Below are 72,089 nucleotides of genomic sequence, written 5' to 3' on the forward strand. Positions count from 1 at the left end.
GGCTCACAAGTACTAGGATTACAAATGTGCACCACCACACCTGGATTTTAAACATTTAAACCAATGGTTGTTGGCCGGGTGTGGTGGCGCACACTTGTAATCCCCGCGCTTGGGAGGCGGAGACAGGAGGATCGCACAGGTTCGAAGCCAGCCACACGCGCTGGCTTAGGAGACCCTGTTTCCAAATAAAAATAATATAAAATAGGTCTGGGAGTGTAGCCCGGAGGTAGAAGGGCTTCCAGGAACCCCAGTACCACAAATAAACAAACAAACAAAGCAATGGTTGTTAACCTCAGATGCACCTTTAAAATTACATGAGAAGCTGCTTTTGTGTGTGTGTGTGTGATAGTGGGGATTGAACCCAGGGGCATTCTGCCTTCAAGCCACACACTCGGCCCTGTTTTATTTCTTATTTGGAAACAAAGTCTCACTATGTTACTGAGTGCCTCCCTGAATTTCTGAGGGTGGCTTTGAACCTGCAATCTTCCTGTCTTGGCCTCCTTTTAAGTCTTGGGATTACAAGCACATGTCACCATGCCTGGCTCTCCAGCCCTATTTTATTTTTATTTTGAAGCAGGGTCTTGCTACGTTAATGAGAGTCTCTCTTGTTGCTGAGGCTGCCCTTGAGTCTATGATCCTCCTGTCTCAGCCTCCCATGTACTGGGATTACAGGCATGTACTGGGGGTGGAACCCAGGGGCATTCTACCTCTTAGCTACACCCCAGCCCTATTTTTTATTCTTATTTTGAGACAGGGTCTCACTAAATTGTTGAGGCCTCACTAAGTAGCTGAGGCTGGCCGTGAATCTGTGATCCTCCCATCTCAGCCTCGCAAGTACTTAGATTAAAAGCATGCTTACCATGCCCAGCTATGACTAAACTTTTTAACCTTTTGATTCCAGTTATATAGGCTTTATCATAGAATTTCATGAAATTATAATAAAATCTATTGTACACAAATGATTGAAAGACTTTGAAGAGGTAGGTGAGAGGAAAGGCAAGTCAAGGAAAAATGAAAATGCGCAACATTTTTGAAATCTTGTGCAGGAATGAGTATGGTAGGCACTGGGAATGGTGTAATTTATTGCATGGAATTTGTTTTTGTTTTTGTCATGGTGGTACTGGGGATTGAACCCAAGGGCATTCTACCCCCAGCCCTTTTTATATTTTTTTGTTTTGAAATAGGTTCTTGCTAGATTGCTGATATTCGCAGATCAAGGAGACTGGACTTGAACCTGTGTTCCTCCTGTCTCCGCCTCCAGAGTACTGGAATTACAGGTGTGAGTGTAGAAGGTAGAGTGTAGAATGCAGCCCAGCTGCATGGGCTTCTACATTCAGATAACTTAAAATTGGTTTCATTGAAAACCTTCAGACTGAGCTGGGGATAGTGTCGCACACTTGTAATCCCAGCAGTCTGGAGGCTGAGACCAGAGGATCACGGTTTGCAGACAGCCTCAGCTACTTAGCAAAGCCCTTTGCTACTCAATGAGACCCTGTTTCAAAAATAAAAAGAAAATAAAATAGGACTGGGGGTTTAGCTTGGAGGTTGAATTCCCCTGGGTTCCATCCCTAGTACCTACGTAAATAAATAAATAAATAAATAAATAAATAAATAAATAAATGACTTTCAGATTGGATGTGGTGGCACAGGCCTATGATCCCAATACTTGGGAGACTGAAACAGGAGGATCACAAGTTTGCAGACAGCCTCAGCAACTTATTGAGACTCTCGGAAACCTAATGAGACCCTTTACAAAACAAGAAATAAAAAGGACTGGGAGTATAGCTTTGAGACAGAATGTTCCTGAGTTCAACTCCTGGTACCCTAAGAAGAAAAGAAAACCTTTAGTCATAGCTCAATATCAGAGAATGTGCTGATGAAAGAGACCCCCTGACCCTAGCACCCTGTCTGTGGTTTTTATGTAGTACATTCATCAGCTTTTATTTTTATTTATTTTTTTTTTTAGTGCTGGGGGTGGAACCCAGGGACTTTCTACCTTGGGCTGTACTCCCAGACCTATTTTCCATTTTATTTAGAAACAGGGTCTCACTATGTAGCTGAGAGTCTCACTAAGTAGCTGAGGCTGGCTTTGAACCTGTGCGATCCTCCTGTCTCAGCCTCCCAAGCATGGGGATTACAAGCGTGCGCCACCACGCCCGGCTCATCATTAACTCTTTCTAAATGAAATGCTCTTCTATAGAACTTCTTATGTACTGTCATTATTCCATTAGTTTCTGGGACAAGTTTTTCTACAGCACAAAAGCTAACCCAGAAGTCCCGACATCTTAATAGATTGTGATTATAACCTATATCATAACTTCTATTGGTTAGCATCACACTGTCACATTAGGTGACTGATGGCAAGATGTACATGTTGAAGAATGATGAAATCCAGTAGAGGGTAGACAATCTTCTTACTGATGTGAATTTTTAAGACAATCTCAATTGAAAAAGTTCCAGTTGGGTAGAAATCCCAAGGTAGATATGTAGAAGGTAACATTAGTATTCTGCCACTCAAGCCAGGGCAGTTTGCTAGACAGGGTAGTGCACACTCATAATCTCAGTACTTGTAAGGCTGAGGCCGGCCTCAGCAAGTTAGTGAGACTCTCAGCCACTTAGTGAGACCTTGTTTCAAAACAAAAAAATCCAGGCATGGTGGTGCATGTCTGTAATCTCAGTACTTTGGAGGCTGAGATAGGAGGATCACAGGTTCATGGCCAGCCTCAGCTAATTAGTGAGGCCTTCTGCAACTTACTGAGACACTGTTGTTGTTTTTTTAATAAGTAAACCAGGCATGGTGGCTCATGTTTGTAATCCCAGTACTTGGGAGGCTGAGACAGGAGGATTGCAGGGTTGTAGTCAGCCTCAGCAACTTAGGAAGCCCTCTGCAACTTAGACCATGTTTCAAACTAAAAAATAAAAAACAGGGCTGTTGGTATAGCTCAGAGATAGAATGGTTCCATCCCCAGTATGAAAGAATGCAAAGCAAAGAGAATGGATAAATCAATCAAGGGTATAGCCTGAGGTGAAGCAAGAGGGATGTCTGCATCATAGGCAATTGGCAGCAGTTATCTTTGGAGTGATGTGGGCACCCAGAATATAAGGGTATCAACACAAATACCCATAGGTTGAGACAAGGACTCCTAGGAGGCATACTGGCCTAAATGGGAAGAACATAAAGAAGATTAATACAATGTGCAGAGGAACTGGTGGCATGGATCCGTAACATCATGGAGCTCCTGGGCATCCCTAGACACAGCACTGGGCAGAGAGCACAGTGGTGACTCCCAGGCGCTCCAAGGCTGGATCTGGAGCATAAAGGAGTAATGACAGCCAGAATGTGCTGACCGCTTACCAAGTGCCATGATGGCAGTTCACATATATAAAACCATTCATCCTCACAAAACCTTAGTAGATACTGTCACTTACCTCTATCTGATATATGAGGACTTTGAGGCTGACACAGGTGAAAACATCTGAGTTTGGAGGCAACATGGGAGAAGAAAATTTCCAGTTGGTGGGGATTGCATACCAAGAGGTTAGAAACCCATTTTGCATGAACATAGGATAAAGAAGTTCATAGAGCAGTTAAGACTGTAAATAGTGCAGAAATAAAGCTAGAATGAGCAAGAAACAACCAATGAAGTGAATTGTTGGAAGGGTAAAAACATCCTGCTGTATCATAGGGTATAAATATGTCATTGTTATTTTTTAGTAAATGTTTTTCCTCTAGGAAAGTCTTAGATATGCGTATCTTAATATGTTTTAAATAGCATACGAAATTTAACTTTCCAATAAAGTGTTTGAGTTAAAATAAGTTGCTGTATCAGTGGACAGAAACATACAACCATTATATTTTTTCGCATATGTGATTTAATTGTAGTCTTATTAAATTATAATAGCCACTATTAACTAGTCCTATTGATTTTACTTAATGGCATTTATAAAGCAGAAGAGTAACACATAACATTTCAAAGAAACTAATTTTTCTTATTTTCATGTGGAAGTGATAAAATGTTTATGTTATTAGTCTGAGAGGCTCTCTAAAACGTTGGTCACTGTACTTTGGGTTTGCCAAAGAAGCAAATACCCACTTGCACGGAGGGTCCTACTCATCCTTAGAAGTTCTATAGCTGTTCTGGAGGTGTCTTATTATTGACATTTCTAGGGGTCTCCCCCACAACCTTCGAAGTCTAAAATAACTGCACTACCAGGTTGGGAGCCAGGGGCGGGGCGTGTGTATCAAGTGACCAGAAGGCGGCCGCCCAAAAGGTCATTGATTGGTCCCGACTCGGGAGGCGTGTACCACCACACTTTTTTCCCTACCAGAGAGTTGCGAGCCTCCGGATTCCTAGAGAGGACACGAGGTGACGACTCTCTGCTCGTCGCGCGAGTCGTTGGTCCACAGGTCTGAGGTGCCGAGGAGGCGGGCCCGGCGGCTCTACCCTCTTGATGAGTTAAGCCTCACGCCCGGCTAAAATTGAAATCTTAAGGAAACTGTTTACTCCTTACCATCTGTTACTGTTTTTACCCAAAGCCCTGATTGCCTCCCTATTTTCTAATAAAGAGAATTTTTATTAACCAATTACTTTTCCTTTTTTTTGTGATACTGGGGATGGATGGCATTCAACCTCCGAGCTACACCCCCAGCACTGTTTTTAATTTCTTACTTTGAAACAGGGTCTCATTGAGGTGCGGAGCCTCACTAAACTGAGGCTGGCCGTGAACCTGTGATCCTCCCATCTCAGCCTCCTGAGTGCTGGGATTACAAGCGTGTGCCACCATGCCCAGCAATGACTAAACTTTTTAACCTTTTGATTTGAGTTATATAGACTTGATCATAGAATTTCATGAAGAGGAGGCCAAACTCCAGAGAGCAAAAGAGGAAGCACTAAGAATCGATGCGTCTTGTATTGACCAGGCAGTTTTTGAAGAGACAGAGGACAGAGGCTGGCATTCTTTTATAATCCAGAAAAACCCTTCTGTGGACTGCCTATAATAATTTGGGGTAGGCAGTGTGGGAAACTGTTCTGAGTCTCTCTATATATAATGATTAGTGAAAGCCGGGCATCATGGCGCATGCTTGTAATCCCAGCATTTGGAGGCTGAGACAGGAGGATCGCGGATCTCGGACAACCTTAGCTACTTAGGCCCCCCTCCCTTTTTTTTTTTTTTTTTTTTTTTTTTTTTGCGGGTCTGGGGATGGAACCCAGGGGCATTCAACCTCCGGGCTACACCCCCTGCCCTATTTTTTATTCTTTATTTTAAAACCGGGTCTCACTGAGTTGCAGAGAGCCTCACTAAGTAGCTGAGGCTGCCCGCGAACCGCAATCCTCTGGTCTCAGCCCCCGGAAAGCTGGGATTACAAGCATGCGCCACCACGCCCAGCTCGCTACTTAGGCCCTTTGCAACTCGGTGAGACCCTGTTTCAAAATAAAGAATAAAAAATAGGGCTGGGGGTGTAGCTTACAGGTAGAATGCCCCTGGATTCCATCCCCAGTACCGAAAAAAGAAAGAAAAAAACTGAACTAGGCACAGAGGCACACATCTGTAGCTTCTCTGGATGCTAACAGTATCATTTGACCCTCAAGGCCAAACTGGGAAACACAGATCCCAGCTAAACACACACACACACACACACACAGCCTTGCTTGAGGAGAAGTTTGATCTCTGCCCTCAACTACTGGAAAGTGATCACCAATCGCTTGGAATAAGATATCTTGTTTGATAAGAGCGGGTTTTTTCCCCTTCCCCTTGAGCCCAGGGACATTATACCTCTGATCTTCACCCCCAGCCCTTTTTTGTTTTGAAGCTAGGTCTTGCTAAGTTGCTGAGGCTGACCTCAAACCTGTGATCCTCAGCCTTACAAGTACTGGGATTACAGGCATGTGCTACCATGCCCAGCTGAGACCCTGTTTAGAAACAGTAAATCATGCCTTCAGGACTGAGTTCCAATATAAACTCTGGCCATCTGGGCTCAGGTGCAGTTCCCTGATTGGCAATGCTGTGTGTGTATTACCATACACCATTGCTAGGAGATATTAGCACTGTATGCACAACATCTCTAAAAGAGAACAACTAGAAGCTCCACGCCTGAAACTCTCCTAGATCCTATCCTACACGCCTCTGCTGAACTTCTAGCTAGTATTGGAAGCAAGCTTAACCCTGGAGAACCCCTGAACTGTGCCTGTGTGTTCTTCCTTTGAACTAGGTTGGTAGAGCATTTAGGTAAGGTCAAGAGGACTGCCTAATGAAGTCTTCTGGATATGAACCTCAGAGGATAAAAATGCAAGTTGCCACCTATGGGGTGAAACATGAATCCATGCTCCAGCCAGTTGTTGAAAAGCAGTATTGTGTTGCTGGACATTCCTGGGCAGGAAGGAGAAAAATAAAGCATGTATATTAAATTATATATATAAATTATATAATATATATATATATTTGTATATTCGGTACTGGGGATTTAACTTTCAAGCTACCACCAGCCCAATTTTATTTTTTTAACACTGTAAATTTTATTTTCAAATTTTGATCAATAAGGAGGAAAATAATTAAGCTAAACAGATGGAAAAATACCAAAACAGGGTAATCATTCATATATACAGAAGATATGAACAGTATAGATTAATTACTAGTTGATTCTGTCCTATTTACATATTTAAAATAGAAAATACAATTCAATCTGTCCAGAAGCTGACCATATTTAGCACCAGACAAGGAACTTTAGCTTCTGATCATGACCTCAATATCCTAGAATAAAAGAAATTTAATGGAAATGTGTCTATTTATATTTATATGCATATATTTATCTATATATAGTACTATTTAGTACTATAGGTTAATAAAATATTAATTTTTGGTTCTGGAGATTGAACCAGGGGCATTCTGCCTCTGAGCTATACCCCAGCCTTATTTTATTTATTTTTATTTTTTTATGATACTGAAGATTGAACCCAGGGGCATTCTACCTCTGAGCTACACTCCCAGCCCTATTTTATTCTTATTTGGAAATAAGGTCTTGCTAGGTTGATAAGAGTCTCACAACTTGCTGAGGCTATCTTTGAACCCACGATCATCCTGTCTCAGCCTTCGAAGTACTGGGATTACAGGCATGCTCCATCATGCTTGGCTTTATTTTTTATTCTGAAACAGAGTTTGCTAAATTGCGAGGGTCTTGCTAAGTTGCTGAAGCTGGCCTTGAGCCTCCAATACTCTTGTCTCAGGCTTCCAAGTACTAAGATTATAGGTGTGTACCACCACACCCAGCTGATAAAAGTTAATTTTGAAAAGCAATTCCAGTATAGCTTCATTTCACAAATTCAGAGGGCTTAAAACTGGTGCTACTTGATATTGCGGACTACTCTCCTGCAGTGGCTGCTTTTCATCTCCTCCAACGCTTGTTCTAGTTGCTGATCTAAGCGAAGCCGGGTGGCTGGGTCTGTCTGCAGAGCTTTGGTGGTGTGCTCTCCATTCTGATTAAGATGCAGCTTTAAAGTCACTGCTGGGTTAATCTGTTGCCTGAGACTCCTGTTTGCAAGCTGTACGTCTAGGTCTAGTCACCGTTCAAGGCTGTGGTAACTGGGAAGGTCAGGTGCCAGTTCACCCAGAATAGTTCTGATTTCCTTTCTGTTGTCCACATAAAGCTGAAGCAATAATTGGTTCAGTTCTTCAGAGAATCCCAGAACAAAAACAGAGTCCTGGAAATCCAGTTCAGAATCATGAGCTTTGAGCTCCCTGTAAGGAGATAGGTTAGTCCTTCCACACCATGCTGGACTGTGTCACTACTCACATTGAGTTTCTGGCGGCGCCTTCGTAGATCTTTGGGTTTGAGCCTCGCCTCAGGAACTCCACCGGGATCTGCCAGAACCCCGCCACCACCGCACTATCCACTCGTGGCAGGAAGGCCAGGTGCTCCTTATGCTCCTCCGACAGGTCCAGCAGCATCTTGGCTGGGTGGCAGATTTCACCCAGCCCAATTTTATTTCTTATTTGGGAACAGGGTCGCACTAGGTTGCTTTAAGCATCACTAAGTTGCCGAGGTTGGCTTTGAACCTATGATCCTCCTGTCTCAGCTTTCGCAAGTACTGGGATTACAAGTATGCACCACCACTCCTGGCTGTCATTATATATTTGTATTTATTTTCCCTAAATGTCCTTGTGCTATATAGAACCTTTATCTAGTCAGGTAAAATATACAGATACAGATATAGACATGGATAGATATATGGGTATATACCTGAGAAAATTGCCTTTCTGCCCACTAATTTTAGCTGTAAGAATGTGTTCTACATTTATACTTGCACATGTCTAAAATGACATATATACAAGTATATTGACACAATGGAGCATTGCTTGTTATAGAAAAAATAGAAGCCAGGTGCAGTGGTACACACCTGGAATTTCAATTCCTGGGAAGCTGAGGCAGAAGGATCATATGTTTGAGGCCAACACGTAGTAACTTAATGTGACCTGTTTCAAAATAAAAAATAAAATAGGACTGGGAGTGTAGTTTAGAGGTCGAATGTCCCTGAGTTCATTACACAGTACCAAAAAACCCCAACTCCATAAAAAAGACAAAGCACGCACACACACACACACACACACACACACACACACACACACACACACACGAAACCCAGCAGCCAGACATGGTGGCTAATGCTTGTAGACCCAGTATTTGAGAGGCTGAGACAGGAGGATCTGGGTTTGCGGCCAGGCTCAACTACTTAGTGTGGCCCTCCACAACTTAGTGAGACCCTGTTTCAAAATTGAAGAGTTCAAGACAAGCCCACCACCCCAAATAACAAAGGACACTTAGAGATGCAAGAGACAAGCAAGGTTTATTGTGCTGCAGCTCTTTCCTGGCTAGCCAGGGGTCAAAACCCAGACGTCACTCACCAGTCACCTCACAGGGGATTATAGGCTACCAGAGAGTGGCCCTGACCACGCCGCAGCCCCTTTAGTAAGCGAGGGAGTTCGGTCGAAGGTCGACCACGAGCTCACTGAGGGCTCTGAATTTATAGCCAGAATAGGGAGTGGTTACATACATCAGAGCCCGCCAAGAACAGGATACATCCAATCAAATAAATTGGTAAACAAGTACAGCCGATGATTTTAAAAAACAAGCACACACACATCTAAATCGCAGCAAATAATTTCAAAGAGCTGCCTTTCTACGTCATTGCCCGCCAAGAGTCTGAGGTGGGGTATGCACCCGTGCTTCAGGGGCTGCCTAACTAGCAGATGTTTCCTAATAAATGAGGAAGTTACAAGCCTCTCAGAGCAAAGGAACTTATAAAATTATTTAAACTTTCTATAGCATTCATATATATATTCCAAAAGCACTTTAAACATCAGACACTTTTAAAGCATTTCAAACATGAAAGGTTCCTTGTAACATTTTTAAGAAAAGGAACTATGTCCGGACATTGTCCGGACATTCTCTGAATTTACAGAAGCCAAGAGCAAGTAAATTATTAATAAAAACAGGAACTTGTCAACCAACTAAAATCCTGCCACTTACTGCTTAGAGCAAGCAAATTATTAATAAAAACAGGAACTTGTCGATTAACTAAAATCTTACAAGTTACTACATTCTGCATTCAACCATCTTACTTATCTTAATTCCTTAATATCACTCTTAACATTATTCTATCTTAAGTAACTTATAAAGCTATCTTTGCTAAACTTTCATGCTGTGGGGGGGGACCTCTGCTCACATATTCCCAAAGAGGTTAGTTCGTGGTTACAAGCTTCCTGGAACAGAGAACTTGTAAAATGCTTTCAACTTTCTTTAGCCTTCCTATTCCAAAAGCATATTTCAAAAGCAAAACATACTTCTAAACTTTTCAAAATTCATTTCTTTACAGACTTTTTATCTCTTTTTAAACCTAGGCCACATCTTCGCGTAAGCCGAGTACAGGAGCTAAAGTTCAATCAATTCATAAAAGACACTTACACCCACACATTTCTCAAGAAAAACTATCCTACGACTTTTACTCAAAAATACTATCAAAACACTTATTTATTTTTCTATTCCAAAGTCATTCTTTTCTTCACACTTATTACTATCCTATTTTCCTATTTATTATCCTTTTAATCTCACCTAATATCACCTTATACTTTAAGTCCTAATTCCTATTACACACCTAATACTATCCTATATTGTTAATCTAAATTTTCATGGGGCTGGGGTCTTTTCTAATCCTTTAGTCCCTCACAAAAATAAAGGATAAAAAATAGGGCTGGAGGTGTAGCTCAGAGATAGAATGCCCTGGGTTCAATCTCCAGCACCACACACACACACACACACACACACACACACACACACACACACACAAAGAAAGAAACCCAGTGATAACCTCAGTGTCTACTGATGGAGGACATGAATGAAGCCTGAGGAACAAAAGGTTCCAAGAGAGTTAAGGCAGTTTGGCGAAAGGCCAAACTCTCTGAGACTCTGGGTGACTCCTGGTCTTTCCAGAATTTTATGCCCCCGGCCCACCAGTGAGAGCGGGAACTGACCGCATTTTTAATGATCTTTAACCAGGTCTCTTTGTTCCTCCTTGTCCCTGTAATTTCCCTTCGATAATTGTATTTTACAAGCATATGATGTACATTCTATATCAATCATCCTGTATTGTACTTTGATGTTTTCTTTCTCTTGAAGTCATGATTTTTAGCATAGCTATAAAAAGGGCATAAAAACTTAGTCCTAGAGAATAAAGTTGTCAGTTGCACCAGAAGCAATTGTCCGTGTCTTCATTTCATGTCTCTCCCTCCCAAGTCTCGGAGAAGAATCTCCACAGTCTATCTGTAAATTATAAATATAGTATAGTATATTAAATAATTCTTCTATGAGGGGGTACTGGAAGTTTTACCCGGGGCATTGTACCTCTGGGCTATACCCCCAGCTTTTTTTATTTAACTTTTATTTATTTATTTATTTTTGGCGGGCCTCACTAAATAGCTGAGGCTGTCTGCGAACCACAATCCTCTGGTCTCAGCCTCCCAAATGCTGGGATTACAAGTGTGTGCAACCAAACCCAGATTTTTTTTTTAAACAAGGTCTCACTAAGTTGCTAATATTCTCCCTAATTTGCTGAGTCTGGCTTTAAGCCTGTAATAGCCAGGCATGGTGGCACACTCTTGTAATCTCAGTCCTGAGACAGGAAGATGGTCAGTTTATGGCCTTCCTCAGTTACTTAGTGAGGCCCTCTGCACCTTAGTTAGATCTTGTTTCAAAATAAAGAATAAAAGCTGGGCGTGGTGGCGCATGCTTGTAATCCCCGCGCTTGGGAGGCTGAGACATGAGGATCACGCAGGTTCAAAGCCAGCCTCAGCTACTTAGTGAGGCTCTCAGCAACTTAGTGAGACCCTGTTTCCAAATAAAATACAAAATAGGTCTGGAAGTATAGCCCGGAAGTAGAAAGCCTCTGGGTTCCACCCCCAGTACCACACACACAAAAAAAAAAGAATAAAAAATAGGGTTTGAGGTGTAGCTCAGAGGTAGAATGCCTGTGGGTTCAATCCTCAGTATCAAGAAACAAAACAAAAGAAAACAAAACCCTGAGCCGGGTGTGGTGGCGCACGCCTGTAATCCCAGCATTTGGGAGGCTGAGACAGGAGGATCGCGGTTCGCGGACAGCCTCAGCTACTTAGTGAGGCCCTCTGCAACTCAGTGAGACCCGGTTTCAAAATAAAGAATAAAAAATTGGGCAGAGGGTGTAGCTCAGAGGTCAAATGCCCCTGGGTTCCATCCCCAGACCTGCAAAACAAAAACAAAACAAAAAACAAAACCCTGCAATTCTCCTCTCTTAGCGTCTCAAGTATTGGGATTACAGGTGTGTGTCACCATGCCCAGCATATTAAAATAACTGTATACTCTATTCAAACATCAAGAGAATGAGAACATTCTATGTATTGATAGAGAACAACCTCCAAGATTTATTATTATTGTTGTTGTTGTTGTACTAGGGATTGGACCCAGAGGCAATCTACCTCTGAGCTACACTACAAACCTAATTTTATTTCTTATGTGGAGACAGGGTCTCACGAGGTTGATGAGAGTCTTACTACTTGCTCAAGCTGTCCTCAAACCTTCAATCCTCCTGTCTTAGCCTCCCAAGTACTAAGATTATAGGTGTGCCATCAGATAGGCTTTCTAAGATTTAGTAAGTAAAAAGGGTAAGGTGGAGAAAGAATGTAAACTGTGCTAACATTTACACATAAAATGTACCATTTGGCCAGGTTTGGTGTCACATGCCTGTAATCCCAGTACTTGGGGGCTGAGCCATGACAATCACAGGTTAGCTGTCAGCCTCAACACTTTAGGAAGATGCTGGGAAGCTTAGTGAGACTTTGTTTCTAAATAAAGAATAGCTGGGGTGGTGGCACACGCTTGTATTCCCCACACTTGGGAGGCTGAGACAGGAGGATCACACAGGTTCGAAGCCAGCCTCAGCTACATAGTGAGGCTCTCAGAAACTTAGTGAGACCCTGTTTCCAAATAAAATATAAAATAGGTCTGGGAGTATAGCCCGGAGGTAGAAAGCCTCTGGGTTCCACCCCCAGTACCAAAAAGAAAGAAAGAAAGAAAGAAAGAAAGAAAGAAAGAAAGAAAGAAAGAAAGAAAAGAGAAAGAAAAGAAAATAAAAGGAAAGGAAGGAAGAGCCATGCGTGGTGGAGCACGCTTGTAACCCTGCGCTTGGGAGGCTGAGACAGGAGGATCACGCAGGTTCAAAGCCAGCCTCAGCTACTCAGTGAGGCTCTCAGCAATTTAGCGAGACCTTTTTTTCAAATAAAATAGAAAATAGGTCTGGGGGTGTGGCCCAGAGGTAGAAAGCCTCTGGGTTCCAACCCCCAGTACCAGCAAAAAGAAAGAAAAAAGAGAAGAAACAAAGAAAGAAAGGTCAAAGCCAAGCAGTGGCACACTACTTCCAGCATTTGGGAGGCTGAAACAGGAGGAACGTGGTTGAGGACTACTTATGTCCTTTGCAACTCAGTGAGACCCTATTTTATTTTATTTTACTTATGTATTTTAAAATTTTTGGTAGTACTGGGGGTGGAACCCAGGGGCTTTCTACCTCCGGGCTATACTCCCAGACCTATTTTATACTTTATTTGGAAACAGGGTCTCACTAAGTTGCTGAGAGCCTCACTAAGTAGCTGAGGCTGGCTTTGAACCTGTGCAATTCTCCTGTCTCAGTCTCCCAAGTGCGAGGATTACAAGCGTGTGCTATCATGCCCGGTTTGCTTATTTATTTGTTTGTTTGTTTATTTAGTTTGTGGTACTAGGGATGGAACCCTGGAGCATTCTACCTCTGAGCTACACCCCTAGCCCTATTTTTTATTCTTTTATTTTGAAACAGGTTCTCACTGAATTGTAAAGAGCCTTACTAAGTAGTTGAGGCTGGCTTTGAACCTCTGCAATCCTCCTGTCTCAGCCTCTGTTTTAAAATTAAGAATGAAAAATAGGGCGGGGGTGTAGTTCGGCGGTAGAATGCCCTTGGACTCCATCCCTAGTACCGCAAAAAATAAAAATTTAAAAATTTAAAAATAGGTCTGGCCGGGCGTGGTGGCACACACTTGTAATCCCCCGCGCTTGAGAGGTGGAGACAGGAGGACCGCGGAGGTTCGAAGCCAGCCGAAGCCAGCCGCGCTGGCTTAGGAGATCCTGTTTCCAAATAAAAACATAAAAAATAGGTGTCTGGGAGTGTAGCCTGGAGATAGAAGGGTTTGCAGGAACCCCAGTACCACACACACACACACACAAATAGGTCTGGGGGTGTATATAGGAAATTTAATGTCCTGGGTTCAATCCCTACTACTGTAAATAAATAAATAAATAAATAAATAAATAAATAAATAAATAAATAAATAATTTTAAAAGGGCTGGGCATGTAGCTAGTAGGTAGAATGTCCCTGAGACCAAAGCCGGGCGTGGTGGCACACGCTTGTAATCCCAGCATTTGGGAGACTGAAACCGGAGGATCGCGGTTTGCCGACAGCTTCAGCTACTTAGTGAGGCCCTCCACAACTTAGTGAGACCATGTTTCAAAATAAAGAATAAAAATAGGCCAGGGGGTGTGGCTCGGAGGTCAAATGTCCCTGGGTTCCATCCCCACACCCACACCCACACACAAAAGAATGTCCCTGAGTCAAACCTTCATTACAAAAACAAACAAACAAACAAACAAACAAACAAACAAAAAACCCACCAAAAAAATCCCCCAAACCAAAAACATTTGCTTAGCCGGGCGTGGTGGCGCATGCTTGTAATCCCAGCATTCGGGAGGCTGAGACAGGAGGATCGCGGTTCATGGACAGCCTCAGCTACTTAGTGAGGCCCCTCCGCAACTCAGTGAGACCCTGTTTCAAAATAAAGAATAAAAAAAATTGGGCAGGGGGTGTAGCTCGGAGGTCAAATGCCTCTGGGTTCCATCCCCAAACCCGCAAAACAAACAAACAAACAAACAAACCCCAAAAAACCATTTGCTTGAGTATTCATGGTATATATCTTGTTAGGAACATAAGAAACTATTTATACTCACTATCTTTAGGAGTTGAATGCAGAATAGAAACAGGAGGAAGCCTTTATAATATAAAGACTTGAATTTTGACTTATTTATATACACTTCACTTAAGAAATAAATGCAATTATTAAGTATAAAAGGCACTTGGAAGCCACTTAAATTGATAGCCATCTTAAATAACTTGTATATATGTTGAACTAAACGACTTTAATGAAAACAGGAAAATTAAGCCACAGCTGCAAAATACTATACCTGATTCGCTGATAAAAATCCTTTTTTTTTTTTTTTTTTGTAGTACTGGGAGCGGAACCCAGAAGCTTTCTACCTCCGGGCTATACTCCCGGACCTATTTTATATTTTATTTGGAACAGGGTCTCACTAAGTTGCTGAGAGCCTCACTAAGTAGCTGAGGCTGGCTTTGAACCTGTGTGTCCTTCTGTCTCAGCCTCCCAAGCGCAGGGATTACAAAGCGTGCGCCACCACGCCCGGTTTAAAATCCTTATTTTTTAAATGTCAAGTCATTCATGAAATTCATACAATACAGAAATTCCCCGGGGCTTGGTCCTAGATAGGAAGCTACCTTTCATACATGATTTTAGGCGCTCTGGAATGTGTCCTTTAACCTCTCAACCCCTGGTCATATGTTTGCAGAGGCTGTGATTCTACAGCAGTTTGTTTGGGTCCCTGAAGAGTGGCGACAGGAACTCTCGTCCTGGCTTTCTGACAGCTTTGTGAGCGGCAAATGTCTCGGAAAACCGTAAGGCACTTTATGAAAATGAGAGATTATTAAAGATAGGTTGAAGCCCTGCTCACACAAAGACCGTCTTGGTGCAGGTTTGTCTCGGCCTGGAGGCCGAGACCCCGCCTCTTTCTTTTCAGTCAGAAGCTCTAGTACACGCCCTCTGTCCTGCCGCATTCTGATAGGCCGGTGGGACCGAGGCCCAGGAGAGCCGTGGCCTTATTGGTTAGCTAGCGTGGTTCGCGCGGCGCTTCTTGGGAAATGTAGTCCCTCGAGCTGTTGGAACCTACGACTCTCGGGCGTGACGATGGAGATTTCGGCACAGAGAATCGACTGTGGCAGCCAAGAGGTGGGTATGTTTGGAGAGGAGTGGGGGAAGTGGTGAGGGTGGGTGAAAAGACCCTGAAAGGCCCAAAGTTTAAGGCGAGTGAAGGTTGCGTACACGCAAGAAGAAAGGTACGGACGGACCTACTTCGAATTGGGGCGCAAAGCATTAGGGCTGGGGAGGTGCCAGGGTCCCGGCCAATCAGGCGCTAGCGACTGCTGCCCACCCCCTGAGGCCCCGCCCCCTGCCCCTACTCCAAGGAATCGGGAGGCGTTCGTTTGTTTCACGACTGTGGGGCAGGTTGGAGAAACCGGTAGCTAGCTTTCCCGGCCTGCTTTTAGTGACTTGGTACCTGCGGCTGGGGAGCCTGAGGACCGCCAGGGTCTGGGCAGTGGTTTGGGCTACGGCCACGCCCCACCCCCTCGGATTGGTCCGCTCCCCTGACGGGGCGTGGCTAGGGCGGCTTCCCCGCCCGCTGCGAGGCGAGGACCTCCGGGATTCCTAGAGAGGACTCGGAAGTGCTCTCGGGGGTGGGATTTATTGCTTAGGTTTGGACTTGCTTACTTCCGGCGAGGAAGTGTTGGGAAGTGTCTGTTTCGGGGTTCTCTCGGTTTGTGAGAACCCCATCTTCCAAGTCTTGGCTACGGGGAGTTTGATTTTCCAGGATAACTCCCTAGGACGGGGTTACGTGAGCGAAGGGAGTAGGGCTTTGTGTCCAGGCGGCGGTCCTGTCCCTAACCTTGACCTGGACAGGCTCTGTTTCTTGGGGTCGGGAGCGTTTCTGGGGAATCCGGATCCAAATCTCTACTTCCAACACTGCTTCTTTTCGGGATCAGTGAAGTATATCGTTACTCTGTCAAGCTCTGTGGCTTGACAGGACCATTTTAATGGTTTTCACCCCTATTCTGACTTAAGTTTGGCTATGGAAGAGAGAAGGAACGGCTCCGTCTGGACTAGTTAGTAAGTCTTGTCCTATTATGTATATCATATGTGAAGTTTTTCACTTCTAAAACCATGTTTTAGGTAGTGCTGGAAGTATTTTTCTTTACATTTTTTTAAGTTTTAAAGGTATTCTTCATCAGTTACCGTCTTAAGGATACAGTGAAGGCTGACTTGCAGGCCATGTTTTTAAGTTAATTACTTGATTGAGGGGTTGTATTTTATATAGACGTCTTTGTCATCTCTCTTTGCTAATAATGATCCCCCGATATATCAGTAGGTGTACACTACTGAAAATTCCCTTCAGAAGATCTTAAAGAGCAGAAAACAAATTGGGTCCGAGTAACACAACCAGCTTCGAGAGACTGCCCTCTGAGTTGGAATGATAATGACAGAATCCCGGGAAGTTATAGACTTAGATCCTCCAACGGAAACTTCACAGGAGCAGGAGGACCTTTTAATTGTGAAGGTGGAAGAAGAAGACTGTACCTGGATGCGGGAGTACAACCCGCCTACATTTGAAACTTTTTACCAGCGCTTCAGGCACTTCCAGTACCATGAGGCATCAGGACCTCGGGAGGCACTCAGCCAGCTCCGGGTGCTCTGCTGTGAGTGGCTGAGGCCCGAGCTACACACCAAGGAGCAGATCCTGGAGCTGCTGGTGCTGGAGCAGTTCCTCACCATCCTGCCTGAAGAGTTCCAGGCCTGGGTGAGAGAACATCACCCGGAAAATGGAGAAGAGGCGGTGGCAGTGATAGAAAGTATACAGAGAGAACTTGAGCGCAGACAACAGGTGAGTGGAAGAGGCGGCATGAGCTATGAGGAAGGAAAGAGTTAAGGAGCTGCTAAAGCAGGGGTGAGATTCTTAGCCCTCTGGTGCTTCATTCATATTCTTTTGTTCTCCTGGGATTAGGTCCACTGTGGAGATTTCCTGCTACTCCAGCAAAAAGAAGCAAAATCCAGTGTGTTAACCTGTAGAAGACAATCTGCGATTTTATTTGTTTTTAAGTTTGTATTTATTTTTTGAATGACATACAAAATCCAAAAAGGTACATAAGGTTGTAATGAAAAGTAAGTTTTCCTCCCCTCTAATTTCCCAACTGCCTAGTTCTCCTCTGCAGAGGCAGCTGTTGTTACATGATACTTGTATATCCTTACGGAGATATACCATATTCATTTACATATTAGCATATATGTATGTGATGTGCTTTAAAAACACACCAATGTTTTTAAGTCTCTGTGCACTTCTGCCTCTTTCTTTTTTCTTATTATCTTAGTTTGTTCCATCTTGGTGCAAATATAGTTGCCTCATTCGGAAACTGCATTATATTCTGTTATATAGAGGTACCATAATTTATTTGACTCCTGTTCAAGGAGTTTAAATTGTTCCATTTAAGTTGTTCCTTTAGAGTGTTTCTGAATGTTTACTATAACAGCCTTTGGTGCAATGAGTACACACATACACACACACACACACACACACACACACACTAATTATATTTGAAATGAAATTGTTGGCTGAGATACATTTGCAATATACATTTTGATAGCTGTTGCACCCATTAGAGATTATACCAATTTATATTTCCACCATCAATGTCAGAGAGGATATTTTTTGTCTACAGTTTGATAACACAATATTACCAAATTTCTTTATTACTACCAATGTGAAAAATGCTCCATTACATTTCTGTGCAATTTTTTTTTTTTTGGTGGTACTGGGGTTCCTGGAAGCCCTTCTACCTCCAGGCTACACTCCCACGGGCTACACTCCCAGACCTATTTTTTAACTTTTTTATGTGGAAACAGGGTCTCTTAAGCCAGCGAGGCTGGCTCCGAACCAGCACGATCCTCCTGTCTCCGCCTCCCAAGCGGGGGATTACAAGCGTGCGCCACCACGCCTGGCTCTGTGCAATTTTAATTTGCATTTCTCTTCCCAAGTTTGATCATAGTACATATATTTAAGGGCTATTTATATCTCTTTTTTACAAATTATCTGTTTATATTTCTTACCTGTATCCCCCACCTACTAACTAGAAACATTAAGTATTTTGTCTGTCATATGATTTGCACATTTTATTTTTCCAGTTTGTTGTTTGTCTTTTTTATGGAGATTTTAAATTTTTATGCAGTCAGATTAACTTATGGTATCTGGGTTTCATGCTCTACCTAAAAAGGCCTTCACTGATAATACGAAAATATTTTTTTCATAGTTTCTTTTCCATTGTTTTTTTTTTTTTAATATGCTTTTAAATGATTGCTCTGTCTGTCTGAAATTTAATTTTATGGAGGGTGTTTGGTGTGGTTACAACTTAATTTTTCCCCAGATACTTTTTTCCCCCAGCAAAGTACGTGTGTGTGTGTGTGTGTGTGTGTGTGTGTGTGTGTGTATGTGTGTGGGGGGTACTAGGGAGGGAACCCAAGGGCATTCTATCTCTAAGCTATACCCCCAACCTATTTTATTTTTTATTTTGGTGGTACTGGGGATTGAACCGTTAGGCATTCTACCTATGAGCCCTATTTTTAAATTTTTTTTTTCTTGCGGTACTGGAGATGGAACCCAGGGTCATTCCACTTCCGGGCTACACCCCGGCCCTATTTTTTATTCTTTATTTTGAAACAGGGTGTCACTGAGTTGCAAAGGGCCCCTGCTAAGTAGTTGAAGCTGGCTGAAATCCTGGATCCTCCTGTCTCAGCCTCCCAAATGCTGAAATTAGAAGTGTGTGCCACCATGCCTGGCTTATTTTTTAATTTTTTCAGGATCTTGTTAGGTAACTAAGACTGACCTCAAACCTGTGAGCCTCCTGTTTTAGCCTCCCAAGTTCTGAGATTATAGGCATGTACCACCATTACCTGTTTATTTTTATTTTCTGTTTTAAAACATTGTTTTACTAAATTGCTGAGGCTGGCCTCAAACCTGTGGTCCTCTTGTTTCAGTCACAGTTACTGGGATTCAGGAGCATGCCTGTACAGGAGGCTACATATAAAAAATCTTTTGTATTTGGAGTTCATTTTGTCTTTTTTTCCCCTGTGTGACTGATCTTATTGTCTGCCCCTGTATCAGTATTTTAATTATTTGAACTCTGTAAAATGTTTTGATAGCTGGGCATGGTGGTACATGTCTGTAATCCCAGTATTTGGGAGGTTGAGACAGGTGGATTGCAGATTCTTGGCTAGCCTCAGCAATTTAGTGAGGCCTTTCATAACTCAGCAAGACCCTGTTTCAAAATAAAAAATTAAGCCGGGCGTGGTGGCGCACGCTTGTAATCCCCGTGCTTGGGAGGCGGAGACAGGAGGATCACGCAGGTTTGAAGCCAGCCATTCTGGCTTCAGAGACCCTGTTTCCAAAAATAAAAACCTATAAAATAGGTCTGGGAGTGTAGCCCGGAGGTAGAAGGGCTTCCAGGAACCCCAGTACCACCAAAAAAAAAAAAAAAAAAAAAAAAAAGAAAAGAAAAAAGAAAAAAAAAAAAGAAAGAAAGAAAGAAAGAAAGAAAGAAAAAAAAAGTTTAAAAGCCTGGCGTGGTAGTGCACGCTTGTAATCCCTGCGCTTGGGAGGCTGAGACAGGAGGATCACATGGGTTCGAAGCCAGCCTCAGCTACTTAGTGAGGCTTTCAGCAACTTAGTGAGACCCTGTTTCCAGATAAAATATAAAAAAAGGTCTGAGTGTATAGCCTGGAGGTAGAAGGCCTCTGGGTTCCACCCCCAGTACCACCAAAAAATAAATAAATAAATAAATAATTAAAATAGGACTGTTAGTGTAGCTAGGAGGCAGATTGCCTCTGAGTTCAATCCCTGGTACCACCCTATACACAGGTTCTGCTATTTGGTAGGGCTACCCTTTATCTATTTCTTGGGGGAAGTATGTTTTCTTTTCCCCTTATGAACTTCAAAATTACTTAGTTTCTACCATCCTAAAAATCTTGGTGTTATTATTTGGGTTGTATTAAATTATATATTCATTTAGGGAGGGTTGAGAATTTTACATTGTTTCATCTTCTTTTTCATTCCTACACTCATTTGTAAACTGATCTCCTTCTTCTTCTTCCTCTCCTAGACTTTAGTTTCTTTCTTTTTTTTTTTTAATAGCAAAGAAACAAAAATCTTGTGATCATGGGTTTATAGGAGTTGGAAGCTAGTCAGGTGTGGTGGCACACACTTGTAATCCTAGTACTTGGAAGGCTGAGACAAGGATCACAGGTTCCAGGCCAGCCTCAGCAACTTAGTGAGACCCTCAGCAATTTAGCAAAACAATGTTTCTAATTTAAAAATAAAAGCAGGGCATGGTGGCGCAAATGCTTGTAATCCCAGCATTTGGGAGGCTGAGACAGAAGGATCCAGTTTTGCAGCCAGCCTCAGCTACTTAGTGAGGCCCTTTGCAACTCAGTGAGACCCTGTTTCAAATTAAAGAATAAAACATAGGGCAGGGGTGTAGCTCGGAGGTAGAATGCCCCTGGGTTCCATCTCCAGTACCACAAATAAAAAAATAAATAGGGCTGAGGGTGTAGTCAGATGTAGAATCCCCAGTACCACAAACAAACAAACAAACAAACAAACAAACAGGGCTGAGAGTGTAGTTCAGAGGTAGAATGCCCCTGAGTTCAGAGTTGAAAGCTAGCTAGATAATCTCCGTCATTCTTAGAGCAGCTGCATTTAAATGTACAATACCATCTCATCTTGTTACCCTCTGGATAAGGGATAGTTCAGAGTGTGAGAACATCCTCAGGCTCACAGATTGGGGTAGCTTCCGCATGACTTGGGTAACACCAGAGGGGTAGCTGTTGACCCACGGCCAGACCTTGCAGCTGGCCTGAGGGATTGCCCTGTAAATGGGAATATTTGTACCTTTCCATTGCTCAGTCAGGATATGAAGTACAGGTTCACCGTGACATACAGTTACTCTTTTTAACCTAACTTGGGACACTAATGAACAGTATTGCTAGTGTTTTAGAGTTGTAGATATTCAATATCAAAATGCTTTTTTATAGCTGGGTGTGGTGGTGCACGCTTGTAATCCCAGCATTCGGGAGGCTGAGACCTGGAGGATCGCGGTTCGCGGACAGCCTCAGCTACTTAGTGAAGTCCTCTGCAACTCAGTGAGACCCGGTTTTAAAATAAAGAATAAAAAAATAGGCCAGGGGCTGTAGCTCGGAGGTAGAATATCCCTGGGTTCCATCCCCAGACCCGCAAAAAAAAAAAAAAAAAAAAAATTATTTTATTTTTTATGGAATGCTTCACAAATTTGTGTGTCATTCTTACGCAGGGGCCATGCTAATCTTCTCTATCATTCCAATTTTAGTATATGTGCTGCCGAAGCGAGCACATCAAAATGATTTTTTAAAAATTGTTTTGATGGTACTGGGGTTCCTGGAAACCCTTCTACCTCTGGGCTACACTCCCAGACCCATTTTCAAAAAGTATTTTTATTTGGAAACAGGGTATTTGGTATTGAGCTATGCCTTCAGCCTTTTTTATTTTTATTTATTTATTATTATAATTTTAAATTAATTAATTACTTTTTTGGTGGTACTGGGGGTGGAACCCAGAGGCTTTTCTACGTCGGGCTATACTCCTAGACCCATTTTATATTTTATTTGGAATAGGGTCTCACTAAGTTGCTGAGAGCCCTACTAAGTAGCTGAGGCTGGCTTCGAACCTGTGCGATCCTCCTGTCTCAGTCTCCCAAGCACTGGGATTGCAAGTGTGCCCCACCACGCCCAGCTCAGCCTTATTTATTTGTTTGTCTGTCTGTCTGTTTATTTATTTATTTATTTATTTATTTATTTATTTATTTATTTATTTTTGGTGGTACTGGGGTTCCTGGAAGCCCTTCTACGTCCGGGCTACACTCCCAGACCTATCTTTACATTTTTATTTGGAAACAGGGTCTCCTAAGCCAGCGCACGTGGCTGGCTTCGAACCTGCATGATCCTCCTGTCTCTGCCTCCCAAGCGCGGGGATTACAAGCATGCGCCACCATGCCCGGCCAGCCTTTTTTATTTTGAGATAGGGTCTAAATTGCTCAGGCTGTCCTTGAACTTGCAATCCTCCTGTCTCAGCCTTCCGTGTACTGGGATTACAGGCTTGTGCCACTGCACCTGGCATAGAAACATCTTTACTTAATGGCAATGGGTAATTTTAGGTCCGTAGGGGAGATTTTCTCAAGGCCCTCCACAGCTGTGCTGCTCCCCTTTTCTCTGCCCATCCTCTCATATCCCTAGTATTGTTGCCTAGCTTTATTCCTTGTTCCCCTTAGTTCCTTTCTCTTGGTCTCAGTGGACCTCTAGGGCTGCATTTGTTCTTGGAAGCCCGGGTGTGCACTGACATACTTGGAACTGTGTGAACTCTTGTTCTGAGCAGGCTCTGCAAGGACATACACATGTTCAGAGTGGCACTGGCTGCAACAATTGTGCAGCTGCCTCTTAATGTAACACCTGTAGTTTTATTTTGTCAGTACCAGGAGGATTCAAATTCAGAGTGCTTTGAAACCTGAGGAAGGGAGAAAAGATCTTATTTCCAGTGTGCTGGGACTGAGCTGGTACCTTCCAAAATAGGCAGATTCTAGAGAATGGTTGTAGCAGAATCATTGTGTGTACCTTGGGATTGAGCAGAAAGGTGGAGGCTGGTAGTGAATTGAACACAAACTAGATTAAGTCTTATTGTTGGTCTATCCAACTGTGACTTCCTGCATCCTACAACAACTTTGCCAACCTCCTTTCTCATTTCAAACCCTTTACTAACCTTTACCCACACCGGATACCTGCTGGTTCCTAGATTGTAATAAATACCCTTTTTCTCCCTGAGGGTGTTTGTTAATGTTCTCTCTGCCTGGGTCACTTCTCCCTACTTTTCCCTTGGCTGTCTTTTTCTTTTTGTGGTGTTCAGGATTGAACCCAGGGGTGTTCTACCTCTGAGATACACCCCCAGCCTTATTTTATTTTTTATTTTGAAACTGGGTTTCGCTAAGTTGTTGAGGCTGGCTTTGAACCTGTGATCTTCCTGTCTCGGCCTTCCAAGTCCTGGGATTATGAGCGTGTGCCACCAACCTGGCTCTAGCTGCCTTTTTCTTATCCTTTAGGTGTTAGTAACTTTAGTGACACTTCCTCAGAAAAGCCTTCCCAGGCCTCCAGTCTAATGGTGGTCTCATCTGTTCTGTCTCATAGTACCATGTTTCTTCTCTTGTCTAGCATGTGGCTCAGTTTGTAATTATGTATTTGTGTTTGGATGTGTTCCATAAAATTCTCCAGCTAGAAGTAACTATATTTATTAAACCACTGTGTAATCAGTGCCTGGCTCATTATAGATGCACATTAAATATCTGGCAAGGGAACAAATGGACATCCACAGGGATTTCACGGGTTCTTTTCATATCCTCTCCAAAACTATACTGATTGATTCTGGTTGTGGTTATTAGATTGTCGCATGTCCCGAAGTGCTTCCTCAGAAGATGGTCCCACCTGGAGCAGTGCAGGAGTCCTTTGACCACCAGTTCCTGTCTGTGAACACCCAGCCTGAACAAGAGCCACAGAAGCCTCACCTTCTGGAGGAAAATGGTGAGGTTCAGAGCCAATGTGGTGGAGCACGGGTGCCCTGGCCACACGGGTGGGAGGCGTCTAACAGAGACTGGAAGCTGGGCAGGGTCTGAGGTTCGGAAGGGATGGAAATCTGGGGTGGCTGGTATTAAGAGAGAGGGCATCTTCTAGGATGGATGGGACTCAGCACAACAGTGGGGGGGTGTGGCTCAGGGGAAGCTTGTACTTAGCATGTTTAGATACTGGGGATGATAGCTTGAGGTATGAGCACTGTTCCAAGAGCTACAGGCGTCTGTTACAGGAGTTTTGTCATCATTGTACAGCAGTGTCCGACCTCTGTTTTGTAGATTTTGTTGTCTTAATGCCTAAAAGTCTCTCTAGATCCTAACTGCATTCATATCTAGTTGCTCAATCACTTTAAAATCTTACTTAGTACTTGGGAGGCTGAGACAGTAGGGTCACGGTTTGCACATACCCTCAGCTACTTAGTGAGGCCCTTTGCAACTCAGTGAGACCCTGTTTCAAAATAAAGAATAAAATAGGGCTAGGGGTGTATCTCAGAGGTAGAACACACCTGGGTTCAATCCCCAATAACTAACACACACACACACAGGCATGCACACACACACACTCATGGCTGGGGATATAGCTCAGAGGTAGGTTGCCCCTGGGTTCAAACCCCAATACCACAAAATAAATTTAAAAAATAAAATCTTATTTCTTATTTGAAGCTGGGTGTGGTGGTGCATGCCTTGAATCCCAGTACTTGGGAGGCTGATACAGGAGGATCATAGTTTCAAGGACAGCCTCAGCAAGCAGTGAGACTCTCATCAACCTAGTAAACCCCTTTTTTTAAAAAATAAAAATAAAAAGTAGGGCTGGGGGTATAAGTCAGCAGTAGAATGTCTCTGGGTTTAACCCATTACCCCCCCCCACACACACACACACTTATTTGAAGCAATTCTTTTTATTTATTTAGTTAGTTTGTAGTACTGGGGGTGGAACCCAGGGGCTTTTCTACCTCTGGGCTATACTCCCAGACCTATTTTATACTTTATTTGGAAACAGGGTCTCACTAAGTTGCTGAGAGCCTAAGTAGCTGAGGCTGGCTTTGAACCTGTGTGATCCTCCTGTCTCACCCTCCCAAGTGCTGGAATTACAAGTGTGTGCTACCACTCCCGGTTAGTCTTTTTATTATTCTTGAAGCAGGGTCTCACTGAGTTGCGAAGGGCCTCGCTAAGTAGCTGAGGCTGTCCTTGAGCCTTTATTCTCTGGTCTCTGCCTCCCAAATACTGGGACTACAAGTGTGCGCCACCACGCCCGGCTTTGAAGCGGTTTTCAAAATGACTTTTAGCAGCCGGGCCTGGTGGTGCAGCTTGTAATCCCAGCCTTTGGGAGACTGAGACAGGAGGATCGCGGTTTGCAGACAGCTCCAGCTACTTAGTGAGGCCCTCCGCAACTCAGTGAGACCTTGTTTCAAAATAAAGAATAAAAAAAAAAAAAATAGGGCTGGGGGTGCAGCTCAGAGGTAGAATGCCCTAGGGTTCCATCCCCAGTACTGCCAAAAAAAAAAAAATTATTTTTGGCCCACTACTCTTTTCTTCCCACTTTTTTTCTCTGTCTCCTCCCATCTCAATTATATTTACTTGCATTTGATACATTAAGGAAGAAAAATGGAACAGCTAAATGGCATATTTATTATGATATATGTCCACAAATCTAAATAATTCTGATCAGAAACTCTTGCTATAAGATATAATTCCTAATTTAGATATTTGCAGATTTAGCTGGATGTGATATTATGGTGCCTCCCTGTAATCTCAGTACTTGGGAGGCTGAGACATGAGGATCATACATTTGTGGCCAGCCTTATCAACTTAGTGAGGCTCCAGCAACTTAGTGAGACCACATTCCAAAATATAAAATAAAAGAGAGCTGGATGTGGTGGTACGTGTTTGTAATCCCAGTACTGAGACAGACTCAGCAGACAGTGAGACTCTCATTAACCTAGTAAGATCCTGTTTCTGAGTAAAAATAAAATAGGGCTGGGCATGTAGCTCAGAGGTAGAATGCCTTGAGGTTTAATCCCCAGTGCTACAAAAAAAGGTACTTAATTCAAAGAAAATTGAGCCTCATAAATTTCTAAAAGATTGTTTCTCATTATCTCTTATTGAAAGATAATCCCAGACATTATTTATTATTTATTATCCATAAAATGACATACATGTGTGTGTGTGTGTGTGTATACATATATAGTGTCTGTTTGCTCCAGATGAGTGGTAAGGATTATTTTTCTTAGTACTCTGAGGGTTAAATGAGGTTGTACAAGTAAAATGCTTGCATCAGTTCCTACACAAAATATGGACTACATCAGTACCAGTTGCTATTGCTTCTGCTTCTGCTGTTTTTTACCATAGTGGAAGAAAAGGTGGAGGAGACTGGGACAATGGGGCATATCAAGGGGAAAACTTGACCACTCAAGGGAGCCTAGAAGAAAGTGTGAAGCCAAGCAGACAGAATATGGTCCCTTACCCACAACTCTGAAATCCAAAGCTCTAAATATCAAAGGATTTTGTTTTGTTCTGTTTTTGAGATGGGACTAGGGTGATGAGAATCTCACTACTTGCTGAGACTTGTCTTTGTGTGTGTGTGTGTGTGTGTGTGTGTGTGTGTGTGTGTGTGTATCTGGGGATGGAACCCAGGGGACCTTCTAGCCACACCCCTGCCCTATTTTTTATTCTTTTTTTTTTTAAACAGGATCTCACTGAGTTGCAGAGGGCCTCACTAAGTAGCCAAGGCTGTCCATGAACCATCATCCTCCTGTCTCAGCCTCCCGAATGCTGGGATTACAAGCGTGCGCCACCACACCCAGCTAAAACTATCTTTAAACCTGTGATCCTGCCGGGCGTGGTGGCGCACGCTTGTAATCCCTGTACTTGGGAGGCAGAGACAGGAGGACTACACAAGTTCCAAGCCAGCCTTGCTGGCTTAAGAGACCCTGTTTCCAAATAAAAATATAAAATAGGTCTGGGAGTATATCCCAGAGGTAGAAGGGTTTCCAGTAACCCCAGTACTACCAAAAAAAAAAAAAAAAAGAATAGTGAAGAATGATGATTTATTTTAGTATTCTGTGATCGTGAATATATCCTTTATTCTTCTATTCTCATTATTTTAGCCTTTTATGGCATTGTTGGAGATAATAATGATTACTAACAATGAAATCATTCTTAGGATGAAGGAAAAATATTTGAAGTTATAGCAGAATTAAGATCACACAGATTCCAAACTCTCTTAGATTTGTTCATGTTTCCGGTGCATCTATATAGAGCTTATTCTGTTTATAAAATAAAACAAATTCCTTTTTGTTCTTCAGAAGACTTCAAATATAATAAATATTATGTAACACAGTTGTTTTTTGTTTTTTGTTTTTTTTTTGAGGTACTGGGGTTCCTGGAAGCCCTTCTACCTCTGGGCTACACTCCCAGACCTATTTTTACATTTTCATTTTGGAAACAGGGTCTCCTAAGCCAGCGCACGTGGCTGGCTTCGAACCTGCACGATCCTCCTGTCTCCGCCTCCCAAGCGCGGGGATTACAAGCATGCGCCACCACGCCCGGCAACACAAATCTTATAAATATTTTAAATTGCTCCAATAAGAAGCCTCCAGACATCCAAGCGTGGTGGCGCATGCTTGTAATCCCAGCGCTTGGGAGGCTGAGACAGGAGGATCGCGCAGGTTCGAAGCCAGCCTCAGCTACTTAATGAGGCTCTCAGCAACTTAGTGAGACCCTGTTTTCAAATAAAATATAAAATAGGTCTGGGAGTATAGCCCAGAGGTAGAAAAGCCCCTGGGTTCCAACCCTAGTACCACACACACAAAAAAAAATAAGAATAAAAATTAGGACTAGTGGTGTAGTTTGGAGGTAGAATGTGCCTGGGTTCCATCCCCAGTACTGCAAAAAAAAAATAAAATAAATATGAGCCTTTTCTTTTTGTGGTGCTGGGGATGGAACCTAGGGGTATTGCACCTCTGAGCTACACTCTTAGCCCTATGTTTTAGTCTTTTATTTTGAAACAGAGTCTCACTGAGTTGCGAAGGGCCTCACTAAGTAGCTGAGGCTGTCCGTGAACTTCCGATCCTCTGGTCTATACCTCCCAAATGCTGGGATTACAAGTGAGCACCTGTCTGATATGAAACTTTTTATTATTGGTGATCAAGAGTGTTAATCTGAGCAGATTTCAGCATCCTTTGGTGACCCAGCAGGGATTAGCCTGACCAAAGCAGAGAATCTGTTTTTTTGTGGGGGAAAGAAGGTAAAAGGATAAATGTGGAGAGTCTCGAGAGCCCAGCCAAAGGATCTGGCCTTGCCGCAGCAGGGCTCATCATAGACTCGTGAGCAGAGGCGTGTGTCATGGTGTTCAAAACTGGACAAGATGTTCTCACTTATGCCTCTTTTTCTTCCTTCCTGAACAGCTCTTCCTGTTCTCCAAGTTCCTTCCCTTCCCCTGAAGGACAGCCAGGAGCTGACAGCCTCACTTCTCTCAGCTGGGTCCCAGGTGAGCTGGTACCCCTTTGTCTTCTGTAAGGACCCCAGTCTCTCTGACGAGTAGCCGCCTTGTTCCATATCTTGATTGGAGGTCCATTTCTTTAGCCAGCAACCAGACCCTTCTTGGGTTGTGCCTTCACTCCCTTTTGTCTTTTTCCTCTCTGCCCAGTACTTTCTGCTCCTCTTTGAGGCAAAATCCCTCTCCTCATTTCTTTCCTTAATACTGCCAGTTTTCCCCTCACTCCAGATTTGAACACGGGGAGTGGGAATTTAGCAGAGATCTCCTGTTTCAGAAGTTGGTGAAAATTGAAGACGTGACTGATGTGGCTGTGTCTTTCATCCTGGAGGAATGGGAACATTTGGACCAGTCCCAGAAGTCTCTTTATAGGGAAGGCAGGAAGGAGAATTATGGGAATATTACTTCTATGGGTAAGAATTATTTCACCTGCATTGATTAGGACATCTTTATTTTGTTATTATATAAAGGCTATTTCTAGCACATGCTATAAAAGCATGTATGGCCAGGTCCAGTGGTGCATGCCCGTAATCCCAGCTACTCAACAGGCTGAGGCAGGAGAATTTCAAGTTCAAGGCCATCCTGGGGAACTTAGTGAGATCCTGTCTTAAAAGTAAAACAAAAAAGCCAAACATGGTGGCAGATACTTGTAATTCCAGTACTTGGGAGGCTGAGATAGGATGATCACAGGTTCATGGCCAGCCTCAGCTACTTAGTGAGGCCCTCCACAACTTAGAGAGACACTGTTTCAAAATAAAGAATAAAGCCAGGCGTGGTGGCGCACGTTTGTAATCCCAGCATTTGGGAGGCTGAGACAGGAGGATTGCTCAGGTTGGAAGCCAGACTCAGCTACTTAGTGAGGATCTTTGCAACTCAGTGGCACCCTGTTTCAAAATAAAGAATAAAAAATAGGGCTGGGGGTATACTTCAGAGGTAGAATGCCCCTAGGTTCAATACCCAGTAAAACACACACACACACACACACACACACACACTGGGCTGACTGGGTATGGTGGTGCACACCTGTAATCCTAGTACTTGGGACGCTGAGTCTAGAGGATGGCCGATTTGTGGCCAGCCTCACAATATAGAGAGACTCTCAGCAACCTAGGAAGATCCTGTTCCAAAGATAAAATAAAAAGTGCTTGGGCTGTACAGCTGGGCTATAGCTCAGTGGAGAACACTTGTCTATTATGCACAAAGTCTTGGGTTCAATCCCCAGTGCTGCAAAAAAGAAAAAGAAAAAAAAGCTTGTGTGTGTGGTGGGGGGGTGGGTACTAGGGGTTGAACCCAGGGGCTTTCTACCTTTGGGCCACACCCCCAACCTAATTTTTTATTTTGAAACAGGGTCTAAGTTGTGGAGGGCCTCATAAATAGCCCCCCAGTACTTGAGAGGCTGAGACAGGAGGATCGCAGGTTCACAGCCAGCCTTAGCAACTTAGGCCCTTCATAAGTTAATGAGACCCTGTTTCAAAATATAAAATAAAATAGGGCTGAGGGTATGTCTCAAAGGAAGAAAGCCCCTGGGTTCAATCTCTAGAGCCACAATAAACAAACAAACAAACAAACAAAAGCTTAAAACTAATATGTTTGAGTTTAGTACTTGTACTCTTTGATGACTTGGATTATTATTATTATTATTTATTTATTTATTTATTTATTTATTTATTTGGTACTGGGTATTGAACCCAGGTGCATTCTACCTCCGAGGTACATCCCAAGCCATATTTTTTATTCTTTTTTGGGTTTTTTTGGTGGTATTGGGGGTAGAACCCAGGGGTTTTCTACCTCTGGGCTATATTCCCAGACCTATTTATTTTATTTGGAAACAGGGTCTCACTCAGTTGCTGAGAGCCTCACTAAATAGCTGAGGCTGGCTTTGAACCTGTGCGATCCTCCTGTCTCAGCCTCCCAAGCTCAGGGATTACAAGCGTGTGCCACCACGCCTGGCTTTTATTTTTTATTTTGAAATAAGATCTCACTAACTTGCAGAGGGCCTCACTAAGTTGCTGAGGTTGGCCATGAACCTGTGATCTCCTGTCTCAACCTCCCAAGTACTGGGATTACAAGCATATACCACTGTGCCTGGCTATAGATAAGTTTCCTTTTTTTGTTTTTTTTTTTTGTTTTTTTTTTGTGGTACTGGGGTTGGAACCCATGGGCTTTCTGTCTCTGGGCTATACCCCAGACCGGTTTTATCTTTTATTTGGAAACAGGGTCTTATTAAGTTGTTGAGAGCCTCACTAAGTAAGTAGCTAAGGCTGGCTTCAAACCTGTTCGATCCTCCTGTCTTAGCCTCCCAAGTACTGGGATTACAAGTGTGTGCCATCACACCTGGCTTATAGATACGTTTATTATTATTATTATTATTATTATTATTATTATTATTAATTATTATGTGGCACTGGGGGTGGAACCCAGAGGCTTTCTACCTCTGGACTATACTCCCAGACCTATTTTATATTTTATTAGAAACAGGGTCTCACTAAGTTGCTGAGAGCCTCACTAAGTAGCTGAGGCTGGCTTTGAATCTGTGCGATCCTCCTTTCTCAGCCTCCCAAGCGCGGGGATTACAAGCGTGCGCTACCACGCCCGGCATAGATAAGTTTTCTAGAACTTTGTTTATTGTGCTGGGGATTGAACCAGAGGTATTGTACCTCTGAGCTACATCCCCAGCTCTATTTTATTATTATTATTTTTTTTGGGAAACAGGGTCTTGCTAGGTTGTTGACAGTTTCACTAAGTTTCTTAGACTGGTTATGAACTTGGAATCATCTTGTCTCAAGCCTAAAGTACTGGGATTACAGTGCATGCCAACATGCCCTATTAAGAACTTTGTTTCTGACAAGGAAGAGAAAAAGATTTTAGCGCTAAAAGTGTACGTGTTAAATGGATGGATTATTTTTGTATTTTTTTTAAATGGCAGAAGTTAACTTGGAATGATGATACATACCTGTAATCCCAGTACTTGGGGAGTTGAAATATCTCATTCAAGGACAGTCTCATCAAGTAGTGAGACTCTCATCAACCTAGTGAGACTCTATTTCAAAATAAATATAAAATAAGGCTGGGGGAGCCAGGTGTGGTGCTACATGCCTGTAATCTCAGTACTTGGGAGGCTGAGACAAGTAGATCACATGTTTGAGGATAGCCTCAGCAAGTAGTGAGACTTTTATCAACCTAGCAAGATCCCATTCAAAATAAAAGGGGTGGTGGTGGCTGGAGTTATAGCTCAGAGGCAAAATGTATCTGGCTTCAATCTCCAGTACCACAAAAAAGAAAAAGAAAAAAAAGAGAGCTAGGGATATAGCTCAAAGATAGAATGTCTCTGGATTAATCCCCAGTGCCACATAAAAATTAAAAAAATAAATGGGAGAAATTTTGCCGTGCATTGTGTTGCATGCTTATAATTTCAGTACTTGGTAGGTTGAGACAGGAGGATTGCAGGTTTAAGGGCAGCCTCAGCAACTAAGTGAGACCCTGTTTCAAAAATGAAAAATGAAATAGGGCTGGGGATGGTGGCGCACCCTTGTAATCCCAGCACTCAAGAGGCTGAGACAGGAGGATCACAGTTCGCAGACAGCCTCAGCTATTTAGTGAAACCCTGTTTCAAAAATAAAAAGACTAGCTGGGCATGATGGTGCATGCTTGTAATCTCAGTATTAGTGAGGGTGAGACTGGAGGATCGTGGTTCATGGACAGCCTCAGCTACTTAGTGAGGTCATTCACAACTTAGTGAGACCCTATTTCAAAATAAAGAATAAAAAAATAGGGCAGGGGTATAGCTCGGAGGCCCCTGGGTTCCATCCCCAGACCCACAAAAATAAATAAATAAATAAACAAATAATAGGGCTGGGGTATAGCCTGGAGGTAGAGTGCCCTGGGTTCCATTCCCAGTACCACAGAAAAAAAAGAAAAGAAAAAAGAAAAGAAAAAGAAAAATAGGGCTGAGGATATAGCTCAGAGATAGAATGCCCCTGGGTTAAATCCCCAGTAATACACACACACAAAGGTTATACATGTATCCAGTAAAGAAATTCAACTAGTATAAATAGGTATAAAGTGAAAAATAAATCACCTACCTAGTTTTTCTCATGTAGGTGATAATTGTTACCAGATTCTTGATTGTATCTCTAGGCATATTATATATATATATATATATATATATATATATATATATATATATATATATATTATGCAAAACTGATAGCACCCTATTCCATTTTTGTTTTATTTTGGTTCTGGGGATTGAACCCAAGGGTATTCTACCTCTGAACTATACCCCAAGTCCTTTTTTATTTTTTGTTTTGAAATATATCTCACAATGATTAAGGCCAGCTTCAGCAACTTAGCAAGGCCCCCCCAGCAACTTAGAGCCTGTTTGAAATAAAAAATAAATAGGGCTTGGGGTGTAACTTGGAGGTAGATGCACCTAGGTTCAATCCCCAGTGCTATAAAAAAAAAGGATTAATCTATTTAGTACTGCACAGGTAGTCACCAACAGTTACTGTATGTAAATATCATACCAAGAAGATGCCTCTTCATTAACAAGAGTGTCTGCCCTTTAGTCTCATTCCTTTGACCCATTCTGGCCAGATCTTCTCTTACCCTGCCTCAGTTTTCTGTTTGGATATTCTTTAGCCCATCCCCATATTGGCAAGTCATTTTACATTCATTCCTACACATATTTCACTTAATCATCATCCTTCCTAGAACCCTCCATCATTTTCTTGTAATGCAAGAAATAGCTAATTTTCCTTGTCTTATTTCAGATCGTGAGTCCAAGGACAACAATGTGGAACTCATAGTAAAGCAGATTTCCGATGACACAGACCCGCGTTGGATGGCAGCAGGAAGCACCGAGAGGAATGCACCCCAGAGTCCAGAGCTGGCTTCAGTTAGTGACCTTAAGGGCATGGTCCAGAGGTGGCAGGTGAACCCCACTGTGGGGAAGTCAAGGCAGAATCCTTCCCAGAAGAGAGATCTCAGCGCCAACACAGACATTAACCGGAAGCAGAACGCAAATGGTGAAAGAGGTCACAGATGTAATGATTGCGGGAAATTTTTCCTTCAAGCCTCCAACTTTATTCAGCATCGGCGAATCCACACCGGAGAAAAACCATTTAAGTGTGGCGAATGTGGGAAAAGCTATAACCAGCGCGTGCACCTCACTCAGCACCAGAGAGTCCACACTGGCGAGAAGCCCTATAAGTGCCAGGTGTGCGGGAAGGCTTTCCGGGTGAGCTCCCACCTTGTGCAGCACCACAGCGTCCACAGCGGAGAGAGGCCCTATGGGTGTAACGAGTGCGGCAAGAGCTTCGGGCGCCATTCACACCTGATCGAACACCTGAAACGACACTTCAGAGAGAAATCCCAAAGATGTATGCGTGAGGCGTTTGTATTGGGGAAAAAATGGAGACACAAATAGTTTTATTTATTTATTTATTTTTTTGCAGTTCTGGAGATTATACCCAGGGGCATTCTGCCTCTAGGCTACACTCTCAGTCCTATTTTTATTCTTTATTTTGAAACAGGGTCTCACTGAGTTGCAAAGGGCCTCACTGAGGCTGTCTGTGAACTGTGATCCTCCTGTCTCAGCCTCCCAAATGCTGGGATTACAAGTATGCGCCACCATGCCCGGCTCTGCAAAATCTTTTTTATTTTTATTTTTTTGTGGTACTGGGGATTGAACCCAGGGGCATCTACCTTTGAGCTACACCCTCTTTTATATTTAATTTTTTTTAAACCAGGTATTTTATTTTTCTTTGGAAACAGGGTCTATTTTATTTTTACTTATCCTTATATTGCTTGCTAAGGCTGGCCACAAACTCGTGATCATCTTATCCCTACCTCCAAGTCCTGCCTATGCCATCATGCCCGGCTCACTTATTTCATATTATTGTTGTTGTTGTTAACAACATATATATATATATATATATATATATATATATATATATATATATATATATAATGTTATATATTATTATATTATATATATATATTATATATATTATTATAATATATAACAATAATGTTATATATTCAGAATTAAACCCAGGGGCAGTCTACCTCTGAGTTATATCCCCCAGTCCTATTTTATTTTATTTTTGAAACTGGTCTCACTATGTTAATCAGAGTCTCACTGCTTGCTGAGTCTGTCTTTGAACCTGGAATCCTCCTGTGTCAGCCTCCCAAGTACTAGCATTCACTAATTTTAAAATAATAAATAAACTGGACACTGTGGTTCACGCCTATAATCCTAATATTTGGCTGGATGAACTAGGAGGATTGCAGGTTTGAGGCTAGGTTTAGCAAATTAGCGAGACCCTCAGCAACTTAACTAGACCTTGTTTCAAAGTAAATAATAAAAAAGGTAGGATGTGTAGCTCAGAGGTAGAGTGCTCCTGGGTTCAACCTAATCCACAGTACCAAAAAGAAAAAAAAGATGAATAACAGTAATATAGGAAATTTAGAGGAAAGGAGGGAGAAAAACAATCACAATCCCTCCAATCTAGCAAATATAACTATTATTATTAGAGTGTTTCCTTCTATCGTGTGTGTGTGTGTGTGTGTGTGTGTGTGTGTGTGTGTTGCTGTTTTATTTTTTATTTGGAAACAGGGTGTCACAACGTTGCTGAGGCTCGATTTAAACCTGCAAATGTCCTGTCTTGGCTTCCCAAGTACTGGGGTTACAGGTTTGAGGCATCATGTCTGGCCTGTTGTTTTTTTTGTGTGTGTGTTGTACTGGGGATGGAACCCAGGGGCATTTGACCCCCGAGCTACACCCCCCAGCCCTATATTTTATTTTTTATTCTGAAACAGGGTCTCACTGAGTTGTAAAGGGCTCATTAAGTAGCTGAGGCTGTCCTCAAAATGTGATCTTCCTGTCTAAGCCTCCCAAATACTGGGATTACAAGAGTGCACCACCACACCTGGCTTCTGTGTGTGTGTGTGTGTTTTTTTAATAAGCCTATTTTACATATTTTTTCTCAAAGGGTACAATAAGACATAAACACTTTCCACTGTTGCTCTGCCTTCCTATTTAGTTCTGACAATCCACCATTATTGCTGACATCATACTTTATCCAACTATTCTTCGGTTGTTGAACTTCTAATGTCTTCTTTGTTCTGATAATTATGTTATACCTATGAATTTTCATGTATTTAGGATTATTTCCATATAATAGGTTCCTTGTAGATGAAAAGGTAAAAAAAAATATTTTTATACTTCTTGATATATACCACCAAAGTGTTTTCTTTTTTGGTGTTGGGGGTTGAACCCAGGAGCATTCTGTCTCTGAGCTATACCCACAGCCCTATATTTTAATTTTTTAATTAATTAATTAATTAATTAATTTTTTTTTTTTTTGTGGTACTGGGGATGGAACCCGGGGCATTCTACTTCCGAGCTACATAACCAGCCCTATTTTTATTTTTTATTTTTTCTTTCTTTCTTTATTTTTTTGTGTGTGGTACTGGGGGTGGAACCCAGGCTATACCTCTGGGCTATACTCTTAGCCCTATTTTATATTTTATTTGGAAACAGGGTCTTACTAAGTAGCTGAGGTTGGCTTAGAACCTGTGCGATCCTCCTGTCTCAGCCTCCCAAGCGCTGGGATTACAGCGTGCACCACCACACCTGGCCTTATTCTTTATTTTTGAAGCAGGGTCTCACTGAGTCACAAAGGGCCTCACTGAGTGGCTGAGGCTGTCTGTAAACTGCAATCTTCCTGTCTCAGCTTCCCAAATGCTGGGATTACAAGTGTGCACTACCATGCCTGGCATCAAAATATTTTTTAACAAGTTGAGAAAGCAGAAGAGAATTCTTTGTTTTCATTTTTCTTAATTTTATTATGAATTAAATTGAGTAATTTTTCTATTTACTTTTTTTAAGTCTGCATATTAACATATGCAGATGAGACCACCATAAATGGAGCTGTGAAAAATTTTTTTTTTAGTGGTATTGGGGATGGAACCCAGGGGCATTCTACATTCGAGCTACACCCCCAGCCCTATTTTTATTATTATTATTATTATTATTATTATTATTATTATTAATTTTGAAACAGGGTCTCACTGAGTTGCAAAGAGCCTCACTAAGTAGCTGTGGCTGTCCACCACCCTTGATCCTCCCATCTCCCCCTCCCAAGTGCTGGGATTACAAGCATGCACCACCATGCCCAGCTGGATCTGTAAATTTAAAGGCTCTTAGTAACATTGTTCAGATAGGCTGGGTTTGGCAGCATACAACTGTAATCCTGATATTTGAGAAGCTAAGATCAGAGGATCACAGGTTCAAGGCCGGATGCACCCATTTAATGAGACCCTGTTTCAAAAATAAAAAAATAAAAAGATAAGCTAGGCATGGTGATGCATGCCTGTAATCCCAGTACTTTGGAGGCTGAGATAGGAGGATTGTAGGTTTGAGGACAGCCTCCGCAAATAGTAAAGACTCATCAACTCAGACTGTGTTTCAAAATAAGAATAAATTAGGGCTAGGGGTGGAGCTCAGAGGTAGAATGCCCCTGGGTTTAATCCCCAGGATCACAATAAATAAATAAGTGGGATAGGGTGTAGCTTGGAGGTAGAATACCCCTGGGCTTGATATCAAATACAATGAAAAATAATAATAGTTAAAAGTTTAAAGCCAGGTGTGGTGGCACATGCTTGTAATCCCAGTATTTGGGAGGCTGAGACCCAAGGATCGAGGATCGTGGTTTGTGGCCAGCCTCAGCTACTTAGTGAGGCCCTCAACAACTTAGTGAGACCATGTTTCCAAATAAAGAATAAAAAATTGGGTTGGGGTGTAGCTTGAAGGTAGAATGCCTCTGGGTTCCATCCCCAGTACTGGAAAAAAAAAAAAAAGGCCTAAAAAATAGAGCTGGGGGTACAGCTCAAAGGTACTATGCCTCTCTGGGTTCCATCCCCAGTAAGGCAAAAAAAAAAAATTAAAAATTAAAAATTATTCAGACAACTCTTAAGTCTGGCCATTTTTTTAAAATTATGTCTTTGGGATTCCCAAACCCAGCTACTTGCAACTCACGTAACTGACCGCCATGTCTTCCGTCATGGTATGCAAGTTCATGAGGTTCAGGATGACTTAAAGTTCTGTGTTGAGTGGAGCTGCCCCTTTTTCTGGTTTTATCCCATTCTACTTGGTGACTACCTCATTTGGGAAACCCATCCAATAGTGCTCTGGACTTGAAAAACAGTTGCTTTAGAATGGTGTCATTTAGGCGGGCGTGGGGGTGCACGCTTGTAGTCCCCGCACTTGGGAGGCTGAGACAGGAGGATCGCACAGGTTCGAAGCCAGCCTCAGCTACTTAGTGAGGCTCTCAGCAACTCAGTGAGACCCTGTTTCCAAATAAAGTATAAAATAGGTCTGGGAGTATAGCCTGGAGGTTGAAAAGCCCAGTACCACACACACAAAAATAAATAAATAAAATAGTGTCAGTTATGTCTTCCCTCAGTCTAGCCCTCACTAAATAGCTGAGGCTAACTGGGTGTGGTGGCACATGCGTGTAATCCCAACATTTGGGAGGCTGAGACCAGAGGACCATGGTTCACAGATAGCCTCAGCTACTTAGGCCCTTTGCAACTCAGCGAGACCCTGTTTCCAAATAAAGAATAAAAAAGAGAGCTGGAGTTGAACCTTGGAGGTAGAATGCTCCTGGGTTCAATCCCCTAAACTGAAAAAAAGAAAAAAATAGGTTTGAGGGTATAGAACAGAGGTAGAATGCCTCTGGTTTCAATCATTAGCTCTATGCACATACATGTGCTCACTTGTAGACACACACACACACACACACACACACACACACGATTAATTGATGACATTTGCATTTGTTCTCTCTCGCTCTTTTTTTAGGCAGTGACAAAAGAAATAAGAATACAAAACTAAATGTTAAGAAGAAAATGTCAGAACTTTCAGAAGCAGACATGGAACTATCAGGAAAACTCCAAAGGACTGTTTCTCCAGTTCAGGGTTTTGGAGAAGGCTTTGAGCACCAAGACAAGGCAGATCGGAAGCAGGGACTCCCCATGAAAGAGATACTAGGCCAAACCTCTTCCAGGAGGATGAACTGCAGCCAAGTCACCTATGTCCACAAAAAGCCCTCTACAGGAGAGCGGCCACATAAGTGTAATGAATGTGGGAAGAGCTTTATTCAGAGCGCACATCTTATTCAGCATCAACGGATACACACTGGGGAGAAACCATTTAGGTGTGACGAATGTGGGAAGAGTTACAATCAGCGCGTGCACCTCACTCAACATCAGCGTGTTCACACTGGTGAAAAACCCTATACCTGCCACCTGTGTGGGAAAGCCTTCAGAGTGAGGTCTCATCTCGTTCAGCATCAGAGTGTGCACAGTGGGGAGAGGCCCTTTAAGTGTAATGAGTGCGGGAAAGGCTTTGGGAGGCGTTCGCACCTGGCTGGACATCTGCGACTCCACTCGAGAGAGAAATCCCATCAGTGTCATGAGTGTGGGGAAATCTTTTTTCAATATGTTAGCCTAATTGAGCATCAAGTGCTCCACATGGGGCAGAAAAGTGAAAAAAATGGCCTTTGCGAGGAAGCATATAGTTGGAACTTGACAGTGATTGAAGACAAGAAGATCGAGCTACAAGAGCAGCCTTATAAGTGTGATGTATGTGGAAAAGATTTTAGGTACAGTTCAGATCTTATTCAGCATTATAGAACTCATACTGCAGAGAAGCCCCAGACATGTGATATATGTAGAGACAGTGTTGGCCAGTGTTCCCACATAAAGCAACACCAAAAAGTCTTTTCCACCACCAAACCCCACCAGTGCAATGAGTGTGGGAGAGTCTTCACTCTGAAGTCACATCTTAACCAACATCAGAGAATCCACACTGGTGAGAAACCTTTTCAGTGTAAAGAATGTGGAATGAGTTTCAGCTGGAGCTGCAGCCTTTTTAAGCATCTGAGAAGCCATGAGAGGACAGATCCTATAAATACCTTAAGTGTATAGGTGTTTCTAGTAAGAAACAACCTGCTTTCAGAGAAGCCTTTTTGAAGAGAAACCTTAACTCTTACAATGAGTGTAATAACAGCGTCACGTATTTTTCCAGTTTAACCATCAAATCTACGGGTGTGTTGAAATCTTTCAGTTAGAACTCAGCCGTTAGGAGCATTGGAGCATCTACAAGAAAGAAATATCCAGTCGCTTTCCCCACTGAGAAGCACTTTGTAGCGCCTTCATGCTTGCAAATCTAGACAAAAAGAGGCCCTCTGGATACAGTGGATGAAGGACAGCCTTCCAACGACACTCATATTTGAAACTCATAAAACTGATACTAGGGCAAGCCTCCCGAATGCAGTAGACATAAGCTTTATTTGTAGTTTCTGCCTTGTTTGACAGCATATCTATTCAGGGAAGCGTGCCATGAAAGAAAGAACTCGAGCATGATCTGATTTGGTACCTCAGCTATGAACTTTTTCTAGAAATAATTATCCCAACCACTAGAATGCTCTGGTCATTGTCCTCATCTTGAGTATTAAACCCTTTGAAGGAAATTGACTGAAGGCATCTGTTTGGGCAGCGTTGGGCTTCAGAGGCTGATGGGATATGTTCTTGCTGCCTTCATCAGTCCACAGCTTCTCCAGGAAACACTCTACCGTGTTTTTGCTTTGATTCTGTTAGCAACGAAGTTAGCTGGTAGAGCAGTTAGATTTGTGAATTTAGGAGAAACCAGAAGCCAGGCCCAGTGGTCCACACCTATACTACTAGTATGTTGGAGGCTCAGACAGGGGGAATCCCTGTTTGAGGTTTGAAGCCAGCCTTAGCAATTTAGCAGGACACTTGTTTCAAAAAGGAGGGTAGCTAAATCAGAATTGAGTTAAAAATCTCAGTACAGCCGGATGCTGTGGCACACACCTATAATCCCAGTATTTGGGAGGCTGAAATAGGAAGATCACAAGTTGGAGACCAGCCTCAGCCAATTAGCGAGACCTTGATTTGCAATAAAAAATAGGACAGTAGCTTAGAGGCAGAATGTCCTTGGGTTTGATCCCCAGTATAAACAAAACAAAACAAAACAAAAAACAAACAAAAAAACCCCCAGCTTTGTCCAAGTAGTATGTATACCAATTCCTTGGGAATAGACCTTCTCTATAGGTAGCATGATGGCAGAGAATGAGTTTCAGTTTTACACTGCAGCTGGAATTGAAAAGTGGGGAGCGGGGTGCGGGGGGAGATGTGGTCCAGTAGCCCTGTCTTATGGGAAGGTCTTGGTAGATGTGTGTGTGTGTGTGTGTGTGTGTTACTGAGGATTGAACCCAGATGCATTCTACCTCTGAGCTACACCCCTAGCTAGCCCTATTTTATTTTGAAAGAGTCTCAGCTGGGCATGGTGGTGCATGCTTGTAATCCCAGTACTTGGGAGGCTGAGACAGAAGACTCCCAGATTCGTGGCCAGCCTTAGCAATTTGTGAGGCCCTCTTCAACTAGTGAGACAAAATAAAGAATAAAAAAAAAATAGGGCAAGAGGTGTAGCTAGGGGGATAGAATGCCTCTTGGTTCAATCCCTAGTACCCCCCCAAGCCCCCCCAAAAAAAGAATGAAACAAAGTCTCATGGAATTGCAGAGGGCCTCAGACTTCTGAGGCTGGCCATGAAACTGATTCCCCTGTCTCAGCTTCCCAAGTATGGGGATTATAGGAGTGTGCCACCACATCCTGCTTGCCTCTTGGTTCAATCCCTAGTACCCCCCCAAGCCCCCCCAAAAAAAGAATGAAACAAAGTCTCATGGAATTGCAGAGGGCCTCAGACTTCTGAGGCTGGCCATGAAACTGATTCCCCTGTCTCAGCTTCCCAAGTATGGGGATTATAGGAGTGTGCCACCACATCCTGCTTGGTAGGGTGTGTGTTCACTGGGATTGGACCTAGGGACATTGTACCTCGAGCTACTACCCTATCTTATTTTTGTTTTGAAACAAGGTCTCACTAGGTTGATGTCTCACTATTTACTGAGGCTGACCTCAAATTTATAATCTTCCTGTCTCAGCCTCCTAAATACTGGGATTACAGGCACAGGCCGCCTGCTTGACTCTTGATAAGAATTTTGAGGGGGAAAGATAACATGGATGAGGGCCCTGACTGATTGTTTGCCAGAGAGAATGAGAGTGCTTCTGGCAATGCTGAAGCCCTGATTCTGCTTCTTAACCTTTTCAACATTAAAATGTAAGAAAATACTTGTAGTGTAGAGCATGATAACTTGTAATTCAATGGAGAGTGCTTCTTTTTTTTTTCTTTCTGGTACTGGAGATTTAAACTAGGGGTATTCTGCCTCAGAGCTACATAGCCCTTTTATTTTTTACTTTGAAACAGTATTGCTAAATTGCGGAGGGTCTTTCTGCTTTGCTGAGACTGCCCTTGAACTTGTAGTCCTCCCGTCTCAGTGCTGGGATTACTGGTGTGTTTCACCATGCCTGGCTAGTAGTAGAGCACTTGCCTCTCCTCTTCAGGGTCCAGGATTCTATCTCCAGCACCACAAGAAAAACAAAAAGGAGGATTGGTCATCTCAGAGTTACTTTTCAGGAAGGCAGTGACAGACCAATATGGAAATAACTAGTCGGGTTATTTCCGGTTATTTCTTTTGGGCACAGATAAAGCAGAGGGATCTCATTAACATCCAACTGAACCTGGCCCAATCAGGACAGTTGACACATGCCTATAATACCAGTGAGTTGGGAGGCCGAGGCGGGAGAATTGCATGTTCAAGACCAGCCTGGTAATTTAGTGAGACAGGACCCTGTTTCAATAAAAAATAAAAAGGGCTGCTGGTGTAGCTCAGGAGTGGTTCCCCCCTGAGTTCAACCCTCAGTACCACGAGGAAAAAAAAAAAAAGGAACTGGACTGTTTGGGAAATTTGGTTTCTAGCTATGATTTTGCAGGTCAGGTGAACAGCTTAGCTTCTGCTTGGTGTGGACTTTTAGCATGATGCCATTTGGATTTTCAGCTGGTCTGTGCGGGGGCTTAGTCCAAATTACAGGAGCCTCCTATAATCTTCAACAGGTGCAGGGAGCATGTTGGTTACATTTTTGTTGGTGGTGGTTGGTACTGGGAATTGAACCCAGAGCATTCTGCTTCTGAGCTATGCTCCCGCCCTATTTGTTTGTTTATTTTGTAGCACTGGGGATTAAACCCAAAGTATTCTACCTCTGAGTTATACCCCCCAGCCATTTATTTATTTATTTATTTATTTGTTTATTTATTTATTTACTTATTTTTATTTTTTACAGTACTGGGTATGGAACCCAGGGGCAGTCTACCTCCGAGCTAAACTCCCAGCCCTAGTTTTTATTTTATTTTTGTATTTTTATATTTTGTGGTACTAGGGTGGAACCCAGGGGCTTTTCTACCTCCGGGATATACTCCCAGACCTTTTTTATATACTTTATTTAGAAACAGGGTCTCACTAAGTTGCTGAGAGCCTTATTAATTAGCTAAGGCTGGCTTTGAACCCTTGCGATCCTCCTGTCTCAGCCTCCCAAGGGCTGGGATTACCAGCATGTGTCACCATGCCCAGCTTAGTTTTTATTTATTTATTTATTTATTTATTTATTTATTTATTTATTTATTTATTTGCAGTACTGGGGATGGAATCCAGGGACATTCTACCTCCGAGCTATACCCCCAGCCCTATTTTTTAATTCTTTTTTAAATTTTTTATTGCGGGTCTGGTGATGGAACCCAGGGGCATTCAACCTCTGAGCTATACCTCCTGCCCTATTTTTTATTCTTTATTTTGAAACAGGGGCTCACTGAGTTGCAAAGGGGCTCACAGAGTAGCAGAGTCTGGCCTAGAGCCACGATCCTCCTGTCTCAGCCTCACAAATGCTGGGGTTACAAGTGTGCACCACTATGCCCAGCTAGCCCAATTTTTATTTCATATATATATTTCATATATATATATATATATATATATATATATATATATATATATATATATATTCTTTTTGAACCGGGGATCAAACCCAGGGCACCACACGTGCAAAGCAGGTGCTTTGCCACTGAGCTACATCCCGGCCCCTTTATTTCTTTTGTTTTCCTTTTTTTCTTTTTGGTGGTATTGAGGTTCCTGGAAACCCTTCTCCCTCTGGGCTACACTCCCAGACCTATTTTATATTTTTTATTTGGAAAGAGGGTCTATTAAGCCAGCGAGGCTGGCTTCGAACCTGCGTGATCCTCCTGTCTCCGCCTCCCAAGTGCAGGGATTACAAGCGTGTGCCACCACGCCCGGCTTTATTTCTTATTTGTAAACAGGGTCTCACTAAGTTACAGAGGGCATTGCTAAATTTTCCAGGCTGGATTCAAACCTACATTTCTCCTGTCTCAACCTGCCACATACTGGCACATACTGGATTACAAGCGTGCACCACCACACTTGGCTTACTTATACTTTTTTTTTTTTTTTTTTTTTTGTGTGTGTGTGTGTGTGTGTGTGTGTGTGTGTGTGGTACTGGGGATGAAACCCAGGGGCATTCTACCTCTGGGCTACACCCCCAGCCCTATTTTTTATTCTTTATTTTGAAACAAGGTCTCACTAAATTGTTTTGTTTTTGTGGTACTGGGAATGGAACCCAGAGGTATTGTACCCCTGAGCTACACCCCCAGCCCTATTTTTTATTTTGATACAGGGTCTCACTGAATTGCAGAGGGCCTCACTGAGTTGCTGAGGCTGTCCATGAACTGCAATCCTCCTGTCTCAACCTCCCAAATACTGGGATTACCAGCATGCACCACCACACCTAGCCCTTGAAACAGGGTCTTGATAAGCTGCTGAGGTTGGTCTCAAACTTGTGATCTTCCCATATCAGCCTCCCAAGTACTGGGATTACAGGTGTTCACCACCATGCCTGGCTGCAATACATCCTCTTTAAAGCAATATTTAAACCTAAACATAAAATTATGAGTTGATTGTTTCCACCTGTGTCATCTAAAGAACCATTGAAAGAAAATTTTGTTCAAAAGTAAAATGGTGCTGGGAATGATGCTGCACACCTGTAATCCTAGTACTTGGGAAGTTGATACAAGAAGATCATAGGCTTGAGGACAACCTTAGCAAGTAGAGACTCATCAACCTAGCAAGACCCTGTTTCAAAATAAAAATAAGATAGGACTGGAGTGCAGCTTGAAGATAGAATGCTCCTAGATTAGATCTCCAGTAACACATACGCGTGTATGCGCGCACACACACACAGACACACACACACACCACTAGCAGCAAAATGGTAGCTACTGTTTTGGCGGGGGGTTATTGGAGATTGAACTCTGGACATTCTACCTCTGAGCTACACTCCCACCCCTTCTCATTTTTTATTTTGAAACAGAGTCTTGCTGAATTGCTGAGGTTATTTTTGAATCAGTGGTCCTCTTGTCTCAGCATCCCAAGTACCCAGATTACAGGCATACATCACCATGCCTGGCTGGTAGGTAGTGTTTTTTTGTTTTGTTTTGTTTTTTTTTTTTTGCGGGTCTGTGGATGGAACCCAGGGGCATTTGACCTCCAAGCTACACCCCTTGCCCTATTTTTTATTCTTTATTTTGAAACCGAGTCTCACTGAGTTGCAGAGGGCCTAAGTAGCTGAGGCTGTCTGCGAACCATGATCCTCCAGGTCTCAGCCTCCCAAATGCTGGGATTACAAGCGTGCACCACCATGCCCAGCTCTAGGTAGTGTATTTTAGAGAACCTTGCTCCTTGTTAGGACTCATTGACTCCTAGAGAAGCTGGGAGCTGTGCTGCATGCCTGTAATCACCGTATTTGGGAGGCTGAGATAGATGGATCACTGGTTTGGGCCAGACTCCGTGATTTATTGAGCTCCTGTTTCAAAATTAAAAACCAGGCCAGGCACAGTGGTACACGCTTGTAATCCCAGTACTTTGGAGGTTGAGATAGGAGGATCACGCAGGTTCGAAGCCGGCCTTAACTACTTAGTGAGCCTTTCAGCAACTTAGCGAGACCCTGTTTCCAAGTAAAAAGAATATATTTAAAAAATAGGTCTGAAGCTGGGCGTCATGGTGCATGCTTATAATCCCAGCATTTGGGAGGCTGAGACCGGAAGATCATGGTTTGAGGACAGTCTCAGCTACTTAGTGAGGCCCTCTGCAACTCAGTGAGACCTGGTTTCAAAATAATAAAAATTAGGGCAGGAGGTGCAGCTCGGAGGTTGAATAATGCCCCTGGGTTCCATCCCCAGACCTGAAAAAAAAAAAAAATAGCCAGGCATAGTGGCTCACGCTTGTAATCCCTGCGCTTGGGAGGCGGAGACAGGAGGATCACGCAGGTTCGAAGCCAGTCACACTGGCTTAAGGAGACCCTGTTTCCAAATAAAAAAGTATAAAAATAGGTCTGGGAGCATAGCCCGGACGTAGAAGGGCTTCCAGGAACCCCAGTACCACCAAAAAATTTAAAATAAATAAGTAAATAAATAAAAATAAAAGGTCTGGGAGTGTAGCCCGGAGGTAGAAAGCCTCTGGGTTCTATCCTCAGTAACACCCCCACACACATAAGTAAATGTAAAATAAAATAGGGCTGGTGGTGTGGCTTTGGTGGTAGAATTCCCTGGGTTCAATCCCTAGTGCTAAAAAAAAAAAAAAAAAAAAAGTAAATGTACTCTTAAAAGGGTGCCTTCTGTGGTCCTTTTTCAGGTTTAAAGTGAGTTGGCTAAAACTTGGGACACTGCAACACCATCATGGTTTGTTCACCTGTTACAGAAATAGCTTCCCACTAATAGGTATAGCCTGTGAGGTGCTTTGAGGTAGAGAAATGGTAACTCAGAAAAGAACTCCAAACCTATGGCTACCCTATAATATTAAAAGAGCAGTTTTGAGGAGGAAGTAACGTGTCATGTGTTGTCCCAGTGTTATATGCAGGTTTAGCGAGAAATGAGAGACTCGAGAATTCAAGGGAAAGTGCCAATTGAAGCCTTTATTAGCTCGCCAGTGGCAGTACCCTCAGTCTAGAAATCCGACTGGAGGGGTGGCCAGGGAGAGGGGCTTATGTAGGGGAGGAAGGAGAGAGGAAAAAAACCACACGCAGGTGGCCTTGAGATGAGCCAGAGCAAGCAAGCCATCTTGCAGAAGCAGAACTGGCCGTTATCTATATCTTATTTGGCAAGAGCTTAATGTCCCATCCTTGAGCAACACAATTTACTTTTGTACAGTGGGGAAGAAAGGGAGGGGCGGTAAGTGAAACAGTGTAGAATGGCTGACAGAAACAAAATGGGGTTACTTTTGTTACTACATTTGGTACAGGCACAAGAACTTGTAATCTTAAACTTAGCCAATGAACACAGAGTATTACATCAGGGGTCTGTTAATAGGAACAAAAGTTGGATATCACCTGGGGAGCATATTTGTGTTCAACCCAAGAAAAGGTTTATAGCCGGGCGTGGTGGCGCACGCTTGTAATCCCAGCATTTGGGAGGCTGAGACTGGAGGATCACGGTTCACGGACAGCCTCAGCTACTTAGTGAGGCCTTCTGCAACTCAGTGAGACCCTGTCTCAAAATAAAGAATAAAAATTGGGCAGGGGGTGTAGCTTGGAGGTCGAATGCCTCTGGGTCCCATCCCCAGGCCCGCAAAAAAAAAAAGAAAAGGTTTATAAGTGAAGCTGTCCAGCAAGCAAAGGATCAAGTATATTTTCTCTCTCTGATTTTGACTCCAGTGTGACAGGGATACCCTTGACTAAAAAGACAGCATTGCAGTATGAAGTTGGACTAGATCAATGATACTCAAGGAAGACAAGACAAAATTTTTGAGACAATGGTACAGTTTGAAGAATCATACAGAATGCACACTTCAGAATTGTTAATTTGATATAAAAATAACATTAAAGGAGACCATTTTATTTGCTTAAGCAATGTCTAAATTCCCTTCCAAATGGTGTGTGTGTGTGTGTGTGTGTGTGTGTGTGTGTAGTGCTTGGGGATTGAACCCAGGGGCGTTCTACCTCTTGAGATACACCCTAGCCCTATTTTTTATTTATAGTTAATCTGTGTGTGTGTGGGGGGGGTACTGCGGTTGGAACCCAGGGGCATTCTACCTCTGAGCTACACCCCCAGCCCTATTTTTTATTCTTTATTTTGAAACAGGGTCTCACTGAGTTGCAAAGGGCCTCACTAAGTAGCTGAGGCTCTCCTCGAACCACAATCCTTCTGTCTCAGCCTCTCAAATGATGGGATTACAAGTGTGTGTCACCACGCCCAGTTTATTCTTTATTTTGAAACAGGGTCTAAATTGCGGAAGGCCTTACTAAGTAGTTGAGGCTGGCCAGAAACCTGCGATCCTCCTATCTCAGCCTTCCAAATACTGGGATTACAAGCGTACACCACCAAGCCTGGCTCCAAATGACTTTTCTTAAAAATTATTCTTTAGCCGAGTGTGGTGGCGTAGGTTTGTAAGTCCTGCACTTGGGAAACTGAGCCAGGATGACACAGGTTCGAAGTTAGCCTCAGCTACTTAGTGAGGCTCTCAGTAACTTAGATCCTTACAAATGAAATATGATAGGCCTGGGAGTGTAGCTCAAAGGTAGAAAGCCCTTGGGTTCCATCCCTAGTACCACACACACACAGGCTTAGCTGCCCCTAGCTGATGTAGTTTCACCACGTTCTCTAAGGGTCTAGGAATACCTGGGGTGGGGGTCACAGAGCCCTGACTATCCCTGTTTCTACATAGCTGAATCTCTCCGCCAGGGGCGCAACTGTTTTGCCCTATTTCTTCTATTCCCTCTTGCTCAGAGATCTCCCGCCCCACCATTCCCCAAGACCCGTAGTAGATTTCAGCCGGTCCCATGACTTCCGACCCTTTTCATCCCTGGCGCTATAAATTGTTTTTTTTTTTTTTTTTTTTTTTGCGGGTCTGGGGATTGAACCCAGGGGCATGCTACCTCCGAGCTACAACCCCAGCCCTATTTTTTATTCTTTATTTTGAAACAGAGTCTCACTGAGTTGCTAAGGGCCTAAATAGCTGAGGCTGTCCGCGAACCGCGATCCTCCGGGCTCAGCCTCCCAAATGCTGGGATTACAAGTGTGTGCCACCACCCGGTTTATAAATGTTATTTCAATCTCTGCGAAATCGGATCAGGAGGTCAGCCATTCTTCCATGCCGCCCACACGCCCCACTCTGTAACAGTCACTACTGATGTCATGCCCAGAAGCGGCCGCAGGAGGACGCGGAAAAACCGTGCAAGAGAGATTCCAAGATCCACTCACTGGTGCGACCAGAATCCCTCATCAGGGTCCCTCCTCCCGGGGCCCTCATCTGCCCCCACCCCTCCATCCCGGGTCTCCCCGCACCCCCCTCATCCGGGACCCTCCTCCCAGGGCCCTCGTCATCCGGGTCTCTCGTCCCGTGGGCCCTCATCCCGGGGCCCTCCTCATCCGGGTCTCTCATCCCGGGGCCCTCCTCATCCGGGGCCCTCATCCGGAGCCTGGTTTCCGCCACCGGAAGTGACAGCGAGAGGCGTCGGCCTCCGGGCAGTCTAGAGCGGCCGGGAAAGCCTGGCTTGACTCCGCCAACGCGTGTGTCGGCGAGGGGACTGTCGCGAGGCCCGCCTCTCCTCTCGGGTGAGTCCCTCGGAAGCCGTGGCGGCGTCGCCGAGAGCGGCCCCCGGCCTCGGCCCCCGCCCAGGAGGAGGCTCCCGGCCGCGGCTGGCGGCTGTTCTGTCTCCCGGGGCGCGGAGGCCGCGCGCGAGGCCCGGTCTCCGTCCCGCCCGGCTCGCCCGGAAGCCCCGCGGCCCGAGCCGGGCGGCCGAGCCTGGGTGTGAGCCGGGCCTGCGTGGCCGCGTCTCCCTTGGGTGCTGGGCGGAGGGAGGCCCGCGCGGGAGAGGCCTCGAGGACCGGGCGCTTCCCGCCGGCCGCGGGGGAGGACGTAACCCTGTCATGCCCTTGGGTCTGAAGGACACCAATGCGATTCGTTCGGGCGCGCAGCTCTTCCCTGTGTTAGTCTCAGACGCCTACAGTGCAGTCTTATTATTGTTAGGCCCATTCCGTGACTTACCGTGGGCGTCGGAGTGTTACCAATTCCTAAGGGGCTTGCTTTGGAAAACACGGAGTAATCATAACTAGCAAATTTCTCTGGGTACAGACTTGAGCCTCCGAAGAAGGTCGTGAAATTCACATATTTTTCTATGGAAGGTTTACACAATTCAGTTGTACTGTGTTTTCTTTTTTCTTTTTTGTGGTACTGGGGATGGAACCCCAGGGGCCTTCTACTGCCAGGCTGCACCCCTAAACCTATTTTTTTTATTTGGAAACAAGGTCTTGTTAAGTTGCTGAGAGCCTCATTTAGTTGCTGAGGCTGGCTTGGAACCTGTGATCCTCCTGTCTCAGCCTCCCAAGTACTGGGATTACAAGCGCGTGCCACCACACTCAGCTGATTTATTTCTTAAATACCACAAAGTCTGACTTAGTGGTGTTCAAATAAACCTGCATACATAGACCTTATGATTTCCATATTAAGGGCCCCCCTCCATGCAGTGCTGGGGATGGAACTCAAGGGAATTCTACCTCCAAGCTACACCCCCAGCCCTATTTTTTTTATTCTTTATTTTGAAACAGGGTCTCATTGAGTTGCAAAGTGCCTCACTCAGTATTAGCTGAGGCTGTCCTCAAACTGCGATCCTCCTTTCTCAGCCTCCAAAATGCTGGGATTACATGTGTGCACCACCACACTCAGCTGGATCTTGAAACCGAATAATATCCATTTTTCTTTGTGTTGTTTATTTTGAGTGCTCAGTCATTACTAAGCAATTTTTTTCTTAGTTGAGAATCTACAGTTTCAAGACATTTTGCTAAGTCTTGACACAAAATGATGTGATATTTCTTCTAATCTTACCTGCAGTGATGGTCATTGTCCTCCAGAGCAGGGATGGAGGAACTACCAGCCCAGGAAGCAACAGGATCACCAAGGGTCCAGTTTCAGTCTTTGGAAACCCAGTCTGAGTGTCTTTACCCAGAGCCTCCGTTCCTGCAGGACACCGACATGGAACAGGGACTCACTGGGGGTAAGGCAGAGACAGCACTTATATTCAGGAGAATGGGAGTATAGAGGGTCTCCTGAGCCTGGTGTTTGGGAGAGGCCAGGAACATAAAAAAGATGTTCTGACTGGAAGGGAGGGATGATATAACTCAGTTTATTCCTGATCTGGCCCCTCTGTTAAAGATTGCTCATCTTTCTTTAGCAAGCAAAGTGGTAATCTGTCCTCTGATTGTTTGTCCTTCAGATAACCTTCATTCATCCAAGATATGCTGCTTTTGCCACATCTCACAATCCTTGCCTGGCTTTCATTTCCTCTTAGATTCAGGACCTTTCCCTTCTTTTTCACTTCACTTAGTTTCTGTTTTCCTTGATGACTCTTAGTGCTTTGCCACTTAAAGCACTCAAAATACTGTCTCAGCTGGTGTTTGTGTGTGACTAATCTAATTTTGTTAAGAAAGCAACCACTTAATTCCATGGTTGAACACAGTGCCTGCTTGAATGTATACATGTTACCTATGGCTATACAATCACATTTTTATGTATTGGATAGGTAGGTCAGCCAGTTTTCTTTTCCCCCTCTGTTTTGTAAGAATTGTGTCTTATGTTGCTGTGGCCAGTTCCAGTGCCTGAGGTAACTTGTGCATCCACAACACAGATGCTGTGCCACAGTATGTAGGGTGCTGTGGGGCATTATGGGAGTGTGGAAAAAGGATTGTGAGGAAACGGATGACGATTCTTTTTCCTAGGAGCCTTACACACTGGTTGCAGAGACAGAGGCTCAATGGAATTTATAGGACAGTATTGGGTAAAGTATCAGACATCTAGTAAATAACCCTGGTCCTGGATAAGTCACTATAATTCTATGCTCTGCTTTGCTCATCTGCTGAACAACTATATTAATTACTGTGAGAGGAGAATGAGGTGAAACATGAGATTTCCTATTAAAATTCTGTACCACAGGTCTAAACATGTGTAAGTAGGGCATGCAAGCACTGAGGAGGAGCAGAGTAGACAACACCTTCTACCCGATAAACGTTCGTTGGTTTTACTGGAATACTGGTGTGAAGGAAGTCTTGCTGACTCCCTTTGGGCTGGAGAGCTCTCTTCTGAAAGGGAGTCCAGGGGAAGGACTGCTCTCACTCTTGGCTCCTTTCTCCTCCCTCAGCTCCATCTGTTCCCCAGGTGCCTGCTCTTCCCCACGGGGGAAGCCCAGGAGACCAGGCAGCTGCGCTCCTGACAGCCAGGTACCAGGTGAGCTGAGGAACCCTCTGCTTTTCCTCAGGGACTGTTCCTGCTGATTGACTGTGGCTTCTCCCTCATCCCATCTGTTAAACCTTGCCCAGAATTTTTTTTAGTAGCAGACCCCAGTTTGAGAACTGATCCTTTTTAGAGACCTGCACTTCACACAGACGACTTTCCCATCTCCCCAATGCCACAAGCATACTTTCTTTGTCCATGGTCTGTGATGGGCACTTTTTAGATGTTTAAGGGTTATGAGATTTATTCCCTGTGTTCTAATCTGTTTTCCTTCCTCCCTATCATAAATATACATTGAATACCCTCTCTCTGGTCATCTTCATTCTCGGCCATGGTGCTTGATACAATGGTCTCATTCCCCAGAGCAGTCAGGATATGTTATTTCAGGAGTTTGTGACATTCGAGGATGTGGCTGTGCACCTTACTCGAGAGGAATGGGGATGCCTGGACCCTGTTCAGAGGGACCTCTACAGAGAAGTGATGTTAGAGAATTATGGGAACGTGGTCTCGCTGGGTAAGGACTGTCTTTGTTTCCTTCCTTCCTTCCTTCCTTCCTTCCTTTCTTATTTGATACTGGGGATTGAACCCAGGGCCATTCTACTAATGAGTTACACCCCCAGCCCTTTTACTTTTTTATTTTGGAACAGGGCCTTGTTAAGTTGCTGAGCCTGGCCTAAAACCTGTAATCATCCTATGTCAACCTCTCAAGTACTGGGATTACAGGCGTGTGCCACTATGCCCAGCTAGGACTGTCTTATTACTCACTGACCTATTAGGATTTTTTGCTTCCTTGTTTTTTGAGTAGGCATGAGGTTTCTGAGGTCAATAGAGTATGGCTCAGATTTCAAATCTTAGAATCAATGAATCCTCTATTATTAAGGTCATTTCCTCTGGGAGGGGTAATTAAGTTTTCTTTGGGGTATCCAGAGGAGTATTCTACTTCTTATCAGTTCACATGTCTTGCTTTTGTGGGATATCTATTTCCCGTTAGCAAAAAGTAATGTGCTTGTGCTTTGCTTAAGTTCTCACTTCCCTTCTCCTTTTCTTCTTTATAAGAGACTCTAGAGCAGCCTCCCAACTCCCAGCCAGGCTCTGGCCTCTCTAGTATCTCAATACTTCCTATATTTGAGATTTTCCTAGGAAGCAGAAGTGCCTTTAAAAAAAATTATTTTAGCCGGGCGTGGTGGCACACACTTGTAATCCCAGCATTTGGGAGGCTGAGACAGTAGGATCGTGGTTTGTGGGCAGCCTCAGCTACTTAGTGAGGCTCTTCGCAACTCAGTGAGACCCTGTTTCAAAATAAAGAATAAAAAAATAGGGCAGAGAGTGTATGTAGCTTGGAGGTCAAATGCCCCTGGGTTCCATCCCCAGACCCGCACACACAAAAAAATTAAATTAAAAAATTATTTTTGTTTTGTTTTTGTGGTGCTGGGAATTGAACCCGGGGACAGTCTGCCTCTGAGCTATACCCCCCCCCCCAGCCCTATTTCATCTTTTTATTTTAAAATAGGGTCTTGGTAGGTTACAAAAAGTTGCAGGCTGGTTTTGAACCTGTAATCCTGTCTCATCCTTCTAAGTGCTGAGATTGCAGGTGTTTGCCAGCATGTCCAGTTTAGAAATGCTTTATTTATTTATTTATTTATTTATTTATTTATTGTAAGCCTTCTGTCTCTGGGATATACTCTCAGACATATTTTATTTGGAAACATAATCTCACTAAGTTGCTGAGAGCCTCAATAAGTACTGAGGTTGGCTTTGAACCTTCATGATGCTCCTATTTCAGCCTCTTAAGTACTGATATTACAAGCATGTACCACCTCGCCTGGCTTAGAAATGCCTTTTTAAAACATAGGGTAGGATGGATTTGTAGTTCAGTGGTAGAATGCTTGCCTAAGTATGTGCAAAGGCTTGAGTTCCATTCCTAGTAAAAAAAAAAAAAAAAGAGGCTAAAATTCTTGTTGAGTAGTCTCCTACTACCTGAGATCTTCAAATCATAACCAAACAGGCAAATTTGAGAGACTTCATTGTGTGTGTGTGTGTGTGTGTGTGTTAGTTACTGGGGACAACCCAGGGGCATTCTGCTAAGCTACACCCCCAGCCCTATTTTATTTTTGTATTAAAAACAGGGTCTTGCTAGGTTATTGAGAGTCTCAGTACTTCCTGAGGCTATCTTTGAACCTGCAATCCTCCTGTCTCAGCCTCTCAAGTACTGGGATTGCAAGCCTGTGCCACCACTCCTGTCCTGAGAAACTTCATTTAAAAGCATGACCCACTGTGAATACTTTGCAGTGAGTCACCCAAGTTAATGTGATGATCCCAGATTACCACATTCAGGGAAGCAGAAGTCTTAGAAATTTCCCATTTTAGTGTGAGAGAAATTGAATCATGTCTCTCCTTTATCGTTTTTTGTTTTTGTTTTTGTTTGGTGGTACTGGGGATTGAGCTGAAAGGCATTCTACCTTCAAGCTATACTCCCAGCCTAATTTTATTTCTTATTTGGAAGCAGGGTCTCGCTAGGTTTATGCGAGTCTTACTACTTGCTCAGGCTATCCTCAAGCCTATGATCCTCCTGTCTTAGCCTCCCAAGTACTGGGATTACAGGCGTGGACCACTATGCCTGGCTTCCCTTATGTTTTGAATGGCATGGTAGGCAGCTGGAATTAGGCAACCTACAGTGCTGGTGAGAAGTACCAGAGGGAAGTTGTTTGGCAGCTTCCTTGATAGGAGCATTATTCCTTTCTTTCTCCCTCTCTTTTTTTCTCTCTTTTCTTGTCTCTGCTTTTGCACTTGTATATATATGTATTTACTCATTCTTTTTCTTCCTTCCTTTTTTCTTCCTTCTTTCCTTTCTCCCTTCCCCTGTTTTAGTGGCATCTAGGACATTTCTTTATCTCCTTGATTACATGCAGGATTAAAGAGGTCTTCTTGCCTGTGGGGAGGTAGTCTGCCCACTGGGAAGGTTTTTAGTGTTTTCCATTCCTGGCTCTTTGATCTTTATAGGCATACTTCTCCGCCTTCCCACCACCCGGATTCATTGTGTGAATTCCTGCCCAGCATTGAGTCATACCCAGGCAAGTGCTTTCTCTGGAGAAACACTTGCAGTTCTTACAGCAGGAATCTCCAAGAGATGGCCCAAGTATCGGCTTCCCATCGGTAGTGCTCATCCCTGCTTGGAAACTCCTTTTCCACGATTGTAAGATATTAAACTTGGTTGATGGAATAGATGCTCCTGGGGTGTCACCACTTTGTAAACTTGCAGCTTTTCAAATGACTTTGCCAGATTTCTAATAAAAGGGACTGAGGAATACCTTCCTTGCAATCAATGCATTTTGAACTTATTTCATTCAAAAACTATGCTTGGCAATCAGCTACTTGTATTCTGAGAAACTACAAAGTTCAACCCTATCTCTTCAATTATGGTCTTTTCATATTGTTTTGAAGGGGTTCTTTTTTTGGAACTGGGGATCAAACCTGCAAAGCAGGCGCTTTGCCATTGAGTTACATCTCAGCCCCTTCATGTTGTTTTAGAGTGTGACACATACGCCGAATGTCCCTCCTTTTCTCTAATGAACATGGCCTGCCCTTTGTGTTTCCTCAATCTTTTGTAACCCCTGGGCTTTCCTCATGTTTAACATAAATTTCCTTCAAGGGCCTGCCTTCTTCCCCTTAGTTCTTTGTGGTGCTATACAGATTGATGCATTTATATTACCTTTTCTGACCTGTCTACTTTTTGGAGTAAAGAAACATTGTAGCAGTTAAATGCATTCTCATAGCACAACTTGCCTGGAGGCTGAACTTTATCCCATTTTCTTTTATCTCTGCACACACAGGACATGGATACACACTCACATACATGATGAGCACACACTGCAAGAAACACTCAACCTAGTTTTATAATGAAATCAGCAGCATCTCCTTAACAATTATTTTTATAGTCCTTGGGAAGTCATTATATATTAAGGTTACATATGTACTATTTTTAATTTACCATTTGGGGTTGTAGCATAAAGACTTTTTTATGATTCAGTCCTTGACTTAGCAGTCCCACTTTCCTTCACAATTTATGCCCATGACAAAAGCTTATTAGGCATAGACATCAGAATTTTGGTCCTTTTTTTGTGGTCCTGGGAATGGAACCCAGGGCGTTCTATCTCTGAGCTACACCCCAGCCCTGTTTTTATTCTTTATTTTGAAACAGTTGTGGAGGGCCTAAGTAGCTGAGGCTGTCTTGTGAATCGCGATCCTCCTGTCTCAGCCCCCAAATGCTGGGATTATAAGTGTGTGTTACCACACCTGGCTAGAATTTTAGTCCTTTGGTTAAGTACTTCCACCAGATAATAGTAAATACACGGAGTATAATCAGCTGAGAAAAAAGATAAATAATTTTCATGACCATTTTCTTATTTTGGTACTGGAGATTGAACCCAGGGATGTTATACCTCTGAGTTAAGCCCCTGGGGTTTTTTTTTTTTTTTTTTGTGTGTGTGTGTGGCATTAGGGCTGGAACCCAGAGGCTTTCTACCTCTGGGCTATACTCCCAGACCTCTTTTTTTATATTTTATTTTGAAACAGGGTCTCACTAAGTAGCTGAGGCTGGCTTCGAACCTGTGCGATCCTCTTGTCTCAGTCTTCCAAGTGCAGGGATTACAAGCGTGCGCCACCACGCCCGGCTAGCTCCCGGCCTTTCTAAAAAAAAAATTATTATTATTATTTGCGGTACTGGGAATGGAAACCAAAGGCATTCTACCTCCAAGCTACACCCCCAGCCCTATTTTTTATTCTTTATTTTGAAACGGTCTCACTGAGTTGCAGAGGGCCTCACTAAGTAGTAGCTGAGGCTGTCCATGAACCACGATCCTCCTGTCTCACCCTCCCAAATGCTGGTATTACAAGCATGTGCCACTATGCCTGGCTTTTAATTATTATTATTTTTATTTTTGTGTGTGTGGTACTGGGATTGAACCAAGGGACCTTGTATTTCCAGGCTGTACCCCAGCCCTATTTTTGTGTGTGTGTGGTGCTGGGAATTGAACCCAGAGGCATTCTACTATACCCCTAGACCGATTTTCTGTTTCTTTTTGTGTGTGTGTGGTACTGGGGATGGAACCCAGGGGCCTTCTAGCTCTGGGCTATATTCCCATACTTATTTTATATTTTGTTTGGAAACAGGGTCTCACACTAAGTTGCTGAGAGCCTCACTAAGTAGCTGAGGTTGGCTTCAAACCTGCAAGATCATCCGGTCTCAGCCTCCCAAGTACTGGGATTACAAGTGTAGGCTACCATGCCTGGCTGTTTTTATTTTTTTATTTGGAAAATAGGATCTCACTAGTTTGCTGAGAGCCTCACTAAATTGCTGAGGCTGTCCTCCAACCTATGATCTTCCAGTTTTAGCCTTCCAAGTACTAGAATTACAAGTGTGCACCACCATGCCCAACTCCCCAAGCCTTATTATATTTTGAAACAAGGTCTCATGAAGTTGTTGAAAGCCTCACTAAGTTGTTGAAGCTGACTTTGAACCTGTGATTCTCCTGCCTCAGCCTCTCAAGTACTAGGATTTCAGGTGCATGCCACCATATCCAATTCTTTGTTACCAAATTTAAAAAAGGAATATATTTTGTTAACAATAAATGAATAACCAGCTTGAGGGTTATCCCAAAGAGATGTTACCAGGGTTATCCCAAAGAGATGTTACCAGTGAGTTAGTGCTGGAGATTAAGACCTGAAAAGAGGCCTGGGTTACATTTCACTCGGGTCAATATAGCAGATGCCTTGTTAAATGATGGTGTTAGAAACATGCTTGTCACTGGGCTTGACCTTGTTTCAAAATAAAAAATAGGATTGAGGATGTAGGTCAGAAGTAGAATGCTTCAGGGTTTAATTTCTAGTACAAAAGAAAGAAGCATGCTTGTCAAAAAATTCCAACCTAAGCCGGGCATGGTGGCGCACGCTTGTAATCCCAGCATTCAAGAGGCTGAGACAGGACGATCATGCAGGTTCAAAACCAGCCTCACTGGTTTAAGAGATCCTGTTTTCAAATAAAAATATAAGAATAGGTCTGGGAGTAGGAGTGTAGATCGGAGGTAGAAGGGTTTCCAGGAACCCCAGTACCACCAAAAAAAAAAAATAATAATAATAAAAAATTCCAAACTAGTTGGGCGTGATGGTTCAAATTTGTAATCCCAGCATTCAGGAGGTGGAGACAAAGGATCATCAGGAGGATCGCAGTTTGCAGACAGCCTCACCTACTTAGGGAGGCCTTTTGCAACTCAGACCCTTTTTCAAAATAAAGGATAAAAAATAGGGCTGGGGGTATAGCTCAGAGGTAGAATGCCCCTGGATTCCATCCCCAGTACCACACACACCCCCAAAAAAATTCCCAATCTATTATTTATCAACAAGATATGTGTGTGTGTGTGTGTGTGTGTGTGTGTGTGTGTGTGTGTGTGTGTGTGTGTGTGTGGTACTGGGGTTCCTGGAAGCCCTTTTACCTCTGGGCTACACTCCCAGACCTATTTTTTATATTTTTATTTGGAAACAGGCCAGCAAGGCTGGCTTCGAACCTGCGCAATCCTCCTGTCTCTGCCTCCCAAGCGTGGGGATTACAAGCATGCGCCACCACGCCCGGCTTATCAAGAATTTTTGACAAGCATGTTTCTTTTTTGTACTGGGACTTGAACCCTGGGCCTTCCTACTTCTGAGCTGTAACCCCAGCCTGATTTTATTTTTTGTTTTGAAACACAGCCTTGCTAGGTTGCTCAGAGTCCCAAAACATCCTTGAATCTTTGATCCTCCTATCTTCACCTCCTAATTACTGAGATTACAGGCATGCACCATCATACCTGGCTTACCTACTGCTTTTTGAACTTGATGTCATGGAGGATAGCAGTGATTCTGTTATCCATGCCTCCATGATATCTGTTTTCTACTGTCATGGCTATGTACTATTTACTGAGTAAACAGTATGTTCCTAGGTATATCATATATATTTACATGCATATGTATATATGTGTCTTCTTTTTTTTTTTTTTTTTTTTTTTGGTGATACTGGGGATGGAACCCAGGGGCTTTTCTACTTCCAGGCTATGTTTCCAGCCTATTTTATATTTTTTTATTTGGAAACAGGGTCTCACTAAGTAGCTGAGGCTGGCTTTGAACCTGTGTGATCCTCCTGTCTCAGCCTCCCAAGAACTGGAATTACAAGTGTGTACCACCATGCCCGGCCATATGTATATATGTAATTTAATCCTTACTATAACCCGTGAACAAAGAATACTGTTTTTATTTTATATCGGGGAAACTGAGGCTCAGAGAAGTTAAATGGTCTTTGCAAGGTCAGTAATAATTTGGGACCCAAATTGGTCTCTGAAGCCCAGGCTTTTTTCACTGTTTTATTCCTTTAGGGAAACCATACTTTTTTGGTATTTTTGAATATACCGTATATACTCAGATGATGAGAAAAAAATCCAAGTTCAAAATGACCATGGTAAAGTGGACAGAATTTATACCATTTGGGACCAAAAAGAACACACGTTTAAGAGGAAGCAAAACTAAGCCAGGATTGGGATGCATGCCTATAATCTAGTACTTGGGGTCCTGAGGAGGAACACAGGTTTGAGGCCAGCTTCAGCAACTTAGTGGGACTCTTTCAAAATAAGAAAAATGTTGGGGGTGTAGTTCAGAGATAGAATGCCCCTTGATTCAATTATCTAGGGATTCATTTCAGTACAGCAGAATCTACAAAAACATGCTGTTGCTGAGGAGAGATTGAATTTGCATGTTTGTTGTGGCCAAGAAGAAAATCTTACAGATGACTAGTATTTTATATTATTTTTGCAGGTCTGGGGGTGGAACCCAGGGGCATTCGACCTCCAAGCTACACCTCCTGCCCTATTTTTTATTCTTTATTTTAAAACTGGGTCTCACTGAGTTGTAGAGGGCCTCACTAAGTAGCTGAGGCTGTCTGCGAACTAGAATCCTTCGGTCTCAGCCTCCCGAATGCTGGGATTACAAGTGTGCGCCACCACGCCCGGCTATGACTAGTATTTTAGCACAACTCTGGTAAAAGCAACAGACAATAAGGTTAATTTTTTTTTTTTTTTTTTTTTTTTTTTTTTTTTTTTTTTTTGTGGTACTGGGGTTCCTGGAAGCCCTTCTACTTCCGTGCTACACTCCCAGACCTATTTTATATTTTTTTATTTGGAAACAAGGTCTCTTAAGCCAGTGAGGCTGGCTCCGAACCAGTGCAATCCTCCTGCCTCCACCTCACAAGCACGAGGATTACAAGCGTGCACCACCATCCCGGCCAATAAGGTTATTTTTTTTTCTTTCTTTTTTTTTTTTTTTCAGTACTGGGGATGGAACCCAGGGGCATTCTACTTCTGAGCTACACCCCCAGCCCTATTTTTTATTCTTTATTTTGAAACGGTCTCACTGAGTTGCGAAGGACCTTACTAAGTACCTGAGGCTGACCGTGAACCGCGATCCTCAGGTCTCAGCCTCCTAAATGTTGGGATTACTAGTGTGTGCCACCACACTGGGCACTGTATTGTATTATTTTGAAACATGGTCTCACTAAGTTGCAGAGGGCCTCACTAAGAAGCTAAGATTGGTAGCTAAGATTGGCGGGGAACCTGCAATCCTGCCTCAGCCTCACAATTACTGGGATTACAAGAGTGCAAGAGTGCACCACCAGGTTTTTTTTTTTTTTTTCTTTTGGTGTGTGTGTGTGTGTTTTATGGTTCTGGGGATGGAACCCAGGGGCATCCGACCTCTGAGCTACACCCCTTTCCCTATTTTTTATTCTTTATTTTGAAACAGGGTCTCACTAATTATTGATGAGGGGGCCTCACTAAGTAGCTGAGGGCACTGAGGCTATCTGCAAACTGTGATCCTCTGGTCTCAGCCTCTTGAATGCTGGGATTATAAGTGTGTGCCACCACACTGGGCTTGCACCAACAGTTTTAAAGATTAAGATTAGAGTACATTTAATAAGAAAATGCTCAGAATTTAAATGAAAAAAATTAAAAGGTTTGATTAAAAATTAAGTAGTTTTTTCCTGGGCGTGGTGGCGCACGCTTGTAATCCCCGCGCTTGGGAGGCAGAGACAGGAGGATCGCGCAGGTTCGAAGCCAGCCGTGCGCACTGGCTTAGGAGACCCTGTTTCCAAATTTAAAAAATGTAAAAATAGGTCTGGGAGTGTAGCCCGGAGGTAGAAGGGTTTCCAGGAACCCCAGTACCACCAAAAAAAAAAAAAAAATTTAAGTAGTTTTAGCCGGGTATTGTGGACATGCTTGAATCCCAGCATATGGAAGGCTGAGACTGGAGGATCACAGTTTGCGGACAGCCTCAGCTAGTGAGGCCCTTCGCAACTTAGTGAGACCCTGTTTCAAAATAAAGCATAAAAATTAGGGCAGGAGGTGTAGATTGGAGGTTGAATGCCCCTGGGTTCCATCCCCAGACCTGCAAAAAAAAATTTTTTTTAAGTAGTTTTAGATAAAAATGTAAAGCAAGTGCATGTTTTGAAAACATAGTGAGTTTTTTTTTTTTTTGTTTTTTGTAGTACTGGGGGTGGAACCCAAGGGCTTTTCTACCTCTGGGCTATACTCCCAGACCTATTTTATATTTTGTTTGAAAACAGGGTCTCACTAAGTTGCTGAGAGCCTCACTAAGTAGCTGAGGCTGGCTTCGAACCTGTGTGATCCTTCTGTCCCAGCCTCCCAAGTGCTGGGATTACAAGTGTGGGCCACCACACCTGGCCTGAAAACATATCGTTTTGAGTTAAATTTTGGAAAGAGTCATTCAGGTCAGTGGCAAAGTAAACTACCTTTGATGCTGTCTGTGAAAGGCAGAATGATAGATCAAAAGACTATGGACTAGCCAGGTGTGGTGGCGCACGCTTGTAATCCCAGCATTTGGGAGGCTGAGACAGGAGGATCACGGTTTGCGGAACAGCTTCAGCTACTTAGGCCCTCCGCAACTTAGTGAGACCCTGTTTCAAAATAAAGAATAAAAAATAGGGCAGGGGCTGTAGCTCAGAGGTCAAATGCCCCTGGGTTCCATCCCCAGACCTGCAAAAAAAAAAAAAAAAAGACTAAGGACTGAGCTGTGTGTCGTGACGCATGCTTGTAATCCCTGCAGCTTGGGAGGCAGAGACAGGAGGATTGCAGGTTTGAAGCCAGCCTTGCTGGTTTAGGAGACCCTGTTTCCAAATAAAAATGTAAAAATGGGTCTGGGAGTGTAGCCCGGAGGTAGAAGGGTTTCCAGGAACCTCAGTACCACCAAAATAAATAAATAAATAAATAGATAAATAAATAAATAAATAAGTGTTGTAGCTGTCTCTTCACTTAGTGTATGAGGCTCTTGTGGTTCTTTTGCTTGGGTTATTTTTCCCTGGATATCTCTTATATAAGAGGCACTCCAAAAGTGATTGTTGAACAGGTTAGTGTAAATTAATTTTAATGGGTAGGAATATGTCATATTCTTTGTTTTTCTCATGTACAACTAATTGCTTTTTTTCTTTTTTAAAAGTTACTTTATATTTGTACATCTCTATGGGGTACAATATGAAAATACATTTGTAACACATAAATCAGTAATGAGCATTTTCATCTCTTTAAACATTAACCATTTGTATGTTTTGGGAATTTTATTCTCTAGTCATTTTGAAATAGATTTTTTTTTATGGTACTGGTAATTGAACCCAGGGGCATTCTACCCCCAGCTACTTCCCCAGCCCTATTTTTTATTCTTTTTTTTAAATTTTTTAAATTTTTTTCTTGTGGTGGTGGGATGTAACCCAGAGGCTTTCTACCTTCGGGCTACATTTTCAGACCTGTTTTCTATTTTATTTGGAAACAGGGTCAGTCTCGCTAAGTTGCTGAGAGCCTCACTAAATAGCTGAGGCTGGCTTCGAACTTGCGCAATCCTCCTGTCTCAGCCTCCCAAGAACTGGGATTACAAGCATGCCCCCCAAGCCTAGCTTTTTTGAAGCGTGGTCTCACCAAGTTGCAGACGGCCTCACTAAGTAGCCACCACATCTGGCTATAAAGATTGTTTTAACCTATTGTTACCCTTCTGTGCTAAAAAAAAAAAAAAAAAAACGAGAGCTGGGTGCAGTGGCACACACCTGTAATCCAAGCAATTTGGAGGCTGAGGCAGGCTGCAAGTTTGAGGCCAACCTGGGTAACTTAGTAAGACCCTGTCTCAAAAAGTGCTGGGGTCTGTAGCCCAGTGGTAGAACACCTCTGGGTTCAACCCTATTATTACTAAAAAGAAAAATGGAACCAGAAGTAATTCTGCTAATCTGTATTTTGGTGCTCCTTATTGAAGGCCTTATACTTGTTTCTTAAGATTGGACCTTGGAGTATTTATTTAGTCTGGTTCTGTTGCTGCAAGTTAGCCTGCCAAGCAGAAGGTACTTGGTTTGAGAAGGTGGTGATGAAAGATTCTGTGAAGACAAGTACATACCCATGTATAAATCCCCTCATCTGAATAATGTTTAATACTGCTGCTTGCACTTATCTACTTGCACCTTAACACGCATTTTCCAGAGCACAAATCTGATGAGTTCCTTGTAGAGGAGCTTTGCCTTCCTCACTCTCCAGGCCTTTCTAGCCAGTGTCTTCCCAGAATATAACTTCTTTCTAGTAATCATTAGTTTAAAAAGTGGCTGGTATAGAATCTGGGGGATAAATTGCCACATCCCATTTCCTTCTTTATGAGCAGGATTTCCAATTTCCAAGCCTGATGGGATCTCACAGCTGGAACAAGAACTACAGGTCTTTGATCTGGAAACTAAGAACAGAGAAGTCTTAAGAGATGACTGCTTAGGTGAGTAAATCACAGTCAATTAGATGAAATTAGTAGGAAATTAAAGTCCAATTATTGAGCCAAGTTGTTGGCTACCTTGGTACTAAAAAACAAGGCTCTGCCTGTCCCAGAATGGGAAGCTTGTGCCTTTTCCTGTGGTTTCCATTGACCCTTTTTTATTTATGTAGCCCCTTATATACAAGTTGTGCTAGGTCTCTATTCAAGTTGCTTATCTAAAATTCTTTTGAACTATTTTCTTATTACCTTCTTTGCAACTCTTAATCTGGTTATCTTCTTTCTCTGCTTAATATTCCATCTGTTTCTACCACTCCCTGATCCATTTGGATATTACCTGACTGTTCTGTTCATGCCCCTTTTGTCTATTATTGAGATTTTGTGCCTGTTTTTTAGAGTTAATAAACTCTTGCTCTTGTAGATATTACATGATTTAGTGTCTTCCTTTCTGAGTTATCTTTTTAAGTATGGGTACAGATTACATTTGCATTTTCTATTTATATATTGTATCAGATGGAGAGACCAGAGAAGAGAACAAGCTGTTGCTTCCTAAACAGAGAATTTCGGAAGAAGTACCTTCATACAAAGCGAAAGTAGGAAGACTCAAACAGGATATTGCCCAAGTTCCTGAAACTAGAGAAGTGTATAAGTCTGAGGACAGATTAGAAAGGCTTCAGGAAATCCTAAGGAAATTTCTCTTCCTAGAGAGAGAGTTTAGGCAAATAACAATCAGCAAGAAAACCTTCACCAGTGAGAAGAACAGTGAATGTAATGAACCTGAGAAAAGCTTCAGTGTGGACACTACCCTTGATACAGATCAGAGAGTTCTTAGAATACAGAGTATTGATGACAGTAAATACGATATGAACTTCAGCCAGGACCCAGCTGCTGGTAAACATGAACACACAAACCTAACACAGAATTTTCAGAGTAGTGAATATAAAGAGAGCCTAATGGATCTCTCTCATCTTAGTAATTGGGAGAGCATTCCTACCACAGAGAAATCCTATAAATGTGATGAATGTGGGAAAATCTTCCATCAGAGCTCAGCCCTTACTAGACATCAGAGAATCCATACTAGAGAGAAACCCTACAAATGTAAAGAATGTGAAAAATCTTTCAGTCAGAGCTCAAGTCTTAGTCGACATAAAAGAATACACACTAGAGAAAAATCCTATAAGTGTGAAGCATCTGATAAATCCTGTGAAAATTCTGATAAGACATGTAGTCAGAGCTCAGATGTAATTCAGCATAAGAAGATTCACACCAAAGCCAAATCTTACAAATGTAATAGTTGTGAAAGAGTCTTTAGTCGTAGTGTACACCTTACTCAGCATCAGAGAATCCACAGGGAAATGCCCTGTAAGTGTACTATCTGTGGAAGTGACTTCTGCCATACTTCGTATTTGATTGAACATCAGAGGGTTCACCATCCAGAGAAACCCTATGAGTATGATGAGTGTGGATTGGCCTATGTTAAGCATCAAGGAATTCGTTTCAGAGAAAAGCCCTATACATGTACTGAATGTGGAAAAGACTTCAGATTGAATTCTCATCTTATTCAGCATCAACGAATTCACACAGGAGAGAAACTTCATGAATGTAATGAATGTGGAAAAGCTTTCAGTCAAACCTCATGCCTTATTCAGCATCACAAAGTACATAGGAAAGAGAAATCGTATGATTGTAGTGATTATGAGGAAAGTTTCAGTCATAGCACAGATCTTATTTTGCAACAAGAAGTTCTCACCAGAGAAAAAGTCTTTGATTGTGACACATGGGAAAAGAACTTCAATCAAGGAGCACACCTTGATCAACATCAAAGAATTCATACCAAAGAGAAACCTTACGAATGCGATGAACGTGGGAAGACATTTAGTCAAGTTCAGGCCTCATTCAACATCTGAGAGTTCATTCCAGGGAGAAATGTGTATGTATTGAATGTGGTAAAGCCTTCAGTCATAGTGCAACCCTTATTCAGCATAAGAGAATTCTCATCATAGAGAAACCTCGAAAATGTTGGAAAGCTTTTAGTATTTTTAATTGGCTCCTGCAAGTCTGTACTAATGAGAAAATTTATGAATGCACTGAATGTGGTAAATTCTTCATACTATTTTCATACCTTAGACACAACTGGAGATTTTATAGTGTAATAAAATTTCATTGTTGTAATGAGTGTGAAAATATCACCAAACTACTTGGTTTAGTATCAAATTCATGCCATGCTGAAAACCTTTGTAATATGTGTGTGAGGAAATTCAGTTATAACACAGCACTTAATTTAACATCAAAGAATCTATATCAACAGAAGTCATTTGATATAGTGAATATGGCAAATCTTTCAGTAGGAGTTAATCAGGGCTTTATCATAATCAGAATATGTGTATCAGATGATCTGATATAATGCAAATGGAGAAATTTGCCACTTTGTTTCAGGTTTTGCCCAACATCAAAGTATTGATGGAAAAATTGATATTATTTGTATATGAATTGTTAAAACTTAGTCCCAATCTTTTCTATTTCATAAGAATTTAATCTGAAAGGTAACTTGATAAATACAGTCTTGTTTTCTCATGGCACTCTTTTATTTAAGTGTTCTAAGTGGGTATGTATATTTTATTTATGTAACTCACTTAAGCTATTTTTTTTAATATGGCCTATATACAATTTTTTCCCTGAAATTGGTTCTTATTATTCACAGCTTCCCTAAGATCATTATTAATGCACCGATGTTAAAACACACTAACTTCTGGAAGTTGGTTTATTTAACTTTTTCTGCTGTTTTAGGCTCAAATTTTCTTTAAAACAGACTCTTAAGCTGTTCTTTTCTGAAGACTCTTAAATCCTATTCCTTTACAGCCAGAAACCCTTGGATTCCTGTTGATTCCTCTACTCTCTTAAGCACCTTCAAATAATGATTTCCTAGTTTTAAGCTTTTTTATTAGCAGGTATGCTGTTCCTGCTTGTTGTTGCTGATCTGGTATCTTCTTTCCTAAAGCGCAAAGCATCTTTAAAAAGAACTAGATTTCCACATCTAGTACATCATAAATATGGAGGATTCCGTCTCCCTGAGTTTGTGGTAGGCAGTTAAAGATTTTGAAGTGACATCCAAGTTTTTAGCTGCCTTGTCTACATCCACAGCCTTCTAAAAGTTGTTAAGGACTTCAGGGAACCAAGACTCCTGGTATCCTTAGCTACATTCATTCAGTGCCTATTCTGCATGTCTTAAGTTTATAATTCTTTTATATGCCTCTATTGAAGGCCAGTGAAATGCTCAGGTCTGCTTTTGATAGGGTAAACAAAGAACACATACAAAAAAAAAATTAGAGAACTTAATAAGGAAATACAGCCTTCCAACAAAAACATTGTTCTATGTAATATTTTAGAAGTGTGGCAGGTCTGTTCTTGGTAAAATGTTAACCATTAGGAATGTTCCTTCATCTGTTTTTGTTCCCCTTTCATCAATCCAGGATAGTGTTTGAAGTGTGGGGCTTTTGTGTATAATTGTTTATCATTTTTTTACTTTTTCTTTTGAGGCAACACTTTGTTGCCCAGGACCTTGAACAACCTGGGCTCAAGCAAGCCTCCTGCCTCAGCCTTCCAAGTAGCTGGAACTATAGGCATATGCCATGGCGCCTGGCTTATGGTTTTGTATTTTAATAGAATCTGTACTCAATATAAAAGAACATGCCTTTTTTATTGATTAATACGAGCAATCACAGATGTTGACTCCAGAGTTCAAGGTCGCTATCATTTACTAAAGAGTTCATGATTCTTAGATGTGGTCAAAACATTTTTTTTTCATCTTAAGGTTAATAACATTTTGCAAATAAGACAAATGTTACTTAAAATTCTAGTTGTCAGTCCAGCAATTGAGGCTTTTATAGTTCAGATGTTATAATATTCACTAGGAATCCTGAACAAATATATACAAATATACGCTCTATATGCCTTTTGTGGCTAACCTCTAGGATAGTTCTGCCACTATATGTCTATACTTATTTGCCATCAGTGAGCATAGGATCTCATCAGGGCAAGGTAGAGATCTAAATGAAATTGGTATATAATGAATGGATCTAAATGTATAAGCAAATGAAAAATGCATGTTTTCTCTTCCTATCAAACATGTATACCCTTATAGAGACCAATAGTTACCTCTGGTGACTATGAAACAGGATTAAATGATCCTTAAATAGAATATGTAAAAATCACATGTATGCATATGGTTAGGAATGTGCTTTTGTATGTCTACTTGAATAAAGGTGTGCTTAATATTCTGAGTCTGTTTCAAACAAAATCTGAAGGCCTCAGCAAGAAGTATTTGGAATCACTTTCCTGAATTCAACTCTGTTCCCTGAAATTTGCTTCATAACAAGAATGGTTCATTCTCTTTTGGATTGGTATAAAGCTTGCTTTTCCATAAACCCTTGGGACCCAGCTGAATATTTAGGATTTAAAGGGTATTTAGTTGGGATGTTATCAGTAAATGAAATGAGTAGTTTGAGGTTTCAGTATGTGTTATATTGGTAAATGAAACATTTTAGAAAATGAGAAGCCAAAATAATCCTCAAGAACAAGCAACTTGCTCTGTGTGTGTGTATATATTGAATCCAAATGCATTCTATCTCTGAGATATACCCTCAACCCTGTTTTGCATTTGTTTATTTATTTATGTATGTATTTATTTATGTGGTTCTGGGGATAGAACCACCCAGGGGCATTCAACCTCTGATGTAGACCCTCTGCCCTACTTTTTATTCTTTATTTTGAAACAGGCTCTTACTCAGTTGCGAAGGGCCTCACACTAAATAGCTGAGGCTGTCCACAAACTAATCCTCTGGTATCAGCCTCTCAAAAGCTGGGATTACAACTGCACCAGCAAGCCCAGCTCCTGTTTTATTTTTTATTGGAAACAGAATCTAAGTTGCTGTAGCTGGTTTTGAGCCTGCAGTCTCCTGTCTTAGCCTCCTAAGTACTGGGATCAAGCTACTACACCCAGCTTAACTTGCCTATTTAAGCAAATGTTTAATTGATATATAATATGAATTTGTGTTCCTAGTCTTTTTGGTTGGAAGTGGGAGCGAGAAGAGATCTATAGAGAGATACCTAATTTATTTTATTCGTTGTCTGTTGTTTTACCTATCTATATGCACATATATTTATGTACATGTTCAAACTTAATTCTTACCATAATTCTGCAAGGGAGATAGCTTCATTTTATAGAGGAACTGAGATGTAGAAAAGTTAACTTTGGATCTCACAGCAAGTTGATGGCTTAAAGTCAGATGTTTGACTCTCACACTTTTCATTATGATGTTATTAGACACAGACCCAGAGAAGTTTGATAGCTCTTTGATTCCTGTTAATCTGTTGACTCAGTACTCTCAGTTTGTCAGTTTGCAACTGATCGTGAGGGATCCCAGAGATCTCTGGGATACTTAGAGAGGTAGTCTTTGAAATTTTTTTCCTTCGGAGCTAGTCAGACGTGTGTGTGTGTGTGTGTGTGTGTGTGTGTGTGTGTGTGTGTGTGTGTGTAGGGGGGTCTGGGGATGGAACTCAGAGGCATTTGACCTCTGAGCTATACCTCCTGCCCTTTTTTTTTTTTTTTTTTTTTTTAATGGTGGTACTGGGATTCCTGGAAAGCCTTCTACCTCCAGGCTACACTCCCAGACCTATTTTTTTATATTTTTATTTGGGCTGGGCGTGGTGGCGCACGCTCGTAATCCCCGCGCTTGGGAGATGGAGACAGGAGGATCCCACTGGTTCGGAGCCAGTCTCGCTGACTTAAGAGACCCTGTTTCCAAAAATAAAAAATAGGTCTGGGAGTGTATCCCAGAGGTAGAAGGGTTTCCAGGAACCCCAGTACCACCAAAATAAATAAATATATTTTTATTTGGAAACAGGGTCTCTCAAGCCAGCACGGCTGGCTTCAAACCTGCGCAATCCTCCTGACACCCTCCCAAGGATTACAAGTGTGTGCCACCACACCTGGCTACTGCCCAATTTTTTTTTTTCTTTTGTGGTACTGGGGGTGGAACCCAGAGGCTTTCTACCTCCAGGCTATACTCCCAGACCTATTTTATATTTTATTTGGAAACAGGGTCTCACTAAGTTGCTGAAAGCCTCACTAAGTAGCTGAGGCTGGCTTCGAACCTGCACGATCCTCCTGTCTCAGCCTCCCAAGCGCGGGGATTACAAGTGTGCGCCACCATGCCCAGCTACTGCCCAATTTTTTATTCTTTATTTTGAAAAGGGTTTCACTGAGCTGGGTGTGGTGGCGCACGCTTCTAATCCCCGTGCTTGGGAGGCAGAGACAGGAGGATCGTGCAGGTTTGAAGCCAGCCGTGTGTGCTGGCTTATGAGACCCTGTTTCCAAATAAAAATGTAAAAATAGTTCTGGGAGTGTAGCCTGGAGGTAGAAGGGCTTCCAGGAACCCCAGTACCACACACAAAAAGGGTTTCACTGAGTTGCGGAGGGCCTCACTACGTAGCTGAGGCTGTCTGCGAACCACGATCCTCCAGTCTCAGCCTCCCAAATAGGATTACGAGATGCACCACCACACCCGGATGCCAGACACCATCTTTGACACAGGGTTAGACAATTTTGACAATGTGGTTTAAGTCAAAGCTCCCAAATTCACACTTCCTATGGAGACATACCTGATTTCATCACTGGCTTCACATTTCCAACTTCTTGGTGTCCCAGAGTCTTACTTTGTGTGTGTGTGTGTGTGTGTGTGTGTGTGTGTGTCTTAAGGAGAGCTTGCTGATGGACATGTTTTCTTAACCAAGGTTTACTGTCATCTCTGGTAATAGTATGGAACAAGACAGGTAACTGGGAGAATCAAATTTGATTTCTAGGCATGCAAAAGGATAGGTAGAGGTAAATTGAAAAGGTAGAGTGCACTGGAATGGGAGTCTGGAGGCAAAAGAGATGGTGTGTCAGGACCCTACAGATGAAAGCCTGGTACTTTGAAGATAATAAGGGAGCTTTTGTCTAGGAGCTCCCTAGAGGAAAGCATCCTAGGAAATAGTATGTGGGCATCTGAACAGCCACCCCCATCTGGGTATTGAATCCGGGGCCATGCTACACCTCCAACCCACCTTAGTAGGTTTAAGAACAGTTCAAAGGCCTCTAGAGAGCAAAGTACAGTGGGATTCTCACATCCAAAAATGACCTCATCTACGCATTCAATATTAAAACTCTAGGCACTCTGGAAACTTTTAGGCAGTAGTCTCAATACTGGCCAGTGGGTACAGTTAACCTAATCAGGTGAATTAAACTTAAGAGGTAAAGTATAGGTTGTTAAAGCAGTGACTTTGGAATTAAACATACTGAGATTTGCTCTACTGTTCATAATAGCATTATGAAAGTTAAATGAAGTAATAGTGCTGCTCACAGGGCACAAAATGGGAATGCTGATAAAACAATATGATTATGAAAGCTAAAAAATGGAAATAACATTTAGCAGTGTAAGATCAGCGTCATCTGGGGAAGGGTACCCTAGATTTGGAGAATTTATATATGATTAGAGAAAAGATAGTATGGTATGGGCTATGGTAGGAATTGCCTCCTGACAGTCACTCCCTGCTGGAGTCAGCAAGCTGACATTGGTCTCCTTCCTAACATTGGTATTAGGGTATTAAATCTGTATTTCAAAATATGAATGTGTGAAGAAACCAGTGCTTAATTCAAGTCTGAGTTCAAACATTGTGCTACATACAAATTAAGAAAATGAGTACTGGGAGCTGGACATGGTGGTGCTCACTTGTAATCCCAGCATTTGAGAGGATGAGACAGGAGGATCACAGTTCATGGCAGCCTTACTTAGACCCTTAGTTACTTAATGAAACCCTGTTTTAAAATAAAGAATAAGCCGGGCGTGGTGGCGCACGCTTGTAATCCCCGCGCTTGGGAGGCGGAGACAGAAAGATCGCGCAGGTTCGAAGCCAGCCGCGCTGGCGTAAGAGACCCTGTTTCAAAAATATAAAATAGGTCTGGGAGTGTAGCCCGGAGGTAGAAGGGCTTCCAGGAACCCCAGTACCACCAAAAAAAAATAAATAAAGAATAAAAAATAGGGCTGGGGGTGTTACTCAGAGGTAGAATGCCCCTGAGTTCCATTCCCAGTACTGCAAAAAAAAAAAAAAAGTATTGGAATTTTAAATTTTATTTTGCCAACACTTTCCCTTTTTCCACTTTTATTAGTGCAACATGGGTATAATTTCAAGCTTATGTCTTTTCATCATTTGCACATATGTATATATGCATATATGTGTAGTTAGACTCCCTGGCTCTTTGAGCAGGCCAAGGTTCAAATGCTGCCTTTGTATTTTTTGTAACTGCTGGAGCGGGCACACACATGTACAC

The 72,089-nt window shown here is 42.7% G+C and overlaps 2 protein-coding genes and 1 pseudogene across 5 annotated transcripts; 2 read left to right on the forward strand and 1 right to left on the reverse strand.

The window, feature by feature from the left end:
• Positions 1-7,340: 7,340 nt before the first annotated feature.
• LOC308268280 (COMM domain-containing protein 2-like) lies at positions 7,341-7,944 on the reverse strand (annotated as a pseudogene). Its single transcript has one exon. The product of its transcript is annotated as a COMM domain-containing protein 2-like (transcript).
• An 8,975-nt stretch (positions 7,945-16,919) lies between these two features.
• ZKSCAN5 (zinc finger with KRAB and SCAN domains 5) lies at positions 16,920-46,320 on the forward strand (the record flags this gene model as incomplete). The annotated part of the gene is made up of 9 exons (XM_080703839.1): positions 16,920-17,330; positions 23,953-24,091; positions 28,545-28,627; positions 28,911-29,046; positions 33,406-34,014; positions 38,502-39,512; positions 40,301-40,386; positions 42,264-42,339; positions 46,310-46,320. 9 exons carry the CDS (start codon positions 16,920-16,922, stop codon positions 46,318-46,320), a joined length of 2,562 nt encoding a protein of 853 aa, XP_080559965.1.
• Positions 46,321-50,530: 4,210 nt separating this feature from the next.
• Positions 50,531-55,095, forward strand: ZNF655 (zinc finger protein 655; the record flags this gene model as incomplete). 3 transcript variants are annotated; one of them, XM_080704614.1, is made up of 4 exons in its annotated part: positions 50,531-50,666; positions 51,807-51,892; positions 52,286-52,412; positions 54,899-55,095. In XM_080704614.1, the coding sequence occupies 4 exons, from the start codon at positions 50,531-50,533 to the stop codon at positions 55,093-55,095; spliced, it is 546 nt and encodes a 181-aa protein (XP_080560740.1). The 3 variants fall into 3 exon arrangements, with proteins under 3 accessions (XP_080560740.1, XP_080560742.1, XP_080560741.1); XM_080704616.1 differs by lacking the exon at positions 52,286-52,412 and having other exon boundaries at positions 54,899-54,940; XM_080704615.1 differs by lacking the exons at positions 51,807-51,892; positions 52,286-52,412.
• Between the last annotated feature and the right edge of the window lie 16,994 nt (positions 55,096-72,089).

Source organism: Muscardinus avellanarius, assembly GCF_963383645.1.
Source record: "Muscardinus avellanarius genome assembly, chromosome: 10".
NCBI lineage: Eukaryota > Metazoa > Chordata > Mammalia > Rodentia > Gliridae > Muscardinus > Muscardinus avellanarius.